Genomic DNA, 68,385 nt, shown 5'->3' with positions numbered 1-68,385 from the left:
TGCTGTGGCACAGGACACAACAGCAGCACTGTGCTTTTAATGGTGGATCCCTCATTAGAGGAGATACCGAATGCCACTCCTTCCATCACTTGACTGGGCCCTATTTCACAATAACGCCTCAGGCTGCACAGCACTCCCTCTCACAGAAGAATTCAGGAGTTTTAAAGAAAGACAAGGAGCTGGAGAAGCACTTCTGAGGAGTTCAGTAACAAGAAGAGTCGGCAGCGTGGTGAAAATAAAGGCAGATACTTGAGGAGAACAAGTTAATTTCCAAGAGTGTCAGTGCTGAGTAAGTGCCTGCTCTGCTCACAAGAGGCAAGTGGGAGGGCTGACTGACATCAGTGGGAACACGGCTCCGTCACTGCCTTCGTAAGGAAATGATCACTAGAGTGCACTGGAGATGGGCTCTGAGAGGGGCCCACAGGAGGCACTGCTCCCATTGGGGTATCAGCATTGCACACCAAGCCTGAGGCACGGCTGTAAGCACTCAGGTGAAAGGAAGTGATGAAGTTTACCACTTTTCCGTTTAAAGATGCAAACAGAACAGTCAGCAACTGCAAGCACTGAGCTCCGCACTAAGCGCCCAACAGCGCTGACAGGAAAAAAACCACCTTGTCAACCCGGGTTCAGGAATGTTAGGTGACAGCTCTCCTGATTACAGAGCATAATGCGATCCTCAGCGCGGGCGATGCTTTACATAACAGCTACACCAGGAGGATGTGCCGGCACAACAACGACCCGCAGCCCCTTCTGACCCGTGGCAATCCCTACGCCCAGCGATCTGCCACGACCGCGGCAGCACACGCAGCCCCCGGCCCTGCCCCTTCCCCAGAGCCGCTCGGTGCCGAAAACAGAGCGACGGGGAAGGAACAAAGCGCTGACGTCGAATTAGAAAAAGGATTAAACCCCGGGGGCCCGGAGCGGAGGCTGCGCGGCCCCATCAGCACCGGGAGCGCCCGGCAGCATCCACAGCGGACATTTTAGCGACGGCCCACGGGGCTCCGCTCCCTGAAGGGCCGGGGATGGAGGCGCGGCCCCACGGTGCCCGCTCGCCCCGAGCCGGAGGGGCCGGGGCCGCCCGAGGCGGGCACAGCTGGGGGCGGCGGGGCCGGGAGTTGGGCAGCGCCGGGCAGGGGCCGCCCGGGGCGTCGGGCCCACGACGGGATCCCGGCCCGGCCCGCCGGGGCTCCGATCCCCGCGGGAGGCGCTGCCCGGCCCGGCGCGTCCCCACCCCCGGCCGCGTCTCACCTCCGTTGGCCGCTCCGCTAGGCCCGGACCATTTCCTGGCTGCCGCCACCGGCCCGTCGGGCGGAGAGGAGGAGGAGGAGGAGGAGGAGGAGGGTGCGAGGAGCCCCGAGGGAGCGCAGGGTGAGGGGCAGGCCCGGCTCGACCGGCGCAGGACGAGGCCCGGGGCGGGAGGAACGGCTCACAGGCGGGAGGCGACGGCGGCTCCCCAGGGCTCCCGCCGCTCCATCGCGGGGTCCGGGGCTGGCGGCGAGACGAGGTCCGGGTGGGCTGACGAACGTCGGATGGGCGGCGCTGGGCCCGGCTGCTGCCGCCCTGTGTGCGCCCCGCGCCCTGTGCCCGTCCGGCCGGGCCGCGGCTCCTCCCGCAGCCGGGCACTCGCGCTTCCCGGCAGCCCCCGCGCCGCCGCAGCCCCGCGCCGCTCACGTGACCCACCGACGGTTGGGGGGGGGAACTGCGAAGGCACGTGACCACGCCGGGCGGCGTTACGTCACGTTACGTCACGTTACGCCACGCGGCGCGCCCCGGAGCGGGGCTGAAGGGCGGGGTGTAACATGGCGGCCATGGAACTGCGACCAGCCGGCACCGGGCACTGAGAGCAGGGAACAACAGCCACCTGGAGTACAGCAATTGTCAGCAGCACTTACACGTGAGCTGTTCCAAGATACACAACCCTCATGTAAAAATGGACCTGCTCAGTAAATAATTTCAAAGGAGGGGATTTGTTTGCTTTGAATTAATGCCTCTTTGTACTTAACCTGAGTTCTGAAAGACAGGAATTAAAGAAATACCTGTGGAATAGAAGTGGAATGGAGGCGTCTTAGGACAAGGGATCGGGATGCGATGTTGAAAGGTGAACTGGTAAGGAAGGCTCTTCATAATGGTGGGTTTTAATCCGTAAAACAAGATATGAAAGCATTAATTCACAAAAATAAAACGTTGTACTTCAAAGTAAGTATCCAACGTGAGAGCAGATGGCTTTAGGGCTGGTCTGGGACTCTATCAGCTCAAGGCAGTATCTGATGTGCAGTTAAAGCAGTCAGACATCTCAGAGTCCAGCGGACTAGAAATTAAAGTTTCCTTATTATCTGTAATTACGATACCTTTTCATACCTCCTGCTAACAGAACCTAACATACACAAGGATTTCCTTTTGCCTTTATGAATGGACCCAATTTAGCTGGCTACACTGTAAATAGAAGTAAGAAGAGACCAACCCCCTGAACTTAGTAACTTGCTTTAGCACTTAAGCTGTTTGACAATCATCAACTTTCCTTTCTTGGCAGAGATGAGTTAATGAGGATTATCAATACGCTTCTGATGAACCACCTACACAAATACTAGCAGCACTACAGATTACAGAAACAAACATACAACAAGGTCTTAATAGGGTGGCAAAGGTAATTCAGACTTGATCCCTTGTCCCCTCCCTCCTAATTAACTGCTGCTCCTCATCACAGTCCCCCTTCCATCCAAAGTGCTGCTACTGTAACTCAGCTCCTCAGTGCCACCCAAAATGAAAACCTTCATCCCCTGCACATGATCTCCATGAAAATGGGCATCACATCCCTCTTCCAGCAGTGCCCCATTCCCGCTGTGCCCTTACAGCAGAAGTCAGGGCTGCAAGCTTCCTAACAACCTGCTTCAGTCATCACAGCTTGCCAGAGCTGTCACAGGGCTGGGATTAGGGTCATCTCTAAGAATACAACTCTTAAATGCCTTTCCCCCCTCCCAGCACCACCACCTCTTCCACACTTTACTACTGTAGCACATTTTGACTGCCATTAAGCGTGAGCCTAGAAAACACCATTTAATAATTCATTAACTTTTTCCCATTAAATAGTACATTCACTAAGGAAGACTTCAAACAATTTTCTGGTCATTTTATTTACAGGTCTGCGGCGTTCTGTAAAACACAGTAATGATTACAGACTAAAACACACAACATATATATTTTCAAACATTTAAATAGAAGCACAGTTTATTCAAAAGTAATACTACACACTACATTCTCCATAAAAATATAAAAAATAGTTTAGTTATTATATTTTACCTAAACAAAGATATTTAAGAATTCTTCCACGTGTGATGTCCCCTCCCCCCAAAAAAAGGGAACTCCAACAATAAGAAACGCAGGAGACAACATCACAAATCAGAAGGTGAATGCTGACTGGTCAAGCCCACCAGAAGAACACCAAAGTTTCACTCTGTAACTGGCAGTAATTGTTCTGCAGTACACTTAGTATACTTGTACAAAGTACACTTCTTTGCATTGGTTTGCATCCCTCATTGCAGATTTTCAGATTCGTATGCACTCACACAGACAATGGACTGATCATACTGCAGACCATAACGCCAGTCACCACATGCCAACAACACAGACTGGTAGTCTTACATTACACAACTTCTGAGTTTTTTTTGCAAAAATATCAAAAGGGAAACTCCCTCCTTTGGGAATTCCATTTAAAGACGGCTCCTCACTGATAGGTCAGTGAAAACAGCCTTCCTCTCTCTGAAAAATAGTGCCATTTTTGTTTGCTACTACCATTTTTACTGACTATTCTATATTGAAAGCTAATAGTTCTGAAACACACCTATTCAAGCCCTTCTTTCAATAGGATACATGTGGTTTACAAAAAAAAGGCACAAAGATGAAACTCCTACGCAGCATCAGTCAATCCTTCCATCGTGCACTGCTCCTCTTTCTTACACGGCCATTGCTGCAAGAGACACCATCTTGGAAAAGTACTACAAATACAAGGACTGTGGAAACAGGCAAAGCCTCTGTACAGTACAAGTAGTATATTCATCATTAACAAATGAACGCTGTTGAAAGGTTTATGTTGCAATTAAGACTCAACCTGGAAGCATCAGGGAAAGCCACCAGAAAAAAAGCTCAGCGGCACATATTAGTTAGCAGTGAGATGGAAGGTCCTCTGTGTGCAACACCACGAGTTCCATTTCAACAGTGACAGTGCACTACAGGCAGCAGTGCTGCAGTTGCTTCTAATAGTTCAGAGGATTTTCTAAATGTAAGTGAAGTTGCCATAAACAGACTAGTAGTATACGATGCACGGCATGATCTGCAATAAAAAGATTTTGCTTTCCAGCATGTAAACATCCAGGTTACTGGGCCTTAGCTCATAGAAACAAATCTGATGATAGACATCTAAACTAAAAAAAGTAAGATCTCCCATAAAATGATAAACCTCAAAAATACTCTTTCAGTAAGTTTCACGTGCCATTTGCTATCTTTCATGTCCTATGAACTACACAGAACATTTAGAAAGTTTTAGCAGTAGAAATGTTGACCAGTTAAACCATTTGGCAACCATGTGCTCAAAACCTCTATAATTCACTCAATAACAGTTCTTTGCTGTAACACATTATTTCTTCTTCTTTTTCTTTGGTGGCTCATCATCAGAACTACTGTCTGTGCTGCTACTGCTACTGCTGGAGGAACTGGAATCTGATTCAAACTCCGAAGATGAGGAAGTACTACTCGAGGATGGAGAAGATGAGGATGTAGAGGAGCTCTCATCACTGTCACTATCAGAAGAGGAGGAGGTAGAAGAGTCATCGCTGTCAGATGAGGAATCACTAGCCGAACTGTCACTGCTGCTGCTGCTGGAACTTGTTATACTTTTAGATCTGAAAGAAAACAAATACACAGATGAGAACAGTCTGCTACAGACAGAGCGCTCTTTATACTCTGATGTAATCCAAAGATCAATTAATTGGTCTGAACATTTCTGGGCCTGACAACTTAGGAAACTTCCCTCCCCCCTTGTTCTCCTCCCAGCTCTCAGTTCTACCTCCTCATTCTGAAAGAACAAATTTTGGCTATTTGAGCAACAGCAGAATGACACTGTGCATGTGAAGTAAGTTGTCCCATACAACATCAAAATGAATGCAGGACTACAGGGGAAAAAGATAAGTGTGAAAGCTGGCAAAGCTCATAGGAACAACTAGCAACTTCATTGGCCTACCTCAACAGAAGAATAAAGTCACAGAAAAAGCATGAATGTGCTCTACTGCTAAAGCTTCAGGCAGAAATTAACGAAGCCTGGATGCCTAGAACTGTAACAAGTGAAATATGAGCAATGTAAATGTTGGTTGGAAATGTCATCAATGATTTCACAAACATTAGAATTGTGCTCAATGGAAACTGTTCTTAGATTACTCCTGACAAAAGGAGCCAAACTTTCTACAATTACACAGTGCTTATGTTTTCAGGGTAGGAGAGAAGGTGTGGAAACAGTCCAGAATAAAGACATTAGGAACACTGGAAAGTGGATTTGTGCATGCTCTGCAGCTTCATTTAGTTCTCCGTTTCTAGCCCTTACAGTAAGATAGCTGTTCTCAACATCAAGGTCTTTAGCATAATACTAATGAACCACTAAAGTTTTTGTAATACATCTGCCATCAGTTCTCTCTCTCCCTGTGTGCAGATATAATGGCTGGTTAAATACAGACTTTTTGCTGACGTAAAACTAGTCACAAGATGAATGAAAAAGGGACAATTTTAAACTGGCATTTGGTATTTTCCGGGCAAACTGTTTCTATCTAAACAGCTTCACTGCATTTCAGACCCATTTATATGGACAAGAATCTGACAAAGGATCCCCAGATAGAGACTTTAATCTTCGTCCTGTCCCAGTCATCCTTCACACCAAAGAATCCATAGAAGCAGTTCTTGGACCTTCAATATTCACACCGCACCCTGAAACCTACTCATGGAATTATCAGCTGTTAACACTTCATACTTCCACCTAGAGGAAAGCAATAGCTACATCTATGAGAGAAGCAGCAAGCAGATACTTGTTGGCAGATGATGCAATGTGTGGTTCTGCTGTCAGTTACAGAAGGAAGACGGTCATAGGATCAAGTAAAATTCACCTATTTTATCTTGTTCTAATTAGGCAATGTGACATCCTAGATACTAACAATTGGTAGATTGTAGATTAGCAGGTACACCACTTGGAAAAGCACATTTCTCCAGCAGATAAGCATTTATTCACCTCACAACAAGCTCACAAATATTAATAAACTCATGAGTTTCCATGCACAAATCATGGAACAACTGCTGCATTTTGTAATGCATGCTATTATTCTTCTCAGACTTTATCCTTTCTATCTTAATTTAAATCATCTAAAAACCTCTGGTGATTTTAACACACTATTTAAATCAGATCTCCAATGCTGGATACAATTACCTGAATGTTTATGTGCTGTGTGGCCTGAAAGAACGAGTGAATTAGGACACAATTTTACCCTTTAGAGAGGTAGAGTTGTATGTAATTCATAAAAGAAAATGGGGGCTTTCAATCAGCAAATGAAGGATGCCACACGGGAATGATGAAGCCAACTCACACACAGCAGCCAGCCGTGCATCACCTAAGGTTACAGCATGGAACAACAGCAGTTTTGCCTGTTCCTGTTTTTCTGGTTCAGCCTGTATGTTACTGCTGATATCAAAACAAACACACACTATGTAAAAGGTTCGTGCTCTCCACCAGAACCCAAAACTTTGGCTTGTGTTTTTTAAATCTGGAACCTGCATATTCAACAGTAACGCTTTGCTCAATTTTCTGCATTTAATTTTTCCTGGATCACAATAAGGAGACATAAATCCCGCATTATCTCAAAAGAAAGAATACCAATTTGGAGAGTATAGAAGTTTTAGGGGGGAAAAATATGGCTGAACAACTTCCTACCACAAATCCTTCTGCTCTTTTTCAACTGAACTGGCAGCAGTTCAGAGCTCAAATCCTCTGAAGTACAGAATGCCAAAGAGAAGACGGCAGCACACGAGAAAGCTGAGGAAGGAAAAAATCTGAACTCCATTGCTTAGAAATCAGTTGGATTTATGGCCTCACCACTTCCAGGTAATGGCAACAATAAATGGACACTGCTGATAAAGAGCCCTCCAGTAATCCTGATCAGCCTCTTAGTTCTGCTATCAAGCATTCCAATAAAGCCAAATGTAACAACAGCTTCATATAAATGCATGTTTTTAACAAACTGCTGTGGCTCACTGAATGACTGACACACAAAGCAGGAGCCTTTATCTTAAAAACCTCCTGAAATTATTTTTCGATCAGACTTAGAGACAGACAACAGCCTACTAAATGCAAAGAGACAACGAGGTGATTAACGTGCAGACATGCCCCATGTGTCAAAACTAATGCTCAGCAGGAGCACTACAGCCAGGGCTCAAGCTGCTCCTGAAAGTGTTCTGCTAATAGAGATTGAAGTGGATTCCCAAGCTAGCAGTACTACAGATTCAAAGGAGGAAGACTGTCCTAGTAATCTGAGCCAAAAATTCTTATTTCTTTTCCAGGAGTGAAGAGCAATGGGAGGTGAGGTGGGAACAGAATATTTACCTCCCAGATTTTTTAATTATTATTATTATTTTCAAGATAATTACTTCATTCTATAAACAAAGCTTCAGAGATACAGCTGTTAAGAAAAGGGGATGCAAACAACAAAAAGAAAAGCAAGGCAGATAGGTGGAACAAGTACATACTAGAAACAACATGCTATTCTTGCACATTTAACTCCTTGATGAACTTTGAGGCAGAAACAGGAAGATTACTGCTAAGGCAACACCACAAAGAGAAGAAAAAGTAGGAAAAAAAGGAAACAAGAAACAACAGAGGACAAAGAATTTAAGAGTTTCTGGACATGGAAGAGTAGACATTCTCCCAAATATCTGCTATACAAACATCTGTAAGGAGGCTAAAAGCAGGAGCATCAAAGTCAGCATTCACAATTTGGCCTTTCACTTTCTAAATACACCCATTCCAAACTGCCCGCTGCAACATCCAAATACAAGATCACGCACTGAAATAGCTGCACATCTTGCCAACACTGCTCACATACCTTTTTTTCTTTGTCTTCCTTTCTGCAGTACTTTCTCCAGTGCTAATTAGAGGGGAAAAACAATGCCTTTGGTTAATGCATAGGAAAAGTAAATATGTAGCAGCACAGTGGAGCTGAGTTCAATGTCAATAAACTGGTATCCCACTGGCACAGAGCTGTGCTGCCCAAAACTCATTCAATATGTATTTTCAGTCATTTTTCAAACTACAAGAAATATCTACAAATCCAGGAAATAAAATAAAATAAAATAAAATAAAATAGCAATTCATCTATAATTTTCCATGTTAAATATGCTTTATTCTTTTTTCTTTGTATTTTACAGACAACATCTTGGGATAGGAAAAGCAGGTGGGATAAGGATACAGAGAAGTCTTGTGCACCCATATTTCACAATAATTTGATTGAAACAAATTAGAGCACGAACTTGTCTGTAGCTTTCCTCACATTTCTCACAGGCACAAAAGGCACTGAACAATCTATTTATATTGACCCCACCAGCTGTCTTTCTTATTCCCATGTATTCATACACTCACAGAAGGTATTAGTAGTAAATACCACAGAATGAAGTTTCTTCTCTCTTTTCACCAGTCATCAATTTGGGATATCTTCCCCCACCCACCAAATATTTCAGTTAAGTTCAGCATCTGCATCCTTTTCACAATCACCTGTTAGAATACAGCACATAACTGAGCGTGCAATGAACACTGATTAAAGTCATTCTCATCACATATTTACAAGGTACTTAATGCACCTCTGTGAGGAGGTTATGCAGGTTATGCAGGATACCTTTTCCTCAGCTGAAATTATTACCAAAAATCATCTGAAGTACACAGAACAGAAAGCACGTAAACTGGAAGAGCTGCTCATACTTTACATTTAGAAATCAGAAAGCAGTATGTGTTGAGAAACTCCAGAAAAGGGTAAGAACAGCAAAACGTTAAGCATAAGCTACACTATTTCAATAGAAGTAGTCAGTAGCATTTGCATGCTGGCAAAATGAGATTTTGCACATTTGTATTTTCATACAACCATTATGAAAATATCACAGTTATTACACAGAGGAGTTTTCCACACCCTCACAAAATCCTGTAGGCAGGAGGACAATTCATTAAACTCCAAACTCTCAACCAAGTTTGAATATCTCCTATATCTCTGCATGTTATTAACATTTCCACTGTTAAGGCTGTAGAACCCTACCACAGGCAGCCAGGTACCAGAGCCCCCATGAGCACACAGTCACACTCTGAAGCACCTTTAGGAAGGAACTTCCTTTAGGCAGGCCTGTGACTGAGCCAGGCTGCTGTGGCACAGCTCTGTGACTCCCTCCAGTGCTTTAACACCCACATAAATCCAGGAGTTTGCTTCTCTATGAAACTACACAGCCGAGAGTGGTTGATCCCCTGCAGATTAAACAAAGCTGCTCCACCACACTTGGCTGTTTTCCTGAAGGCACCACAGCGTGTTTGCAGAGCCATAAATAAAACTGCAGCAATTCTGGTTTCAGTTCAAAGTGGCAGCAGTCCTCCAAAACACCTCGAAAAGAAGCAAGTTTTCGATCCTAAGCTCTTAGACTCTAGGAGTGCTGACCTACACTGTTAGAGGATTAGAATTGCTTCGTGGTTACTCACTGGATCAGAATTTATGCCAAAAATCAAATGTTTTACAGTACTCTTAATACAAGACAACTCCCACTTTAGTCAGTGTTTCAGTACTCCCATTTATGTTCCTGTTCCAGTTGAAACAGCCAATGAGGTCAAATCAGATCACTCTGACAGAGGTCAGCACCTATGCTCTTCATAGCAAGATAACAGAGCTCTTCCATAACTCACATCCTGGTAGCACTGATGACCTATGGTCAAAACATCCAGCTACAAGAGGCGTGCTTTCAGGTTCTCAGGGTCAATACCCAACTTAGTGGGAGGAACACAAAGCTGAGAACACCCAATAATCTAACGCTCTGTTTGAACCATTGTGTACTTAACAGTGGACCTTTACCACCTGTAAGTACAGTCTAACACAAAACTAAGCAGAAGTTAAAGAACTGCTTCTATTTAGCCCCATGCAAACCTAGTAGGATATGAACATATGAAATTGAGCTACTCAGGAATCAGCATTTCACTACAAAATGTCTCCAACTATTTTAACGTCAGCTTAGCGTGCTTTATTTTTTGCTTCAGATGCATCTGTGGAATCTGATGTATGTACCCCACCCAGCTCACACAATGGTTTTAAAACTGAACAAGTATCACAGAGAAGAAACAACAACAGAAAACAATCTTGGGCACCACCTTTCCTGCTCTCACACCACATTACCTCTTCATCAATAAGCTGAACATTCTGCCAGTCTTACCTTTGTTGCAGCAGTAGTTGCTTTTCTTTTTCTTTGAGAATTTTTGCTAATTGAGCTGTCCTTGAAGGTCTGTGCAGGTATTTTCTCTTCCCTTTGCATTCGTACGTCCAATGTCCAAACTCTAAACATTTCTGACATCTGACGTGCTGCTTGTTTGCCTCCCTATAAAAATGCAGAATTGCTTAAGTGACCGATGCCATGTCTGTCTGTTCTACCTAGTGAAAGAATATGAATTTTCTTTAGCATACAGAGTCTACACAATACACATCATTATGTTTAAAGCAGACTGATGTCCACGAGTGCTTTAGCTTATAAAACTGGAATCAGAACAAGAACAGTAACATCAAATACACACAGAACTTTGGCAAACGTGCTATTGCAGTTACCAAGCTATTCTCACACCAACTATTTAGGGAAAAAGAAAGATGCTTTTCCTCTGTTCCAGAGCTTCAGCTTAAGCCTGTTCTGGCTAAAGCAGAAGATGCTGAACTATGACAATGGCTGTCAGTACAGTGATCAACTGCACCCAAATTTCTTTTCTCACCTGTCCACACTTCTGGAAGCCCAGCCTGCACTCTTCAGTTTCACACCCTTGTAATTATCACCCGAGTGTCACACACTTCCAAATTCACTCAAAGCACCCAGGATGTGAGCAAGCAAAACAGCTGCTCCCAGCTGCAGCTTATCTGAATTGCCCTAAGATCTATTAAGCCTGGCAGAAGGTTTATTGTAACAGTGATCGGATTCCTGTTCAATTTCTGCAGCATAAATCAACCCGAACTATACCGGAATGAAACATCAGAACTATAAGTGAGCGTTTTACACTTGCATTTCAATCTCTAAACTTAAATTTCATCACTTTTAGCAGAAAACTGAGAAAAAATTACATATTCAGTCTTTAGCACTTGCTCCATGATTCTGAAGCTGTTTATTTATAAGAACGGCTGCTTTTGTATCTCCTCACAGATACACTCCTACTTTACAAATAAGGAGGCTCACAGAGCACTCAAGTGACTCACTCAAGGCCATATCATAAATTACTTCTAGAGCCAGTGAACTTCATGAGAACTGCTCTAACTTATTTCTGCTCTTGTATCATGTTTTCAACACTAAATTACTTGTTTTTCAAGGCCAGGACACCCAAAACAAGGCCTGCAGAATGGTCAGCTTTGTCTTGCCTGGGACTTCTGGCTCTGCCACCACAGTCACACATAAGCGGAACGAGGAATCCCTGTCTGTTCCACCAACAGAGATGGTGTAACTAGCCAGCCCAGACCTGTCTACACGGGAAGAGAAGTTCAAAGCAACTGTAACACATCTCCTTATTTCCAGGGCTTTCATAAGGCTCACACGACTAGGGCAGAGAATCCTATGCAAGCTAAAATAAGATCAAGCCCTAAAAGAAATGTAATTACCAGGAAACAGATCAAAAGAGCCCAGCAGCTACAAGGCTATAAATACCAGCTCAACACCAACACGTGCAAGTGTTAATGAAAAGCATGAGATCAGGGTAATCATTTAACACAGATCGACGAGCACTGCCTAAAAGCAAAGATAGGCAGATATACGAGTCAGTATAAATCAGTATAAGCATATGAAGACTTCAGAAGTGTTAAAATCAAGGAATGATTTCTTACAACTTAAAAGAGCAGTACTGCAAAATTGCTTTGAAATTCCCAGTTACTTTCTTGTGGAAAACAGGAGATAAGTTACGGTACACAGTGACAAAGGGATGGGGGTGCAGAGCAGGGGTTGGCAACTGGACCCTTCAGGTCTGAGAACTGCCTGGAAGCAGCATCATTTACCAGTGCAGAACAACCTCCCCCGGCTGCAACATCGCCACAGCCGCTCTCCTCACAGACCGCCGCCCCACCAGGCGCGGACACCCGTCCTTGGCCGCCCTCCTCCCGCTCGCTCGGTTCCCTCGGCCCAGCCGTTCCCCCGCCCCGTCCCGTCCCGTCCCGTCCCGTCCCGCCGCACTCACGCCTGTCTCCGAGCGATGAGGCGGTGCATGGGAGTCGCCATCTTCGCGGCCGGGAAGTGAGGCGCGCCGCGCTGCATGCCGGGCTAATGCTGCACAACCAGGGGGAGGAGCGGCCGCACGGAGAGGAAGGAAGGAAGGAAGGAAGGAAGGAAGGAAGTCCTCCACAGAGCACAGGGGCGCCCTGCAGCACGGAGGCGCGCTACGCGGCCCGTCTCTTCTGCTCCGCCGTTGCTATGGCGGCGATGGGCGCGGGACGTTGGTGCGGCCGTTGGAGGCGGCGGGTGCGGAGCGGGACGGCGCGTTCGAGGAGCTTCGCTTTAACTCGTCGAAGTGAATAAACTAACGCAACCAGCTCTGCAGCCTCACAGCAGCACGGAGGGCAGGATGTCTCTTCGAACGCTACAAAGAAGCGCTGGGAAGGGCCGGATTCCAGTCAGGAAGCACTCCTCCAGTGCTGCAGCCATCCACTGCCCTGTTAGCTTTAATGCTTTATTTGCCCCACACTATCAGTAAGGTATAACTCCTCAGTAGCTGAAAGGCTCGTTTCTGCTACAGGTACATTGTGCTCAGTAACCCACGGACCATCACCAGCTTTGCAGGCACTGAGGGACCCAACGCGTTCTGTGCTGGATCGTGAGGAGACACAGTTCAGATAAACACAGGAATCCAAAGGCAAATCCATTCCTCCATGTCACTAAGCCCGAGACCCGAAGATCCCCATGGATGCCAGCAGCTCCTCGTGTTCTCAGCCCTCCATCACCTCGCAGGCTGTGGGGCAGGAGAGGTCAAAGGACAGAAGGAGGCAGCAGCCTAATGACAGCACAGGCAGCGCTGCTGCTGGCACCAGTACAGTTGCCCTCACACTGAGCACAGGAAAGCAGTGTGGCTTCATCTGTTTGCCGTATCAAAAGCCATTGCTATCTCATTTAAAATATCTTAAATCTCATTACAAAAACCTCAAGAAAATACACTTTTTAATGCTGGCTATGTATTAATCCTGCTGGCAGTACTTTCTATCCAGCTGTTCTCAGTATTACTCTGAAATGCCCCGTCACAGAGGCAACTAGTGGACAATAAGCAGATATTCCACTATACTTCTACATGTATCTGAGTGCATGAGATCTTATGGATTCTTAGTAGGTTAGTAGTGGCTACAATGTCGGTATTATCTCTGGTACATTATGAATGTGGTAGAGTTTGGACTCAGTACTGGAACCTTCGTGTCTGGCATCTCACTTTTAATGGAGAAAGTCTGACAGAAGCATTTCCTATTTTAGGACTGAGCTATTTTTAATAATCCATGCTTTATAATAAATGCCCAGTCGTTTTTTATTTCACTATCACTTAAAATCTTGGAGTGTATTGCACACTAATAGCACTATCTGCTCTCTGCTTAACAACATGGGCTGCTCCTGGCACTGTGCTGTGGATCTTTCCTTGTGTTGCTGCAGCAAAACTATAGTTCCATAAGTTTGCCAGTACAACAAGGTTTCTGGTGTCATACACCAGAAGACTCAATGAACATACAGGCTTTTCCTTACACAGGAAAAATGGATAACTTTTACTTACTAAAGCAATCCACTAAAAATCCTTCTGTTCTAGGATCCTGAAAGAATATTTATGACCTTTAGAGCCTGAAATCTCTGCTTCAGAGTCATTCCTGTCACTCAGAGGGAACCCACCGCAGCACCCACTAACACACCCAGCTCCCTCCAGACTGAATGTGCAGAGTCATTGCACAGCACTCGGCTCCTGGCAAGTGGGACAGTTCCCTGCTGCTCAATGAACTGACTGTGACCATGGATTCTGCCTTTGCACACTGAGTTGCTATTTAAAGTGTCAGTATCACTCATCAGGGAAATTACTTTCCAAAATGTGCTCCTCTCTACAGGAGAAGAAGCTGGGGATGGTGCTGAAGCTTCTGTGGCACAGAAACTGAGCTGCCTTTTCATGGCATCAGAGATCTCTCCTAACAAGCCTCCAATCAAGTTAGTTTTCATTGGGTCTGCTATTGTAAGGATACACTGGAAGGAGTAATGCGCCACAAGAATCTGTCATCTAAATGGAAGTGCTGCCACACTTCCCACTGAAATTAAAAATCAAAAATGGCTTTCTTGTTACAAGGCTCTTACATGAGCTTGTTTTCTGATTTTAACTGTAGATTTGAACAGGAGGAAGTACTGGCTTCATTCAGATAAAGTACTTAAAGCAGAAAAAGACAGTATTCCCATTTAGAAACTTCTGTAACCCAGTGGATATTGGGCACTTGCCATTTTCAATACGTTTTCTATGTTCCTCATGCTCCCAATCTGTTCTGTGTGGGACTTGTGGCTCACTCCTTTCCCTGAGCCAGTGCAGTATTGCTGTGGGGAAGTTTTGTCCTCACAGCACCTCTGTAAGCATGAGCAGTGGGGCTGCTCCAGCCTATAGCATGGTGCCATATTTTTAGACCCTCAGCTCATATTTCAGTGAACACGAAGTATCTTTGTGTGTCAACAGACCCAAAATGGCTCCCAATGGAGCGTGAAGCACGTCGACGTAGCAGGGACGTCATCTGGGCAGTTTGTGGAAGCTGACGTCATTAAATCTATCACTGGAATGTGTTTGATATACAGCAAATTCAGATGTTTTTCTTTCCTGGGAACTCCGAAAAAAAGCCGTAGCATGCGAGGGAGCTGGAATGGCAGGAAGGGAAGGGCTGGTGTCTGGGTGAGACATGAATTAGGGAACTTTGAGTCCAGCTTGTTGAAGGTCTTCATGGAGAATTAGGGGCTGAGCTTGTGCCCAGCCACTGTCCTTCATGTGTCAGTGGGGAGCCCACGTGGCCAAGCCCCTGCTTTGTGGGCAGCCCAAGCACAGAGGCGTGTGTATCTTCTATGGAAGAAGATAATTTCTGAGTTAAATTTGCTAGTGATCTGTTGGTCCATCTGCTATTGTCAGCTGTTCTTCAAATTAATAATTTTCCATCTCCAATATATTGATGGGCAGTGACCGCATCGCCTCTTGTGTTCATTTCACAGCGTAAGGTCAGTCTCCATCTGTAATGCTGTGATACAGGCTGCCCCCATGTACACATTTCTAGTGTTAAGAAATACATGCAAAGCTCCAACCTAGCCTTAATTATACAGTGATATCTGCTTAGCAGGCAACATCTGGGAGCAAATAATTGCCTCAGGAAACACTCGTATTCTTTAGACTTATGTGGTGTTGTTGCTATAATGCCCACCACTTTCCATTATTATTTGTGTCCATTTCTGGTCTTTTTTTCCTATTTGCTTCTCTTATGCTTCTTTGGGACATTTTCAGTTGATTGCTTGAGGTTTGGTGGGCAATAACCTCACTCTGATACTTCAATACACACAGTAGCTTAATTACTAAGCACGTGAAATCCGATTATCTGCTAAGCTTGAAGGGAAACTGTGGAAATCCTTATAGGAGGGAAAATGATCTTTTCAACATCTATTTCACTGCAGATTCTTGAGAAAACTGCACTGGGGAAAATGGTCCCAGGGTAACTTTTTGTAGGGTAGAGAGTTAAGATTTTCTGAGAAGTGCATGACATGCAGTATGATTCATATTAGAGTTCATGGCAACACGATACTGCAGCTACTCCCAGTTCAGGAGATCGCAAAGCCCATGTGTATCTGGATATCCCAGAATAGCACTATGAACCATACGTTAGATGACATGCAGTGGCTATTTACAGCAGACCAAAGAATAGCCTGTGGCAGATATCAGCGAGAGCTTATTTTAAACCCATGTGCATTTTCCCAATTAGCTTTTGTTAATGAATTGCAAGATATGCCACTGTAAACAAAGCCTGAAAACACTGGATTTACACCCAGATGCTCCGCAGTGGCAGATCTGCAGTTCGTAAGCACTGCTGCTTAGCACAGAGATAACAGGAAAAAAGGAGGGTGTTTAATCTGCCAGGCAGGGCTTTATCTGTGAAGTTCCCAAGAGAAAGTCAATCACCTGGTTATGAAACTGACATGGTTTTGCTGTTTTGTTAACATTACCTTCAAAAGTCTAAGGATTTCTGAGATGTTTTGTTCTTGGAATAACCGACATCTATTTTAGAGGAGTCAGACAGCGCTTTCAACAGCACTTTTTGGCTTATTCTCTTTTCAGCTCTCCTGAATTTAAGTCATGCTTATTGTTCATAAGTCAAGCATTGAACAACTGTAGGAAAAAGCCAATGAGGTGTTATCCTGCCACTGCTTTGCCCTTCCATCTTGAAATGCACTGCAGAACAGTCTTCATCAGGTAAGAAATAACAAAGCCTTGCTGAAGAATACATACTGCAAGAGTTCAGAGCAAGCTGTGTCCTTCAGCCATCACCAAACACTGCTTAATTCTTAGCAGTACTTACTACAGCGTTTTCACATTCTTTTAAATTGGAAGTCGAGTTTTTTAAAAAGAAAAACATTGAGAAAATAAAAGGAGAGTGGGGAGGGCCACAGAATCGTTTCAATTTCAGACCCCAACAAACTGGCAGCTCAGGTTTCGAACTGATACATGCGTTTCCCCCCCAGTCTGGGGCTGTGGAGCTCCCTCCCCCTTTGCAGGCAGTTCTGCTGCTCCAGCTGCTCGCTGCTGGCGGTGTCCCAGGGCCAGCAGCCTCAGCTGCACGGAGGAGCAGCCGGAGTCGCTGAACGCCTCGAGGCGTGTATCTGTCCCTCAATGCCCACTGCCCGGTGACGCCAGTCTGTCATTGCCCCAGCACTGTGCTGGCAGCTTGGCTCGATTTGAAAATGAAAGTAAAAAAAAACAGGAAACACAGTGATATTCTGGTTCTAGAGTACGTGATGTGTGATATCCACCACACAGAACGGCAGGATTGTTTTATGCATCGGCCCTTCCCCGTGAGCTCAAGGACGTCGGAGGTGAAACACTTCATTATTATTCTGTCATTAGCACCATGATGCAATTCCCAGCCCACGTGCAGCTGCCAAAGTGGTGTCACCCAGCGGCTGCGAGGAATGACAGGCACTGCGAGCTGTCTCTGGGGCAGGAATCCTTCCCGCTTTAAACACTGAGTTTCTCTACCATGTGTTTTCTGTATCGTTAAAACAAAGAGCAGAGATGTAAATAAAAGATTGGGAAATTGGAAACATCCTGTTTTTGACGCATTGGGTTTCTGTATTTTAAGCACATTTTATCTCAGAACTTAATACATTCCCAAACATTAAGTTCCACAACGTTCACAAAGCATCTGAATTGCATCAGTGTCAGGGTGCATCAGACACACTGTGCCGCTTCCCCGTCCATCCCCTCTGCTGTTGTCCCATCTTGGTCCAGCACTCCACTCTTCCTCCGTGCAGTCTGACAGAGCTGACTCCATGCTACACTGCGACCCTGGCTGTTGTTTGTGCAGTGAGGAGCACCATCCCCCACCCACCATGCTGCTCACTGCTCCTCTCTCCATAGCTGTGTTATACAGGGCAGCCCTCGCTGCATCAGCACGGCCCTGCAGCGATGCCCCCAGCACCGACATTGTGGAACATGCTGGAGCTCAGTGATTCCCCAGCCCTCACACAGCACTCACTGGGCGAACAGTGCCCTGGAAACCACCATGCAGATACCAGGATCTGTAACAGCAACAGCGAGATGGTTATCCTCACACTGAGTTCTATGTGTTAGTTAGAGATCTGTTGTTATTCCCTCTGCCGCCACTGGTACCGTCCAACCTGGCGGCCCCACGGCGGTGTCCGTACAGCACACAGCTCCCTACAAACCACGGCTGATATTGTGGCAGCTGTGCTGGTGGAAGCAGCACACGGTGAACTCGAGCCCCGCGCGGCCCCGGCCGCCCCCACCGCGTGTGTTCCCCCCCCCGACCTCCATATCGCCCGTCTGCGGCTGCGCGGCAACGCAGCGCTCCGCGCGCCAGGCGGAAGTCTCGCGAGAGCAGCCGATCCCTCCCGTCCCGCTGTGCGCGGCGCTGCGGCCCGACGGGATCCTTCGAGAAGTGCCGGGCCCCGCCCCCCCCTCCCCACAGCGCCGCCGCCGCCGCCGCGCATTTAAACGGGCCGGGCCGCTCCGCGCCGCTCCTCAGCTCCGTCCGGCTGCGCCTTCTCGCCCGGCCGCGCCATGTCGGTGGTGGGCATCGACCTGGGCTTCCAGAGCTGCTACATCGCCGTGGCTCGGGCCGGCGGCATCGAGACCGTCGCCAACGAGTACAGCGACCGCTGCACGCCGTGAGTGGGGCGCGGGGCGGCGGGGCCTGGCCGTGCGGGGCGGCGGTTCGCAGCCGCTGTTGGCGGCCCTTGGGCTGCGCTTTGTGCGTTGTTCTTGTAACGAGGCGTTCGCCTGGGGCCGCCTCTGCCCGGCTCCGGGCGGGAAGCCTCGGGCCGTAACGCCGACGGGAGCGGCTGTAGCCGGGGCTGCTGTACCGCCCGCTGCGCTGCGCGGAGCTCCGGGCCTCGTCGGCCGCCCCCGCCGTGTCCGTGTGTTTGTGTAGCGCTCAGCTGCACCCTTAAAAACTTTCCCCTTTTGAACGTTGGGGTGTTTTAACCCAAGGGAAGGGTAAGAAGGAAGGCTGGGTAAAGAGCGGAGTTGTGGCGCTCACAGGGCGCTAGAGCCGGAGGGCAGCTCTCTGCAAAGCTCTCTTACAAATGCTTTCACTGCTCCCTCTGTGCTGTAGCATTGCTTTGTTTTAAGCTTAATGAAATTGATGTCTGTCTTGGTAAGAAAATTGTCTTGTCTTGTTTTTTTTACCCTCATATCACCTTAAAAACATGAGGAGTGTAGGATGACCTTGTGTTTCATTATGTGCCTCATCTGTTTGCCTCTTTTTGCCTGAGAATAGTGAGTAAAAGGAGAACAGCGCTTCTGTTTGGCTCCATGTGCCAGAGGGAGGGAGGCTCTCTTAGACTTCTTCAGTAATATGGTATGTAAGTGCAGATGGACAAAGGCAGTCCTTCACATAAAGCTGCTCAGGACAGGAGCTGCGTATTGAGGCTTCAGGTTGTCGAGGTGCTGTTAGATATGATATGTCTGAGATCAGAGCACAGATCATCCTCATTGAAGGGAGATTAAAGTGTTGTCCAGCAACATGTCTAACAGGAAATGGTTATGGAAAGTCACAAGTGTGTGATTAGAGATATTGCCGTATTGAAAGGGACAACTTTCAACTGGACTTAATCCTCAGGTGCTGTTCTGGAAACCTGTACACACTGCTGGGAGAGTGGGAAACCATTCTGTAATCACCTGTCTGTATTAAAATGTTCTTAATGGCTTTAAATGTCCAACTTGTAAACAAAGGCCTGGTTCAAAGTGTTGGAGCTCAGTGTCTCCTTAGTGAGCTCTGGGGTTGTTTTGTGCTGCTGGGACCTTAGGAACCAGTTCCTGGTCAGGTTTAGGTTGTGCTCTGTGCTTTCTGCAGGGAGCTTTGGGGGGGAGGATTAGCGGACAGAGTTTATTGCAATTGAGTGTTAATAAACAGATCCTAGTGCTGTGCTCGTTGCTCAGCAGCACAGATGACGTTTTCATTGAATCTTCTTTCAGAATGCTGTGGATTTTGAAGCTGTGTATGTGAAATTGATGCGGAACAATTGTGTTTGAATATGGTGGTCTTGAAGAGGACTGGAGTAGAGAGCGAGCTGGAAATAAATGGAATGGGGGAGGATTAAGGCTGTTTCCTGCTCCACGTGGGGATGAGGGTGATTGAATGACATGAAATAGTTGTAAGTGATCTGCGGAAGCGGTGCTGGGTTTCAGCAGGGAGGAAACGTGCTGTCAGACTGCGGGTGTCATCCAGGGCAGTGGGTGAGGTGGGATTGGGGCTGTGTCTGCAGGGCCCTTCTCAGCTGTAAGGCAGGGCAGGGTTCTGCTGGAGCTGCTCTGTTAGACCTGTCCTCTGCTGTGATTATGTTTCTATTTAAAATGCTATGGTTAGTTATTCGACTTTCAGTGCATTGCGTGCAATTACTGGCATAATTTGTATTTAATGAGCTCACCGTGGTTCCTTTGGGCTGACTGGGGAGTGAAGCTGGCAGCCGTCCCTGCTGCGGATGCCACAGTCCCACATTGCCCCATGGGGGCTGCCCTGCTCCGGTGTCCAGCACCAAGCAGGTGGCAGGTGTGGATACCGAGGCTATTCGTGCTGAAGTTCTTATTCCTGATGTTATAATGAAGTCTGAGTACGTAGTTATTGTGTGGTATTCTTTTCTTGAGCCAGGCTTCTGCACTGAGGTTTAATTCTGGCAGATCTGAAGAGGTCTGAATAAATGAGTGCTGTATGGTGACTGCACACCACGTGCCCTGTGGATTTAGTAGCAGAATATTATTTTTCTTGCAGCAGAAAAACATAAATCCATGCTGGTGCCTTAATTTCCTTCAGGAGAGCAAAGTAAATGAATAACCAGCTCCCTGCTGCTGTTCTGCTTCTGGCTGTGAGCTCTGCAGCTCAGCGTAGGCCTTAATGTTTGCATGGCACTGGAGAGACTCGCTTTTCATTAACTAATTCCTTAATAATTGTTTCAGAAGATTTCCTCCTGGAATGTTAATTTGGTTGCAGCATGTGCTTTAAGGGTGGGCCTTGTTTCAGCTGCTAAGCTATCGCTAAGTTGAGATATACCTTTCTTAGGAAGTAATTACCTCAGTGCAGCCATCCATTCTGGTTTTGGCACTTTCAGTTCAAAGACCAATTCTAAACCTCAGGATGAGCTGAAGTGTCATTTATGTAGGGCAGCCCTATGGTATAACCCTGCTCTAAAGTAGCCTCCTAACATAGAGATCGGCTTCATTATGTTGTTAATGTCTTGTTAATAGTAACAACGGGCCTGACTAATTGACTGATGAGGGCTTTTCCTCACTAACTTTGCTTTCTCCGTATTAGGGACTGGGACAAGAGGGTGAGGTGGGAAAGCGTTTACCTTAACTTTCAAGCCTTTACAGTTCACTGAATGTGGAAATTGGCATCTCAGTGGGATTAGGCATCTTCTCCAAAAGGAGCCTTTTATCTATTTCTTATATCTGTGGGCTCTGTGTAGAGCTTGGGTAAATGATTATTTTTTCCTTTGATAATCTGTGCTTTTATATCATGAATGTAGGTGAAATGCAGCAGCAGCAGACTTTCTCTCCAGTATTAATTTATGCTGTTGAAAGGCTTCACTTAAAGATGAGAATCTTGATTAGCATTTGGTACAGATGTGTAGGAGTAATTTGTTACAATACTGGCTGACCCATGTGCTTCCTCTGACCATTTGGATGCTTTCTGTTCAGCTGTCAGTTTGTTCGGCTGGTCTGGGTGCACTGCTGATCACCAAGATGAACTGTGAATTACTTGCACTATTTCAGGTTTAATATTTGTTGGTTTTAGTTGTGTTCAGTGTTTGTGGGAATCTCAGAATGCCTGCAGCTTTCCTGTTCAGAACTGGATTGCATGTGTACATTATAATGAGTGACCGACTTTCCTAATGGGCCAAATGTTGATTATCTGCAGTACATTATCAACATCTCTAACAAAAACCACCACCACTGTGACCACTGTGTCTGCTGATGTTGAATACAGTTGTACCAATCACTGACAGGATCCTTCTTCTCATTCTAGGTCATGCATCGCCTTTGGACCCAAGAACCGCTCTATTGGTGCTGCAGCTAAAAGCCAGGTACAGTTGGGGTAAAAGCAACTTCAGTAGCCAACAATCAGATTAGCACTATTTATTTTTATCAGTGAAGCTTAGAATGTCTCTGAACTGGCTTCTTAAGGGTCTAACCAGAACAGGTGAGCTTAGTTCAGTTGTTTGGCCTGTAATGCTGCATTGCCCTCTTGGATGGGGATATAAGGAACATAATAAAACTGGGGGGGGGGGGGGAAGACTTGATCACTAGGAAGTCTGAAATGTTTAAGTTTTGCTTGTTCTGCTGTGTTCATTGGGTAGCTTTTCATTATGTGGTTCTATTCCATACAATTCTGTTAAGTGCGTTCCTTTGGTAGAAAGGGGGAAACCTGAGTATAAATATGTATAGCTTCTTCTCATGGTTGAATTACAACCTAAATGTCTCTAGGCTTTCTTGCACATACTTCTGAGTTTGGTGTAGGTGGGCAAATAGGCTGAAAGGACCAGGAAGAGGTTTAGCTGATTTTTATCCTGCTCCATGACACCTGGGTCCTGCTGTGTTGTCTCTTGTGTTGCTGTGATACAACAGTAAAACATGATTCTGCTTGAATACCTACAGTTGGTTTTTCTTAACATAAAATACCTGGAGATGCGTGAGGATTCAGTATGTAGGATACAAAAGTAACTGGACACAGCTGTTATTCAAGAACAGAAGAGCTGTAATAGAACTAAATGCAGATGGTTTTCTGGAATTGAGTATCTGCTAAGCTTAAAGAGAGATAACTGATCCAGTGGAGGTGGGGAGGTCCTGCAGAAACTGAACTTACAGAAGATCAAAACCAGGTCATTAGGAAATTTTATTAGGAAAACAGAATGGTGCACTGCTTGTCTGCTCGTTTGGATACTGTAGTTCTTTTCCTCAGTGTGTCGTGCTCTAACATTAGTGAAAGGATTAAACAGGATTAATTGTTGTAGTGGAAATGTTAAGTCAGGGCCTGAAGCAGTGATGGAGCACCTGGTGGGAAGGCAGGGCCAACCCATAGGAGCTCAGGTGCATGCAGTGTTACCTGAGTGATGGAAGGGCTGGAGCCAGCATCCACCCCTTCCCAGACCTCATTTAAGGGCTGGCAGTGGAGGTAAGGGGATCTCAGTGGAGATCCCTGCATACCTGAGGCCTTCCAAGGGTAAGTAGCTTCTTTCCTTTGTTTCTATACCCATGGCTGTTGCATTTGAGCAAATCCTCACTTGCCCAGGTACTTGCTGCTTCGCTGTCATTGCTGTGCTTTCCATTGTGTTGTACTAGGTAGAAATGGGCTATAATGACATTTAATTTCACTATCTTTTAATGACAGTCTGCCTTCTGTCACACTGTCATATTGGCAGTATCGCTATGGGGCTGTGCTGACTTTTTAAAGCTTCACAACAAGATTCTTGGGCCGTTTTGTGAGAAGATCCATATGTTGAATGTCACTTGCATGTGAGGGGCCTGATGTGAAATATACCTCACTGTATTTGTGTTGTACTTGTAACTTACTGGCTGCATCACAGGAGGGTGGTAGGAAAGCAGGTAAATGGAAGAGGACACTGGTATCCTCAGCATATGAGAATTTGATGCTAACTACGTGACTCAGGTTTCAGGTGTACATTTTATATTGAATCTCCAGTTCTTGTAGGTTGCCTGAGAGATCAGAGAGGAATTGCGTTCTAGCATCTGCCCTGGTACTGTTTAAGATGTGAATGACTAATTTGAAGCAAGAGAAGTGCAGGAATAAAGCTCTGTATGTTTTTTCTGTTTAAAATTCAGTTGTTCCCCTGACAAATTGTATTAAAGATTTCTTTTCCTCCAGGTTATTTCAAATGCAAAGAATACAGTACAAAGTTTTAAAAGATTTCATGGTCGTGCATTCTCAGATCCCTTTGTTCAAGCTGAAAAAACAAGCCTTGCCTATGAACTTGTCCAGCTGCCAACAGGTTCCACTGGCATCAAGGTAAGTCTGGAGTATTTGAAAAGGTGCCAGAGGAGAAAAGCGATGATGGTTTCCTTTTATCTCTTTATTTTGAATCTGCTCTCTGAGGTTTCTGTGACTAGTGAATGCTAAATAAAAGGTTAATAGTGCTGATGGCCTTTCCAAGTGTTCCATGAAACTGGTTTTGCAGTTCCACCTTATTCTTCCTTGCAAACAGTCCCATGCAAACGATTTTACCAGTGCTGTTTTTTTTTCATGGTGACTTTTGGAAGGCAGCTCTTTGACTGGTGTGCTTATTTAACTGTTGCTCATATTCCATGAGTGTATGATGTGAGCATGGCATGTCAGGTGAAATAGTAAAAATAAGTGAACTTTATAAAAGGTGTCTAACGGATTTTAGCAGTGACTGATTTAATTCTCCAAAGCAGTTGGAGGAAGGTGTCCCGGGCATTGTGTAGCAACCAAGATGTACAAAACTGTCCAGAGCATCTCCATGTGTAAGAGTTCTCAAATGCATATTCTAGTATTGGTATGTAGTACTTGCAACTTGCTGCCTATAAGTTAGGTTATCAGAAGGTGGCACAGAGCTGTGTTACTTTAGGAGCTTACTGTCAGTAAGGCAGCTTCTTGCATGTGGTCTGTGCCTGCAGTACATGGTTCTTGCTGTAGTGTACGTTTATTTTTTTAAGGTTATGTATATGGAAGAAGAGAGAAACTTTACTATTGAACAGATGACTGGAATGCTTCTTACCAAACTAAAAGAGACTGCTGAGAATGCGCTTAAGAAGCCTGTAGTTGACTGTGTTGTTTCTGTAAGTATGTGAGAAGTTTCTCTTGGAGAAAATATCATAAACTAAAATAGCTGTTGGTAATAGCACTGCATTGCCTGTTACACCCTAATGGGCAGCTCTGTATTCTCTACTTTAGACTCAATCCTACATCTTGAAGTTAGACTTACTTCACTGACGACAAAATATCTTCAGGTTCTTTGTCCAGTAGAATAAATAGTTGCTATCTCTTATTCTCTGCAAGTAAAATAAGCAGTTTGAGAGGGCACAGGCTTTCAGTGTTTTGTCTTCATGTAACATTTTGTTTTCTCTTTGCATCTGAAATTGAATGTCAGGCTGGAAGGATCCCCATGAAGGGGAGCAGTTGTGCTCTGTAGTGTCTCTCTACACTTCTGTTTAATGCTTTGCTGTGGATGACTCTTTCCAATGGTGGCCATCTCATCTTCTTGCAGGTTCCATGTTTCTACACAGATGCAGAGAGGAGATCTGTGATGGATGCCACACAAATTGCTGGTCTCAACTGCCTGAGGCTAATAAATGAAACAACTGCAGGTAATGCCTTACTTTCTTCTTGCATCACTTGATGTTTTTGTTTTATTAGATAAAAGGACTTGTAATTTGTCAGTGATCCATAGCTTCTGCAATTACAGCTGACTGTTAAGTTTCCTGTATCCATTTTTCTATTATGTCAGTGGCATAAGGATGTTCCTGGGATACCTGCTTAATGCACGTGTTCTGTTCTGGCTAATAACTGTTTGCTGCTGTTCCATGTTGCTTTAGCAGTGGTATTTAATATAACAAGAAACTTCTGCAGCTTGAAAAATAAGGTGAAATGTTTACTGTTATACCAGTTAATGCTTGAGAAAGAGCATTCAGTTTCTTAAATCCTAATTCTGCTGATTCTCACTTCTGTATAGTTGCCCTTGCATATGGAATCTATAAGCAAGACCTGCCTGCCCTAGAGGAGAAGCCACGGAATGTTGTTTTTGTGGATATGGGGCATTCTGCGTATCAAGTTTCTATTTGTGCATTCAATAAAGGGAAACTGAAAGTAAGCAATCTGTTATGTGTCTGTTCTAAGTACCAATAGCAGTATTCACATGCAAGAACTGTGACAGTCAAGCCTGCCTATCTTTACATAAGCATCTTCTTTTTATACTTCTGAAGTTGCATTTGAAGGTCAAAATTTGGAGTTTAAAGTAGGAAAAGAATGTAGAGCTTTTTGGATGATATGAAAAGGATGCAAACCTGTGTTAATAGATGACCTTTAGCAAAGGGAAAGGCTTGATTACATTTGTTCAGTAACTGATTTGAGCAGATGCTGCTTTCAAAAATGCAACCCAGTCGTGAGGTGTGGTGTTAAAACACATTCCTAGAAGGATGCAAGTTCAAACATTAAGTCACTGCGGTGCTCACATTAAAGAGTAATTGCTGTTAACAACTTGAAGCTGCAGATGAAGCAAGCAAGTCAGTGTACTTCTCACTGTTTTGCAGCAAGTGCTGATGTTTCTTATTTAGGCTTTTACAGTCTGTATGTCTGTAGCTCCTGTAGTTTTTCCTTGCCTGAGGAAACACAGAAAATGTGAAGCATGGAGATGTAAAATGAGAAGGTGCAACTTAGATAAGCATTATTTTTCTTGTAGTTCTGTTTACTCTTATGAGGAAATGTAATGTAGTTTAAGTTCTTTGAAATTATATAAGTACTGAAAACACTTGAGTATGAACAGTGATGGATTGCAAGGCAGTTAAAAACAGTGCAGGAACTGACCCTAATCAGGAAAGGTATCAGACTTGGTGTTCTAAGAGTGGGATTAGCAAAGGTGGGTGGGCTCTGGGTTTTCTTTAGGTAATTGCCTCATAAAAAATGAGTTCTGGTTTTTCAAGAGTTGCACTTATTTTCTTGCTTTATTTTTAGCATGGTAATTAGCATGTTCCACCCTTAGGCATGAAATAATCAGCAGGGATGTATTCAGAGTGTGACAGAGGTGAAGCAGGGTTTGGAGACTTACGGTCTGCTTATGGTACAGGGCACTGTACTGATTGTGTATTGAAGCCTTACCAAACAATCTTAACTAGAGAAGTTGCTACTTTATTACAGAAGGGATAGGCTGCTTCTGTACTAGGCATGTAGCGTATTGGATATATCATTTTTTTCTTGGAGCACACTTATTCTGTACAGCTTTTTGAGAGAATATCACTTATAAAGAGTTGAAATACTTGTGGTGCTTCTAGAAGTTGGCTTTTCTCTAGTAGCATTTAGAACAGATACTTAATACCAGCTACAGAAGTCAGTACGTAAACCATGGTGTAGATTTTGTAGGCTTCAAAAACAAGAAACCCAAAGCAAAAACACATTCACATCTTCTAGGATGTGTGCAGCTACTTCTGTAACTGCTGTCAGCAATTAAGTGTCAGATGTTAGTGAGGTACTTTAGATGCAGATGTTTTGGCATTAACTAAGAGCCGATTTTGCTGAAGTAATGATTTAATTGTACTGTTACTGAAGAGTTCTTTATTTTGTGAAGGTTCTTGCTACAGCATTTGACACAACACTTGGGGGCAGGAAATTCGATGAGGTGTTAGTTGAATATTTCTGTGAAGAATTTGGGAAGAAATATAAACTAGACATCAAGTCGAAGATTCGTGCGTTGCTGAGGCTGTATCAGGAATGTGAAAAGCTGAAGAAGCTTATGAGTGCAAATGCTTCTGACCTTCCACTGAACATTGAGTGTTTCATGAATGACATTGATGTTTCTGGAAAGATGAACAGGTAACGTATGTGCTTTTATAAAGGTATGTCATGCAGTGTACTCCGCTTTGCTTCTTTTGGGAAGGAAGCACTTTATGAAGTGTCAGGACTGGAGGGAGTGTTTGCTGGGGTGCTGCTCAAAGAGGCTGTCAGAGACTGGTCAGTGGTGTTGAGATAGGAGGAAGGGCTGTGAAGTTTACAAGCATCCCTAGGTCACTTGACTGTAATGTACTCAAGTGCAGAACGGAGACTGAGGAAAAGCACATACTGCATGTAGCATTTGAAAATGGAATTCTTTGGGTAACCTGTTGTATTTGCTGTTGTAGCTTCCTTATGGTAATATCTTATTTATGGTGTCTTTCAACAGAAGTAAATTTTTAGAGATGTGTGATGGACTTCTTGCAAGAGTAGAAGCCCCCCTTCGTAGTGTGCTGGAACAAAGCAGTAAGTGTGCGTGTGTTCTGTGTTCTCTGTGCAGAAAGATGCTGTTCCTAGTACAGACTTCTTCGGCTGCTGACAGAACTCAGGCAGATTGATTAGTACAATTAACATGTGTTGGCTGAACAGCTTTAAGCTTTCTAAAGTTCTTTCTTACAAGCGAGATCTAAGGTTTTACTGTATAAATTAATAGTTGTTTTAGCATAACTCAATTTGCAATGTTAGTGTATTCACTTAAAATACAGCAGTTGAATCAATAAAAACTAATGCCTGACTCCTTTCCAGAGTTAAAGAAGGAGGATATTTATGCAGTAGAAATAGTGGGTGGCACAACAAGAATCCCTGCTGTTAAAGAGAAGATCAGTAAATTTTTTGGCAAAGAAGTCAGTACGACTCTGAATGCAGATGAGGCCGTTGCACGAGGTTGTGCACTGCAGGTAAATAGTGCATGTTTTTTAGCTATGATTGCAATAAAAATATTCACAAGTACTTGAGCTGAAGTCCATAGGTAGCATGAAAAATGCTTCCTGTGTATGGAAATGGAATAAAAGAAGCATCAGGAAGGTGGCTGGAAGAATGAGAATGGTGGCTTTAAGTGATTCTTTGTGCTGTCTGAGCCAGGTCAGTGGGTCAGTACAGACTGAAGTGGAACATGTGCTGTGCTTCTGCTCTAGCTGGAAGCTGGTAGTATGATAATGGTCATATAATGACTTTCACTTCGCTAGGCTCCGCTGGGGGAGCCTGAGTTAAACAAAAGCTGCTTTACAGCACTGCTGATAAACAAGAAATCTGTCCTGAGCTTGGACTGGAATTGCCCAATGTGCTTAAGCAGTAGTAAATCCTCTATAGTTACCAGTGCTACCTTTTGCACCTTAGTTTTGCTCTGATCACCTTATTTTCCTCTTTACACACTTAATAGATGCTCATCTGTTCAACAGTGGTGTAAGCCAGCGGTGGGAATGGAATCTGTTTAAAGGGGATTGGGTCATGGTGTGCTTTGAAACAAAACAAGAATCCTTTAAGGAAACAACTGGTAATGTCACATAACTGTAGTGTCTGGATTTCTTTCACTGGCACTAAAAACAACTGAGTAGCCCAAGCATAACAAACGAAAGGTGATTTGTTCTAAGGTAAAACTTGTATATTTCCATTTTCAGAGTGAACAGCTGTGACAGCTTCCCAAAAAGAAGCGCATATGCACTTCTGGTACTTACTGCGCAGTTCTGATCTCCATCAGTATTAGTAATCCTACATATTAAGTAGCTTAAATAGCTACTTGCTGAATTAAATTACTACTTGTCTGAAGCCTGGATTTTTGTAACAGAACTCCTTTGCTCTTTCAGTGTGCTATTTTGTCACCAGCATTCAAAGTGAGAGAGTTTTCTATCACAGACTTGATTCCGTACCCTATTTCTTTGCGATGGAATTCACCAGCAGAAGAAGGGTTAAGGTAAGAAAGTTCAGTTTTCCTGCATGATCACATACAGCTCAAAACTAACTGATAACAATTAGAGAACGTAGTATGTTTAGAACAAAACCCATCTAATGACTGCAACAATTTGAGTAATTTGAAATTGTTGACAGAGGCCAAGTTAAACATGTTCTACACTACTGTTGCTCTTCATATAAATAGGTTGTCTTTTTTTAAACAAGGTTTTCCTTAATATATGAAGGATATCTAGAGATGTTTCCTAGTATCAGAAGGCTCATCCTGCATGCTAAATAACGTGCCATTTTCTTTTGCAGTGACTGTGAGGTCTTTCCCAAGAACCACGCTGCTCCATTTTCTAAGGTCCTCACGTTCTACAGAAAAGAACCATTCACTCTTGAGGCGTATTACAGTTCTCCCAAGGAGCTGCCTTACCCAGATCCTGCTATTGGTATTTAAGGCCATTTTGTGCTTTGAAATGTGATTTGTCTCGTACAGCTTTCCAGATTATTTTCTGATTACATTAGTCTGGACCCTATAGCTTGCTACAAATTGTGCAGGGACAGATTTCAAAAGTCATTCCACTCATTTTCCCTGTAGATCCATAGTATGAGTTTTATGGGCTGATATTCTAAATGTAGAAAATGCTGGTGGTGAAGTAAGCCTGTAAAAGGAATACTCAGAATGATGCAGACTTCTACTCTGATAAAAAGTAATTCCACTCTTATGATGTATCAAATGTGATTCCTAATGGCGTGTATTCTAGTGTTACTTAAAGTCAAGCTGCTTGGCTTGAGTAGGATTTGGTGAGTGCCCTGCAGTGATCTGTTGCCAGCAATAGTCAGGATTTACTTCCCATTCAGTGATTGATTGTTGCTCTTTTTGGAATTGTTCAGCTCACTTCTTGGTTCAGAAGGTCACCCCTCAAACAGATGGATCCAGTTCGAAAGTGAAAGTCAAAGTTAGAGTAAATATCCACGGTATCTTCAGTGTTTCAAGTGCTTCTTTGGTGGAGGTTCATAAATCTGATGAGAGCGAAGAGCCTATGGAAACAGATCAGCATGCGAAAGAGGAAGAGGTAATGGATGCTGCTGTTGGCTGCTTCGAGGCATTTTTATGAAGCTCATTTGGCCAGGTTTGGAAAGGCTCTAGGATTTGTAAAAGGATTTAGATGTGTTCAGCAGTTATGGACTAATTCTGGTACGTCACAGCTGTGACAGATGCCTTGAGACCAGAACTGAGGTATAGGTGAAATACTTAATTGTTCTAGGAGTGATGTGTTAATTGGCAAAGCAAAGGCGAAAAGCGTGTAATGCAGCCCTTGAGGCTCTACTTCTTTCCTTGACTTAAACAACACTGGATACGGGTAGAGTGTTCAAGGTAAGAACTGAAGCATTGTTTAATATGCCAAACTAAATCTTTCTATTGATTTCAGAAGATGCAGGTAGACCAGGAGGAGCAGCAAAAGACTGAAGAACAGCAGCAGGTCCAAGCTGAAAACAAGGCAGAGTCAGAAGAAATGGAGGTAAAGTGAGAATTGTTTCCTTACAGGATTCTTGTAGGAGATTCAGAAGCATGTGTAATGTCTGAGCCTGCCATCCACTGGCTTTGCTGTGGCTGTGGAAGCTAAACTTGTATGTGACATATTTGTAGTCTGCGTTGTGAGTGACATTTTAAACATAAAATAGCCTGTCAGGTGAGCTGGTACTGATGAGATGAGAACTCTTCATAGGAGAAGTCATTTAGATTTCAGTAACTCGGAAACTAGAAGGGGGATTCTGGAAGCACTGGGGACATAATTCCCATGAATGTAGCCAGTGGCTCGTAAAGGTGAACAGCTGCACTGTTCTGACTCCTTTGGTAGCCAAGTGTGAGAATACAGGCACATGTCAGTGTCAGAAGTACGTGTACTCCAACTTTTTCTATTGTCAGCCTTCATTGCTTAATTTGAACTAATGTTTTTTTTTACTTTGGATTTATTCCTTCAATATAGACTTCTCAAGGTGACTCTAAAGACAAGAAAGTGGATCAGCCACCTCAAGCCAAGAAGGCTAAAGTAAAGACTACTACAGTGGACCTTCCCATTGAGAACCAGTTGGTGTGGCAGATAGGGAAAGACATGCTGAACTTATTCATTGAGAATGAGGTAAACTCATACTTGTCTGAGCTTGAAAAGACTCTCACCTATGTGGGGAATCCTGCTATTAATTGTGGTTAAATGTTAATGGTGGGCAGGGAAAGATTCAACATAGTTTTTATGGAGAACAGCAGTGGCCCATGGAGCCGGAATGTATTGTTCCTAATGAAGGTGTTTTATAGGGGAGCTGGCTGAGGGACTCAGCTGCAGGCTGTGTGGCTGCTGCCATTGGGTGTGTGGCTGCTCAGCTGAGGCAGGCTGGTCCTTACTGTGCCACCAGCAGCAAATTGTAACTCGTTTTTATCATGTACTTTGTCTTAGAGTCATCCACATCCTTTCAAAATCTTTAATCAAACTGAACTTTTAGTTAAGAAGTATTTTGAGGGGGCCTTGTCAGATTATGAGCTTTGTATCCAACTAATGTGTCAATTTGTTCACAGGGTAAAATGATAATGCAGGATAAGCTGGAGAAGGAGAGGAATGATGCTAAGAATGCTGTAGAAGAATACGTGTATGAAATGAGAGACAAACTCTGCAGTATTTATGAGAAGTTTGTTAGTGAAGATGTGAGTGTTTCTGGCCTTGTCCTCTGCATTTTGTTGCAACGAATGGCTGTATTTTAATAACCTTTGGCTGTATCATTGTGTGCTTACTTAGACTGCACGTGTGAGTTTTCAGATTTGATTTTAAACATGAAACATTTCCAGCCTTTTTGTCTATGAAGATGCACTTGGGCTGCATTCAGGCTGCATTCACCCAGCCTGTGCTGTTCTTCCCCAGAACATTTGCGGCAGTTGCAGTTACTGCCTGATGATCCGTTCTCAGTCTGAACCAAGGAGCCCCTGGTGGTTGTTTGAAAGCAACCTGACCTTCTGCAGCTCTTTGTCCAATTTTAGGAATGGTTTAAGATTAAATATCATTTTTAAGTTCTTGACATTCTAAACATGTAACCCCTCCAGAAAGATTCCAAATATCAATGTAGCATCATTTAGTGGGATTATTGCAACTAACTGTTCTGTATGGATTGCTTCAGGATCGAAATAGCTTCACGTTGATGTTGGAAGACACAGAAAACTGGCTTTATGAAGATGGAGAGGACCAGCCAAAGCAAGTCTACATGGATAAGTTAACAGAGCTGAAGGTAAGTGGCTCTTGCAGTACAGCCAGAACTTAATGAATTCAGGGAACTTAATTCCAGTGGGGAGCCAGCTTAGCACTGCTGACCCAGAGATTAATGCTTGCAACAAACGAGTTTATTCTCTGTGCAAGGAGCAGACATCCAGCGGGTCTGTAGCAACACAAAGGAGGAGGATCTGCCCTTCCTGTACGTGAAGGGAAACACTGGAAGGAGTTTGGGATGTTGCTGCCCTGCCAAGTGGTGACACCGGCTGCTCATGGTGTGTTTTACTTTTCCAGGCCTTGGGTCAGCCCATTCAGGCGAGATTTCAAGAATCGGAGGAAAGGCCAAAAGCATTTGAGGAACTGGGGAAGCAAATCCAGCAGTACATGAAAACTGTTCATGCCTTCAAAGCAAAGGTATTTCTGCACCTGATTTCTGGCAAGTGCACAGAAATGATGTCGGCCTGTTTTGAATTTTAAATGAGCTTTATGGAAAGTTCATGCAGTGTCCTGGTTAAGCTTGTGAGTTCCCAGGGCCTGCTGTGCATTCAGAAGTGGGTTGTTGGCTTGAAAAAATGAGTATTTGATGTTCCTTATGGAGGGGGAAATAGCAGTAGCACAACCTGAGTTTTGTGTGATGAGTGCTGTGGGTGGTTGGGTTGGTTGCTCTGCTAATCAGAACAGCCTTTTAGCTAATTAGTCTGATCTGTGGTGAGTTCAGCTGTGCAACGAGGTTCTTGGAGTGCATGGATTTGGATGTTTGAGGTCATTATCTGTGCTCTTACCATTGATCTGTTTCAGGACGAGCAATATGACCACCTGGATGAAGCAGATGTTGCAAAAGTGGAGAAAAGTGCAAATGAAGCGATGGAATGGATGAACAACAAACTCAATCTTCAGAACAAGAGGAGTCTTACTTTGGACCCAGTTATAAAAGCTAAAGACATACAAGCTAAAACTAAAGTGAGTCTTTGTAGGCAGCTATTTACACAGGTCTCGTTTCTTGATGAAGTTGTATGTTTGATAGCGACTGAGGTGAGATCAGCTGTAGGAAAAGGCAGTGGTTGGGTGTTGAGGTGCTGTGTGCTGGGGAACATCTGCCTCTGCTTTGGGTATCCAGTCGGCATTGATAGTTGGATAAGCAAGTTACTAAATACACTTGTTGAGAGACATCTCTAACAGCTCTTAATCCCTGTTTTACAGGAGTTGACGAGTATTTGCAGTCCTATAGTTACAAAACCAAAACCCAAAGTTGAACTCCCGAAGGAGGAGCAGAAACCGACCGAACCGAATGGACCAGTAGAAGGGCAGGGAGATGGCAGCAGCGGGGCCCAAAGTGCTGACCCCAATGCTGCGCCCGCCCCAACGGCTGCGGAAAAGAAGCTTCCTGAGATGGACATTGACTGAATGTCAGTACTTGTTTATATTACTGCAACCGACAATAAAGCTTTAAGTTGTCAACTTTGTATGTTCTGAATACAGATTGAAGCAAGCAAATACCACAGCACTCTTGGTAATCTTCAGAGAGGTTTGGTCAGTGCCTGAAGTCAGAATGCTTAGGTAGCCAACTGCTCGGTCAGACCAGCAGTATTTCTTGCCATAGTGATTGTAGCTAGAGGCTTCTGATATTGTTACTGCACCTGCAGAAGCAGCCACGAGCTGTCTCCATGTTAAAGCATGTTCATGCTGAGTCAGTCTTGTTTTGAGAAGGGAGACTGCAAACGCTGTAGTCCAGTTTTCCATGCTGTTCACAGCAGTGCTCATCAGGAAATGCCACTAATGGTAGGATGGTGAGACAGGGATGGGGAGGGAGGCTGCTCCTCAGGGCCTGCAGCATCCTCTATCTGCTTACCTTAGTCTAGCCTGCATTTAAGCATTAACACACCTCTAGGTTTATCTTTACCTGCACCTGAACAGCTCATACTGCCACGAGGTTAGTGGTTAGTGTTCCCATTACCTTTATTCCTTAGTGGGCATCATCACATCACTGATAGCCCCAAATCAGGTTCATTTACCTGCTCTGTAGAATAGCAGCTGTACGCTCCTAACAGCTCAGCCATGGATGTGCTCTAACCATGAAGTAGACGCCCAGGTTAGTTACATGAGCGCTGCCTGCAGCTCGGGGGGTGCTCATAGAAGGAGGGCTGTGTTTCAGCTGCCCGCACTGAGCGCTGACTGATGCCTTCCCAACTCCTTGCAGGGCTGTGCTTGCTGCCATGAGGCCTTCATTTGGAATGCTTGGTTTTCTTCTTTTCCAGGAACAAAGCGTTTTCATTTTCTATGAGTTTTCTGCAGTAATTTGCTTCTAGTACTGATTGTCATTAAACTTGCAAACATGAATTTGTATGTGTTAAAGCTGACGTTGAAACACAGTTCAGCTGTTGGAAGAAATAAATGCACTGGATTCTACTGGATGACTCTGACTGTCTGAAGCCGTTGATTGTGAGGAGAAGTAATGATGGTGTCGGGGGGTGTGAGCGCGGTCTCCTTATTGCCGCTGTTCCAGGAGGCGGGGATGGGTTACGGGTGTGTTATTGGGGTGGGCTACGGGTGTGTTATTGGGGTGGGTTACGGTGTGTTATTGGGGTGGGTTACGGTGCGTTATTGGGGTGGGTTACGGTGCGTTATTGGGGTGGGTTACGGTGTGTTATTGGGGTGGGAGTGGAGCTGAGCTCCGGCTGCAGCTGTTGGTTCGGGCGGAGCTGATGGCGGGGCAGCACAGCTGCACCTGGCGCTGTTTTGCAGCTGTTGTCGTGGCTCCCGTCCATGCGGGGCAGCTCCTGCCGCCTTCCCCGGCCGCGTGCGCTCAGTGACCGCATGGTGCGGGGCGGTACCGGCCCCGCCGAGGGACCCCGCGTTCCTCCCGGCCGCAGGGGGCGCTGTGGGGACGCGGAGCGGGGCGGGCGGAGCCGGGCGCTCTGCGCTGTCAGCAGCGCGGCGGGGCCGGGCCGGGTCGGGGCCTCCGCCCTCAGCCGCTCCTTCCCGGTCCGTCCTTCCCGTCCGCCGCGGTGCCGGCAGCGCCACGTTCCGCGTCCGCCGGGCCGCCACGAGACTGAGGTAACGGGGGGAGCCGTGCCGGAAGAGCGGGCCGTGCCGTGCCGTACTGTGCTGTGCTGTGCTGTGCCGTGCTGTGCTGTAATGTGCCGAGCCGTACTGTGCCGTACTGTGCCGAGCCGTACTGTGCCGTGCCGTGCCGGCTTCGCCGGGACCCGGGTGCTGCGGGCGCCCCGTGCGGCCTCGGCTCCGCCTGGCGCCGTCACTGCGGCCTCGTATCCCGGCCGTGCCGTGCGGAGCGTGTCCGGGCGGCTTCTCTTCCCGGCTGCCTTCGGTTCCGTTCCTGCTCGGTGCGGGCGGTGCCGATCGGACCCGCCCGGGTGCGGCGTGTGTCTGTGCTGAGGGGACTTTGACCCTCCGCTCCGTGCCCGCTCGCTGACAGTGCGCTCCGTGTATTTGTGCGTGCCGCGCTCCGGGCTGGGGACGGATCCGCAGCTGTGCGGGGAATTGCGGCGCCTCCTGCCGGACGCAGCGCGGCTCGGAGCTTCCAGCTGAGACCTGCGGCGCTTCTCTCATCGCTTTATAGAGCGCTGCTCCAGCCGTTCTGTCACTAACTCGGTTCCGTTCTCTTCCGCTCCGTTCTCCCTTCCAGACGCCGTGCCATGTCCCGCTGCCGCTTTCCTTTATCTCTCTGCTGTTCCCGCAGCTGCTCTCGGCCGCTGGGCACCGTTTGCTTTTTGCCTCCTCCACGTTCTGTGGGTGTTCCCCATGGTGTAAATAAAGCTCCCAGCACTTCTCAACTCGGAGACAAAGCCTGACTCTGTCCTATGCTCCCACTGCTTACTTTGGGTCCTGACTCTTCCTGTGGAGGTGTAAAACAGACCCAGACGTGTAGTTTGGATGGGACGCGTTAACTCGGTTGATGCTGTAGAGTGGTGTTAATTCCACAGACCATTTAAATGTCTTCAGAGGACAGAGAAGCTCAGGAGGACGAGCTGTTGGCGCTGGCCAGCATCTACGATGAAGATGAGTTTAAGAGAGCGGAGTCGGCACAGGGAGGAGAGACCAGGATTTGTTTGGAACTGCCCCAGAACTTCAGAGTTGTTGTGAGCGGTGAGTTGTGATGGCTGCTCTTGTCTTTACGTTCACTTTGACCAGGTGATTTTCTGGGGCCTCCCCAGCTGCTCCCATGAGCTGTAGGGATATTTACCTGACGGAGCCGTGTGGGACCCCTCCTTGTGTCCATCGCTGGGGTTGGTGTCGGGGAGGGCACTCAGCCTTTTGGATGCAGCCTCTCCATAGAGCTTCAAAGTCAGAGCTCAGTCATGGTGTTTCTTTGGGGTAATCAAGTCAATATATTTATTATTCCCCTGGGGGTGTTTTCCTTGCACTTGGCTCCTGCAGGATCTGCTATTTCACAGCACTGCTGTGTATTGGTTTAACCCCATACAACCTCATGGCACTTTACTGCACCATTATTTGGTGTTGAATGAATCACTTTAAACTGAGAAGTCTATCAAACATACAGAGGGGTCGCGTGTGCCGTCCTTTGGTTCTCACCTCTTTGTGATGTCTCACCCTGTCTCCATTGGCTCAGGCATTTCTGCAGAGAGTCCGCAGAGCTTTGAATACACCGTTCACTTTCTGCCTCCACTCGTGCTGAATTTTGAGCTCCCACCAGACTACCCGTCATCCTCCCCGCCTGCCTTCACTCTCAGCAGCAAATGGCTCTCCCCAGCACAGGTTTGCAGATCAGTTCTAACATTATAGCAGAGCTTTTGTGGTCATGAGTGTATAATTAACACCATTAGCTGTGGTGGATGTCAGTATAGTAGATGCAGTTATGATGTACGTGGTGACGTCTCTTTTTCTTGGCTCTTTTGTTTCCTAGCTGTTCTTACTTGGTTACCCTTCTGACAGTTCAGTGTGTGCCTTACGAGGCGCTATTTCTATGTCTTTTATGTATTACCCATCAGTTCCACAATTTGAGGTGTAGGTTTGCACCATGGGAGCTGTCACGAGTCCCCAGGACTCACTGAAGTCTGCACTGGTTTCTCTTTCCCAGCTCAGCGCTCTTTGTGAGCATTTAGACAACTTATGGGAAGAAAACCGAGGCTGTGTGGTCCTGTTTGCCTGGATGCAGTTTCTGAAGGAAGAAACGTTGAATTACCTGAATATTTCATCCCCATACGAGCTCAAAATGCGCCAACAAGGGAGTACATGGGGCAGGACGCCTTCGGTGCCTCAGGATGCCAAGGACTGTGTTGGTGCAGTGGGCTGTGCTGCGGCTGAAGAAGGAATTGATAAGAGAGCTGTACAGGACGTGGAATCTTTGTCCAGCCTGATTCGGGAGATCCTGGACTTTGATCAGGCTCAGAGAAGGAAGTGCTTTAACAGTAAGATGTACATGTGCAATATTTGCTTCTGTGAGAAGCTGGGCAGTGAATGTATGTACTTCACCGAGTGCAGCCATGTGTACTGCAAAGCCTGCCTGAAGGACTACTTTGAAATTCAGATCAGGGATGGGCAGGTCCACTGCCTCAACTGTCCAGAACCCAACTGTTCTTCTGTTGCTACTCCTGGTCAGGTAAGGGCTGTGCTGAACCCAGTCTGGGTTATCATGGCGAATACACACAGGGAAATTCTTTCTCTGAGCCACACAGATTCCTCCAGGTTATAACTGGATTATCAGGTACATATTTTGCCTGCTGGCAAAATGGTGGCACTGAACTGATGTCCTGTTATATTTGGTGCTGCGTGTTTGTTCATCCTGTTATTTAACTGTCATCAAAATAGCATTTCTAGGTGCAGTTTTGTGGCATCACTGGGAGGATACAGAGTGAATTCATGCCAGCTGTACTTCATCTATGTACATTTCTTGTCATAGGTAACAGACTCAGAATTCCAAATGCAGATAATCTTTCCTTGGTCTTTGTTAGGTGAAGGAGTTGGTTGGAGAGCACCTGTTCGCACGCTACGACCGCCTGCTTCTGCAGTCCACCCTGGACCTGATGGCGGATGTTGTGTACTGCCCTCGGCCGGCCTGCCAGACACCCGTCATGCAGGAGCCAGGCTGCACCATGGGCATCTGCTCCTGCTGCAACTATGCTTTCTGTACTGCGTGTAAGATGACTTACCACGGGGTCTCACCATGTAAATTAAGTGAGGGTGAGTCATCGCATGTCGGAAATGGATCGAGAAGCCTCATTATTAATGAGGAATTAGGAGTGGTGTGAAAAAGACTGTAAGTTGGAATTTCAACAAGCAGGCTGGGCAGCATGTGAGCTAAGACAGATTCTTTTGATAGGTCTGTTGCTAAAAACTAAAAGATTCCACTTGTATGGCACTGTACGGATCAGGAAGTCCCTAAACCACTGACTGCCAAATTCAGAGAGGCCACAGCAAGGGAAGAAGCCCTTCATTTAGATGTGCCCTTTGTTACCCTTTCCCACGGATCCACTCCTTTCTGCCATCAGCGTTGCTGTGTGCTCAGCTGCACACTTCACTGGCTGTCCAGCCTTGGAATCACTTGACAAAGCGTTCAGTTTGTGTTCAGAAAAAGATACTGCTGCTTTTCAGTTCAATTTATGTTTTAGACCTATTCTAATTTCATGGAACGTTCTCTTTTAGGATCTAGCGCTGTAAAGCTGTCGAATGAGATGCAGAGACCTTAATATTCATTTCCTTACATATCCTTATGCTTTACTCTTTAATTAGAGATGCTGGTTTCCTGTGAGAATGCTTTATACTGTTGTTAACTCAATTTCTCTCTATAATGCAGTACAAAAGCTATTTCTCTGTTTCACTCTGCAGAGAAATTGATGGATTTGCGCAATGAATATTTAGAAGCTGATGAGGCAACCAAAAGATTGATGGAACAGCGCTATGGCAAACGAGTGATTCAGAAAGCCGTTGAGGAGATAGAGAGCAAACAATGGCTGGAAAAGAACTCCAAGTCTTGCCCTTGCTGTAGTACTCCTATAGAGGTGAGCGTGGTGGGGAAAGGCTGAGGAATCACGGCAGCTCCTAATGGAAACGAATGCAAGAGGTGAAGTCATTCAGTATTTACATCAGCTCAGAGAATTACTCCCAGTTCAACAGTGAAAGTGCAGTTCTAGCAACTGGCAAAGAGATCTTCGCACTTCTGCCTGCAGTATTCAGAAAAGGAGGTTGTAGTTTATAGCTGAGGGATATGAGTGAACGCAGCAGTTGATAGTGTTCAGATTGCACTACGTGTGAATCCCTTTCCATGTGTTTTAGACCTTTTCAGACTGCAGGTGGTAGATAAACAAATAACTTCAGGTAAATAGTAACTTCCAGTGGTGCTGGTGACATAACTGAGTCGCAGCTCTGCAGTTCTAGCTCCTAGTTCTCCCAGCTGTGGAAAAACATCAGCATTGTGATAGATTTGGGATACAGTGCATTTATAAGTGTTGTGTTTCTGGGACCCGAGGCCTGATGTGGAAATACCTCCTTGTTTCTTTTCTTTTCCCTGCCAGAAACTAGATGGCTGTAACAAAATGATGTGTACTGGCTGCATGCAGTACTTCTGCTGGCTTTGTATGGCTTCCTTGTCAAGGGCGGACCCATACAAGCACTTCAATGATCCATCTTCCCCATGCTTTGATCGGTACGTGTTTATGTGTGTTACATTCAGTGCTGTACTGCTCGGGTGTTGGGTTTGGGAGCTGTCAGATACTTATCCCAAAATAGCAGCATTTTCTTCAGAACTGCACAGCTTGCTTTTGGCCATAAATGTGGCTGACAGGATTTTCTCTTGCTCTTGAACCTTGTTTTTCAGCACTTCTTCCTCTCCCAACAATTTATTCACCTCATTTTCCTCTATTTTTATTTTCCCTTGGGTCTTCTGCTATTCTTGGAGTTGAACTTTTACCTCTCTTGACAAAGATGAACTGTTTTACAAGGAAAACCCGTTTTCTTTCATTTTGTTCCCCCTGTTCTGTTGCAGTAGTTTGCCCAGCTCTGTCCCGTCAGGTAAAGCTGTTGGGCGCAGGCAGGCTTGGCTGCTGATTATATGCTGTTGAAGACCAAGCAGGAATTGCAGCACGCTGGGTAACTTCTACTGTGGTTTGGATTTATATGCTCAAAGATTTCTTGATGCTTTGTGTCTGTAAGGCGTTGTAAGACTCTGCTGTGAAATGCTGCACCAATGCAAAGGAGCTTCTTTTAGCTGACCTTGAGAGCTGCAGCACGAGTGTCCCGTGATAAAAAATATGAGACCTGCTCTTGCTTATTTATTTTTAACTTTATTTTCTATTCTGACGCAAATTTCTGACTGTCTTGCAGATTGTTTCATGCTATGCAAATTGATGGTGAGTTCTGGGAAGGCGGAAACTAGTAACTTTCCCTAGCAACAAATGCTGAAGAAACCAGAGGCAGATGCTTTCCTTTTCTTGTCAAAGCTGTTTGATTGTCAGTGTTCTGGTGCCATAGAAGAACAACACTACTTTGCACTGCAGGATTCTTGCACAACCCTTCTTTTGCCAGAACCAAAGGAGACCATTTTACCCACCCTGTGGTCAAGAATCCTGTTGAAAGTCCTGATAGTAATATCCAGTGATAAAGAGAAGTGCAGCCACCAAGAAGTTAGAAAATAATGGAAAGTCTGTACCAAGAGGTGCCCCTCTTACAGCTCCCAAAGCACAGAAATGGTTTTGGAGTGTCCTTCTAAGGAGGTTTACCTTTCAGGGATAGTTCCCACTGTGGTGTTGGGGCAGTTTTATTGCAGGTGCACTGCTCATTCTGGAGCTGTTTGGTTACACTGCTTGGAAAGGGAAAGCGTTCTGAAGCAGCACAGGGCTGTATTCAGGCACTGAGCCCATTGCCTCTATTGCATTTCCTGGCCTGTTTCTTTGGAAGCAGCTCATTGCTCTGTCTCTGACAATGGCAGTGAAGGTGACGATCCCTCACACCTCCTTTTATTGGCTGTAGTGCCCGTGTTCCTCACTGAACACACTGGCAGAAATTGACTGACAACTATTTCTTGAATTGCTGTCACCTTGCTGACTGAGTGGTGCTGTTCTGTGCCTTGCTGCCAGTCCCTGCTTTGAGTGCCAAAGCAATGATCTGAGTCTGGCCAGTGAGAGGATGAAAATAACATCAAATACTGAAACAATTTTCTATGGATACCCAGTCTGGATTAATGGTGACTTGTAGTATATGAAGGAATTCATGTTTCTTTCTCACCAGACGTTAACTTGTTTACAAAATCTGGTGAGGAATTGGATTAGTTGATGCCTTATTTCTGCTGTTCTTGCCCTCTAAGAAACATTGTTTCCCCTAAAAGTTCAATGAGCTGTTTTGGGAACACGGAGGTAATTGCTGGGGAGAAACACTAGTTTATTTTATTCTTTTCACTTACAGAATGATCTAAAAATGTCTTTTGGAATTCCAGCTCTGTGTAAAACAAACCGCAGGGTCGGGATGGATAGCTCAGGAGCTTGAAACCTGTTCAGAAAGTCAGTTTTGATTGGTAGTAAATAAATTTTAGTTAAATACCTGGCCAAAATGAGTGTTGATTTAGTTCCTTTTGCAGAGGAGAGAAGTCTCTTAGAATTGGCAGCAATTAAAATAGTAAGGGTGGATCTCCTGCCTTGGTTTAGGCTATAGGATGGTGTGTGGAGAAGGTTTACGTTGTGTACGGTTTACTTGTATTTCTTGCACCTTTCACATGCACTAAATTCACTTTAAGACAGCAAATATAGTTGTCTTCCTGTTTGTCTTCATTATGGCACTCATATCAAAGCAGAGGTTGGTCTGCGGTACAGCTCTGCTGTGGTGCTGGGCACTGGTGCTCTTACACTGCAGGGCTGAGTCACACTCACACAGCCTCTTGAGTTCAGAACTTTCATATGAGGTTGATGCAAGGGGTATCCTGATAGAAGTTTGCACGTTTATGTAAGCTAAGTGCCCTCAGGGCAAAGTTACCTTGGTTTTTTTGTGGGACATCCAGCCTGTAAGTGATATATGTGAGGGCAGTCATAAAGCTACCATGGAAACAACACAGTGGCCACTGTAGTTTGTACTCTGCCCCAATTGTTTGACAACCTGAACTCTGTGACCATAAAACTGCTTTTGGAAAGCACCTTCTTCCTGCTATGCAGTGTATGTGGATGGCCAAGGAGTGCTTGGCCCAGGTGAAGTGTGTGCCTACCATTCTTCTGCCTGGAGGCAACGCTGCTGGATCTCAGGTGTATGGAAGTAGTGCAGGCCCATTCTCCAAGGACAGAGGTGCAAAGCAGTGGCCATCGTGCCCCTGGCTGCTGGGCACTCAGCAGCCCTTGGCTGGAGCTCCTGTACTTAACAGTGAGACAGAGGACAACGGACTGTCTCCAGAACAGATGAGCAGGTGAGTGTGCTCACAGGACAAACAGCTGGGCGTGCAGAGGCAGAACAGCTCAAACTTCATCCTGTCTTCATCAAACAGGGCAAGGCAAGCAACTCTGCTAACACAGCAGTTTTTTCCTTGATGGATAACTTTTACTCTCTCAAAATGATACCTGCTCATTCCTTTCGTTTTTGTGCACACACAGAATGACTCTGTGCTCAATTGCAGACATTTTATAGCATTGGTACAGAGATGAAACCTCCTTTTTCCTTTAGAAATTCCCACTCTTCCTCCCCTGCCAAAGGAGACAGCCACTGCCTGGCAGGCTAGTTGTATGGAATGCCTACCAGCAGATACTGGCCAAGGAATTGGGCCCTTAAGGTATGGAGCCAAAGCAGCTACTTCTCCCACTGCTTTCAGTTCTTGGCCTTCAGAATAACACACCTTTCTTAGGCTTTGAAGCTTTTGTTGATGCTACTCAAGTATGCCATTACAGCTACCATTCAGACACATAAATTGTTCCATGTTTCACTAGCACAGAGAAATCAAGCAGCTTGTAAAGTCAAAGTGATAGAGAAAAATAACACTTTTACTGTAGAAAGTTACAGATTAATGGCTCACAAAGTTCTTGGACAAAGACAACACATACTTCCCAGTTTGGCTTGCATTGATCTTACCATAGAAGGACCAAGTGCCCGCCTCTATGGGGCTTTGTAATTAAGCACATGCTGAGCTCAGTGAACTATGTTTCCTTTGAGGATTATCTGACATTTCCTGGAAGCACAGGAAATGGAGAGAGAGAACGTGCTGCTTCAGGCTCTGCCCCAACACAAGTGGCAGAGCATTGAGGAGCGCAAACAGAAGTAATTTATGCTTGATGTGAAGAAATCTACCCTGCCATAGATCATAAAGCACCACTGCATATACAGTTATACCTCGTAACTGAACATATAAGGCCTCTTTTAGAAATGTAGCAACAAATGAATCTGATTTTCTGAGCCAACCATTCACCTGCATTAATGGCACTGCAGCAATGGGAATTGCTGCTTGAGGCATGCCTTCTGCTGGGATCTTCTTACATCTGGCTCCACGCCGGGTTCAGCCAGGGCTGTATGCAGTTTGGTCCTGAAAGCCTCTATCAGATCCAGACTGCACACCTCCGTCTAACTGTCTCCTCTGCCTGGACTGTCCTCAAAGGGAAACTTCTTCATTATACCCAAGGTGAACGTCTTGCTTCAGTTTGTGCCCCACTGTCCCTTATCTCTCCTCCCTGCACACTGCAGTGGAGCGCTTTGTTTCTATTTCTAGATGGCTTACTCATAGTTATGAAGCAGGCTACTGTTAAGTTGTGCTGACACTTCCCCTTCTCTGTGCTGAACAAGAGCCATTCCCATTTTATGTCAGTACAACTTTGGAGTATTTTCCAGAGGGGCAGTGATACACAGATGTGTTTGACAGAATTGCAGAGAATGCATTCCAAAGTGATCACCCGTTGTGTTTTCACATTTGTTTTGGTGCCTTCAGTCCATACAATTATAATTGCTTCTTTGCTTAAAGAACTAATTCTCTACTGGTTTTACCTTCAGAGAAGACGTTGGAAGAGATTTGTGGAACACAGCACAGTGGATCACATCCTCGTTTGGTTAATTAAAGCAGGCGTTTGTTAATTTAAGAACAAAGACAAGATGAATTTCTGCAGGAATTCCCTTTCTTTGCAGCTCGTTTTTAATATAAAAAGATGGCTCAGTGTTACTCTAGACAGTGAGAGATTAATCACTGTAAGGCTTCTTAGACTGGCTTCTTTCTGCTTCTGTCTCCTTCATGCTGTATAAGGGTTCCACGAGCTTGTTATGAACCAGCATTAAACCTGATGTAGCAGGTAAAAAGATGACTTCAGTAGACATAATAAAGCAAAATTTTCATTCACTGGATGCTCACGAAATTAGATATTAGTCAAATCAGTGCTCCTTTGTCCCACAGCCACAGAGATAGATCACAAAGGTCTCTTTTGGGAGTGATTAAACAAGCTTCTAACAAAAATCATGGCTTCTTCTATTCAAAAACCAAGTCCAACCACTGCTTGCCCTGGTCACACACTCACCTTTAAAGTACTTCACAGTTTTGACTCTTAGTTCTAACGTAGCATCTTCATCACAGACAAACACGGTCTTGGGGTGCTGCTGGAAAGCAGATACTGTCCACATATGATTGACACCTTCCTCAATAGCTTTGTATAAAGCAAAGGCTTTGTGAGCTCCCGTGATGAGAATCATCACCTGGACTCCAAGACAAGAAGACAGCAGTTAGAGTCTAGAAGATTTGTTGAGAGCAAAGCTAAACCCAACAATCCCCAATGGGGAGTAAGGTCTGCCATCCGCCCTGGCAAATTGTGTTTGCTTTAGCTACATTTTATTTGTCAATGGAGTCATAGCCTGGAGGCTTATTTCAGTGATTTGGACACTTTGAGCTCTGTTAGGCACCAATAGAGAGACTTAATCACAAATCAAGGTGTAGGTGCAGTTAAAAGCTATTCCATTTGGCTTTTGTGATCTGGTCTAAGATTGAGTCAGCCAGGGATTCTTGCATCTATTTTACCAGATGAGCTCCTTATCCAAAGCTGTTCCCCAAAAGCCTTTCCAGCTCCCTGCAATCACAACTGTACTGCAGGGTTACATAAATGTTAGGGTTAGTAGAGCGAAAAAAAACAAACACAACTGGAAAACAGATCAAGAGCCTTTCTGTAGTGGGACAAGATGCAAGAAAGGAAGATTGTGTTCAGCTGTCTGTGGCAGGAAAAGCATGGGCTGGCTTACACCAGCAGGGTGCATAACTGCTCCAAGATGAGATGACCTTTAGTTACAGTAGCTCTGGAGCAGGGATTCCTGAAATATGTAGTCTGTTGTTTTCCTGACCTCTCTGGCATCCATGACAGTGCCTACGCCAACTGTCAAAGCCATCGTGGGGACTTTGGAGAGGTCACCATCAAAAAACCTGGCATTAGCCAGTATAGTGTCCATAGCCAAGGTCTTCACTCGCGTCCTAGACACCAAACTTGATCCAGGCTCATTGAAGGCAATGTGACCATCAGGGCCAATACCTGTGACAGAGACAGTTTGAGAAGCAGGTCACTGGCTGAAATGGTTTTTGTAGGAAACAGAACCAGCAGCATTCCTGTTACGGGGACATTCAGCGCTCCCAGGAATAGACACAGATCTGAGAAATATGCTTGCAATTTCTCAGTTGAAGCTCAAATTTGCTTCTGGTAAGAATAATATCAAAAGCTCCTTCTGAAGTTAGAGTCTTCTCAGCTGCACTGGGACAACAATAAAGCAAAGCAGACAGCAGAATCTAAAGGCAAACTGGTGGGAAAAGCTTGCTATGACTATGCTATGACATAGTTGGCTATGACTATTTCTAGCAGCTTCTTGTTATCCTAATGATTGCAATGCATTTTGTATTTGATACAATTCAAGCCCTGGCTGGTTCTCCAGCTAATCACCTCCTTGGCAATTCACTTCCTGGATTCAGATATTTAATCTGGGGAATGAGATGTCAGTGTATGGGGTGCCCTTCACTGCACATCTCCTGGACTTATCTGTCATCTCCAGCTAATAAACAAGATAGATGGAGCAAAGACAGTGCTTAGAGACTGCCAGTCCTTCAGGTTTTCACCTCCAACAAAGAGTTCAATTCCTCCAGCTGCTTTGATTTTATCCTCAAATGCATCACACTCTGCCTGGAGATCAGCTGCATTTCCATCCAAAATGTGAACGTTTTCTGCTGAGATATCGACATGCTTGAAGAAGTTGTTCCACATGAAGGAGTGGTAACTTTCCGGATGGTCCCTTGGGAGACCTGTTAACAGAGCACGCACAGACCAGACAGAAAAACATCACCTGTAACGAAGAACACCTACACAGGCTTGCAGTGGCTCTGGCAATAGAGCCTTGTTTTCTCCATCTCTCTTATAGAACTCCCTCAACTTTAAGAAGTTTTGCTTCCTCAAATAAGCAAAATTAAAGCAGTTGTGTCTGCTGGTTGGCGACTCTGCACACAGCAGGGGGACTGAAACTAGATGTCATTGTGATTCTGTTACTCTATGTCCTTGTACTGACACACAGTGGATGCTCCAGGACAGAAGGCACATACTGTGCCTCATCTCTTACTGCCTTTTCAGCCTGCCTCCCAGTTGGCATTAGCAAAACCAAATCAAAACAGCATAGAAATCTGGGAACTAATCTCCTGCACTCAGATTTCTCCTTGAAAGCTACAAACCCACATAACTGCCCATTTCCTGACACTGCTAAATTGCTTACGGAAAAACTTCCTGCTCAGTATAAAGTTATCACTAGCAAATAATTACCCCGCAAGTTTTTCACCTTTGGAGCTCTTGGCCTCCTTCTTTCAAGGAGCCCATTTCATCACAGCCCCGCGAACGAGCTGCCCCTCCGCTGTCTCAGCAGTGCACAGCGGGGCTGCCTGCTGGACTGCTCCACCATCAGGGTGCAAAGGTGCAGCTCACAGCACCCGTTATCTCGGCTCACGGCGATAACGAGGCAGGTCAGCACGGAGATCAGGTAAATACAGGCAGCGCAGTGCTGCTCACACGGCGCCCATGGCCTCCCTCTGGTGATGCACATAGTATCCCACCCTAACGGGCGGCTCCGAACCCACAGAGCACAACGCGGAGCACCCGGCTCCATCCCCAAAACAAACGGGGCACACGCGGCTCCTCCCAGCGCCACTCACCTACGTACTCATCCATGTTGAAGGTTTTCACGTACTTAAAGGACAGGTCCCCATTTCGGTAGTACTCCACCAGCTTTCTGTAGCAGCCCAGCGGTGTGCTGCCTGCGGACACACGGCACGCCGTCAGCCCGGCCCTCACAGCCCCCACAGCCCGCCCGATCCCGCCGTCACCCACCTGTGGGCAGCCCCAGCGTGAAGAAGCGGCCGGGGCCGGGCGCGAAGTGTACGATGCGGTTACGGATGTACTTGGCCGCCCACTCGCTCGCCTGAGCGTACGTCTCCTGGATGATGAGCTTCATGGCGGGGCCGGGCGGAGCGCTGCGGTTACGCCGCCATTTTAGCGCCGATCGCGGCCCGCCCCGCGCTGTCAGCGCTCCGCCCGCGCTCCTGAAGGCGGGCCGTGCCGACGCTGCCGTGGTGGCCGTGTTTCCATCAGCCGCAGTTCTCCAGCCAAGCAATGAAGTATTTCTGTGGCTACAGCGCTGGGCAAGGAGCTGAGAGACACGCAGCACAGCCTACAGGCTGCTGCCCACCCCATGGCTCCGAGTGAGGCAGCTGTCCCACTGTTCCTGCTGGTCGGTGTGACACCCATTGGTCCCATGGATACTGGTGGCAATTACAGCCCTGCTGGTTGCAGTAGCACAAGTCAGAGCTGGGTGAAGCTGCAGCACAGTGTACTAACAGAGCCCCGGGGCCAGTGTGTCTCTGTGCACTGCAAATAGCCCTCACTCTTGCTTTCACCTCCCGTGCAAGCAGCTTTGGCAGGAGCAGTGCACAAAGACACCAGAGTCAGTCAGCAGCTCCCAGTAAAATAATAATAATTATTAAAAAGAAACATGTTTTGATGGGAGGAAAAAGCCTGCAATAGTGTGAGAGAGGCACATGCATCTGCTGCCACAGCTGCCCTGTCCCATGGATCTGCATGCTCCATGCAGCCTGCTGCTGCTGAGGAATGGCTCCAGGGCTGGGCTATCCGTGTGACTGCCATGCAGGATATTTTTAGGTATGATTATGGATGCATGGTGCTGTTTCTGCATTCTCAGCTCGCTGTTGAAATGTTGAAGAACTTCCTGGTGTCTCAACAAGCTGATTTTTCTTCCCAGCAAAAGCAGCAGATGGAAGGAAACAAACACTTCCCTGCAGAAGGAGCTGAAGTTTAAGCAGGGGATTCTAACAAGCACAGCATTTTCTTTCTCTCTGCCTTGAAGAGATGGGAGTCAGCATTTCGCACACAGCAGAGCTTTTGCTCCCAGGAGCTGCTTTGGAGCACTGATTCTATTTTTTTTTTTTTTCCTTCTAAAAAAAGCAACAGTTAAAAATGTATGTGCATAAAGGGCCCTCTCTCCAACTCCCATAATTAAAGCAGCTCTTAAATGCCCACCATCTGCCAGCATTTCCTGCTCCTGCATGTCCCACCTGCATTCACTCTCCTGTTTATGAGGAAAGGAGAAACTGGGTTCCTGTGTGGATGGAGCTGCAGGGAGCTGCCGCTCACCACAAGCCCTGCTGACTGCCCAGCTCCTCCCATCAGGGGCCAAGTCCCAGTGAATCAATGAGCACTACCAGCAGCTGCTGGCACTGAAGAACGCGGCTCATAGCGCTCCACTGCGTTTCTTTGGGCAGCACAGTGCAGTTCTGCTGATGCCAGCAGTCTCTGGATGAGACTCGTGGTGAAGTTTCCATCTTCTTTGAGGCCAGCTCTGTAATGGCAGACAATGCAGGCTTTACATGAACAACATTCTGCCACCATTTTCTCTCAGCCTGCCAGTTGCAGCCTGCTCACAGACTGAGCTATTACAGCGGAGAGCTTCAGAGGCTTCATTTGATCCATTAACTCATGCAAACATTTGTCTTCAGGTTTTCCTTAGGCGAATCATTTACTGCTATGAAGACAGCAAGTAAGAACTAAGTTTTAATGTCTTGATTATTCCTTGTTTAAACAAGTCTAGCTTTAACAAACCCCCTCCTCCCCCCCCAGCTTTATAGTTTAGAGTTCAATACTGTTACAAAGCATAGATTAAAAGTGCCCTCTGTTGTTCAGTCATACATTGTAATCAAAGTAACACTTGTGGAGCTTAAGGGTTTCAGGGGACTCTCCATACTGAAGCCCTCTAACATTTTCAATTGCTTTCAAACACTTCCACAGCATATCCCATATCCTACGCGGAGGTCACTGACAAGCAATGACTTCAAGCTTCAGAGCATCTCCTGGGAGAAAAGACATTTTGTATTGGAAGAAGGTTTAGAAAACACAGAGGTATGAAGTGATTTGCCTAAAACCATGCAGGAAATGAAAGCAGAACCAGTCATGTGCTGTAACCACAGAATCATCTGAGCTGCTGTCCCTCATACAATAAGACAAATACCCCGAGAGCAGCTGGAAGAAATTGCTGTCAGCTCCCCGTGTCAGCCGTGCTCAGGCTAGTTAGCCTAATTAGGTGCTGATATGCTTCCAGCTAATGACTGGCACAAACTGTTTCACCATCTCTTTGGGATACTGTCCAGCATCTTTGCTGAGGTTATGCACAGGTTGTGTCTGGTTTTAGTCTTTCAGATGTCCAAGTCAATCAGCATAAAGCTAATTACCACTGTGGCTGTAGCTATACTTAGGGATATAATCCTACCTCAACAGCAAATCCGCGTACATCATCAGGGCAGCTTCTTACTGCAAAGAAGATTCTCAGTGCAAACTGTGGATCTTGTAGAAAGGGGGAATGAACACTGTGACAGCGCCTTCAGCTCTCACTCCAACTCCTTCAGAGCTATTTTTCTTACAATAAACTTGCATTCTCCTTGTGCCTACAGCATTTCTCGGGAGCCTCTTTTGGAGGTTCTTCTTGGCTAAAGTCCTTTGCAATTCCTGCCTGTCCCTTAGCAGGATACCTGCAATGTTTACCCAACTCTTTAGGGCTTGGGTGAACTATGCAGTCCTATGAGGAACACAGAGCAGATCCCAGGCTAGGCATGGTACTGAACGGAGAGCTGTAATCACACAGTTATGACAGAGTTTGTATTGAATTCTTTCTCTGAATTGACAGCTCAGAATCCCATTAGGGCTGATTCAGCCCTCCTCATCCTAAAGCAGATATAGTTAAGTCTTATCAACCTTAGGGACTGATGTGGATGGTTTTGCACAAGCCCAGCTGTAGATGAACTGCACAAGCACAAAACAAGGGTTAGACAAGCTGGAAAACCCCTCAACCTGTATAACACCAAATGCAAAATAACTCAGAATAAACAAGTGTATAACCCAGTGTGATTTCTGATGAGTGCTTGCTCCGGAAGGCTTTGGGTCTGCAGCACCATCTGCTTGATGTGGATATTCAGGATTTCACAGCACCTCCTGAGCAGTTGGCCAGCATTTCAGGGTTGCTTTGGCTGCAATGCTTTGTGTGTGTGCTGGGAGCAGGTAACATCAGGTCTGGAACTGATGTTAACAGACAGGGTGGTACAGCCCTGGAACAGGGCATGGTGATGGCATCGGGGCTGCTGAGCTCAGGAAGTTTGGACAGTGCTCTCAGACACGGGGTTCGGTTTCGGGTGTCCCTGTGTGGACCCAGGGGGTGATCTCAGCGATCCTTGTGGGTCTCTTCCAACTCTCAGCTCTGTGATTCTGTGACCAGCTCCAGGGCAGTGGCAGTCCGCACATCCCGGTCCCACCCTGCTATGAAGGCGGCACCCACTTCCATCCAGCACGGGGTACCATGAGTTTTCGGATTGCTAGTGTTAAATCCCCCCTGCACAGCACCCCCGGCACCCCCAGGCCCAGCAGCCCGCCCCGGTGCTCTCGGGCCCGAGGCCTCCGGCTGCCGGCGGGGCGGGGCGGGGCGGGGCGGGGGGAGGGCGCGACCGAGCGTGACGGGCAGAGGGAGGGCGGGAGCGGAGCCGCAAGCGAAGAGGCCTCGGCTGCGCGGCCTCCGCCTCAGCAGCTTCCGTCGGGAGGCGGCCGGGCAGCGCCGAGCCCCCGCCGCCCGCTCAGCCCTCTCCCTCACAGCGCCATGGCGGCCGCCGAGCCCAGCAGCGGCCGCTACCAGCAGGTGAGGGGCGGAGGGGGCTCCGTAGGCCGCGCGGGAGCGGGGGGGGGTCCGTTCGGAGGCCGCGGGGCCTCGGCACCCATCCGGGCTGTGGAGGCCGCGGGACGCTGCGGGACGGGGGTCGGCGGGGCGAGGCGCGGGCACGGCCGGGCTGCAGGCGGAGGAGCCCCGCCCCTCCCCGGGGCCGCGCGGTGGCACAGCGGTGACCTTGCCGGGATGCCGCCCTTCCTTCTGCCGTGCTGCGGGTGGCCGGCTCCGCGCCGATTGTTCCCAGCAGCGAACTCGTGCTGTGTCGTGTTGAAACGAGCCTTAATTTAGTTTCGTGCGTTCAGCGCGGTGCTCTCTGGCTCGGGTTGAAATCCCCCTAGGCCGGGTTGTGTGCCTGCAGAGCTCCCAGGTGCGCGTTCTTCCTTCCCGGCCTCCCGAAGGACAGGAACCCAGCCCAGCCCCCGAGCAGCAGCGGGCGGTGTGAGCCCGGCCCTGTGCTCTCTCCCTCACTGCTAACGGTGAGGGAGAGAAATTCCCCATAAGCGTGGGCTGCTGTTGGTGCTCCCCGGGGGTACCGCTGTGCTGCGGCTTTGTTGTGGTGGCAGTTTGGTGGCTGTGTGCTCTACTCACAATGCCAGGTGCAGCTTCTCTTAGGACAAAGTGTTGGTCTCATCCTTGTCGCTGGATGTCACTGGTTTTGACACGCCAGGTTTGTAAAAGTTGAGTAAATCTTGCAGTTTTTTCCCTGTGAAACACAAATGTTTTCACTCATGAAGACCAATCTATTTCTTTGTTGTTCTTCTCAGCCACGCTGGCTACAAATAAGCAGGTTTCTTTGCTAATTGACTGCCTGTCAGCCCTGAGAATCCTCCTCATAAATGTTCTTTACAAAGGGATCTGGTTTTGTGTCCTGCCGTCTTGAGCACATGAAGATATGTGACAGCAATCACTGAAGGCTGCTCCCACCTTGTTCTTGGTGGCACTCCAGGCCCGACTGATAAGAACAACACTGATTCCCTTAGAGAGAAATATGGGAAGCTGTCATTTCACCAGGTCTCACTCGCACGTGGGGCAGACACATAACAGACACTGTTAGTGCTGCAGAGCGCAGCACTGCGTGGTACAGCAGAGATTAGAGAGGCAGTCTGTGCCCCAGAGGATTCGTTCTGCTAAAGATGAGGTCCTGGGGAAAGACGGCTGTAATTGAGTGCAGGATGAGAAACATACAGATGGAATTACTTTGGGCTGCTTAAAAGTTGCTTTCCCCCCCCTTGCCCTCTGTCAGAACTCTGGTATCTGTGTTGTTGTAAAGCACGTTATTGGTTTCTCATGCTTGCACTGCTCTGGAAAATCCCTGCGAGCTGTGAAACTGGAGATACAGAGCTCGTGTTTAGATGGAGGCGAGATGGGAGGGTGGGAGAACCTCTCCAACATGAACATGTCAAGGTTTTTAGATACTGCTGTCCATCTAACAAATGCAATTTCTGCCAGTGGAGTGTCTAAAGAATTGGTAGCCTATCTCTATTGGTAGCTCCTATCCGTAAGGGCTGGAGTTGGATGCAGGATCTGTAAGTGTAGGCATTATTTGGAAATTACCAATACTCCCATTTAATCTTTGAAGTTATTGGAGTATGAAGCAGTGAAATAGAACTGAACATTCTAAATCTCGAGAACATTTTTTTTTTTTTGGGGGGGTGATGTGTCATTGGGGGCTGCCCCATAACTGGGCAGCTGCTCTGCTCCTGAATGTGCTGCCCTGTCTGCGTGGCACTTTGACATCCATCCCCATGGGGGTTTTATGCACGGAGCTGTGTGTGTGGGAACAGTGTGAGGGGTGGGATCCCCTGTGTGTGTGCTGTCAAACAGAAGAAGGGGTACTGAGCACAGAGGACAACAGAAATAAATAAGCAGCTGAGTTCAAAACCCGCGTGTTTCTTCCTTGCGGGCCCATGTGGGCGCATGGGCTGTGCATCCCCCAGCAGCCTGTTCCACCACCTGTGTCTGTTTCTCTGTGTGTGCTATGTTAAAGGGGTGCTTATGGCACGTGATTTGTTTTCTATAATCTTCAGCCCTCGTGCTTTATTCAGGCATTAGGTAATCTAACAGAAAATAGCTTGCGATGATGCTTCTGAACGCTATGGCGGTTTGGCTGAACGCACTGAGGAATCACAAATGGAGCTAAGGCAAAACCCATGGAGGGATGTGTGCCCTGCTGTGCTGGGGGTGGTGGGGCGGCTGGTTCTGTCCCTCGGTGCAGGCTGTGAGAGGCAGGATGTGGTGCTGGGGAGCAGGGCAGGCTGCAGCATGCAGCAGTCCGTGTCCCAGAAGGACTGGGGATGATGCCATTGCTGCTTGGACTTGCTTTTGGGAAGGCTATGCAGGATGTTGCTGGGTTTAGGTGGCCTAAATCCTTTGGAGCGCATCCCCTGGGCTGGGAGCTCAGTGTCAGAGCTGTATCTTGTGCTTAGAGCTGAAAGTAGCCTCTGTTCTGGAAAAAATACTTAGGCTTTTAATAGGTTTATTTACATTCTGTGTTAACTGCTTTTTACTGGAAGCATTTGAAGATATATGTGATGTATATGAGTAATGTAAACCCACCTAGAAAATGGTGGGTGTGTTAAATAATACAAACAGATTCCTTTTTAAGTGGTATTTCTTCCAGTTCCACTTGTTGAAGGCTGACATGGATCATGAATCATTCCGTTATGGGAGGCGTCTATGGGAAATGTAAAGAAGAAAGATTTCTCCGTTTGTTTGGTTTCCTTTTGGTGGAACTGCAGAAGAAATGTGCTGCCTGAGATAGGAGAGTGAGGACATTTGGAACCCACAGAGCACTGCAGTGCTTGTGTTCTGCCTGGAAAGGCTGAGATGAGATAGGAAAGGAGACATCAGTTACCAGCTTGTGCTCGCATTAAGCTCGTCTTTAATTTTTCAGTTGCAGTGGGTGTGCAGAATATCCCATATCTTGTAACGTTAGCAGATAGAATTAGTGATGTCGGTGGCTTTTCATTTCTTTGGTGAGCCGTTTGGTGCTTGCAGAAGATGTGCTGCCTGAAGATACCTGCAATTGGTAAGAATGGTAGGGAGATAAAGAAAGGGCAGGTTGTTTTCTTTTCTCTTTTGTGCACCCAGATGAGAACGGTGGTGTCCTTTGACATAAGAACAGTAGGGGCTTACAGAACTAAGTCACAGAGTTTTCCCACCCCACTGGTCGTGTTGCTCTGCACCTGGTGAGAGCTGGGATTTGGGGTGAAGCTGTGCTGCCTCTGTGCAACATGGCACTGATTCCATCTGGCTCTTGGTAGATAGATACTGATTTGTTCTGAAACAGCAGCTTCTGCAGGCAGCTGTACTTCTCAGGTGGGTTTGGAAGGTTTTGGTGATTCTGTGTAACAATGTAGTTATAGAATTAAAATAAATTCATTCTGTAAAGGTTAAAGGACTTGGAACAGACAGTGCTACAGCTGCAGTCCAGCATCATTGCAAAGCTTGTGTGACAGTAGAACACAGCCTTGCAGGCAAATGTCTGTTTTGACTATTATCTCAGGTATCAGGATTGTGCTGGGCTTAGTTGGGCTGAATTCTATCTGTGATGCATTAATGTCCAGAAGAATGGTAATACGGTCCTAAATACTGCAGCAAGGCTTTGTGCTTTGTTAGGTGAAAGGTAATTCCAGCTGCCTAATATGGAAACCAGCTTCTTGTGTACTGAGCCACCGAACATGCAGGCATAAGGACAGTCCCAACAGAGGTGTGTTGTGGCTGATGTGCTTCTTGGTAGCTCAGGCAAGGCAGCACAGTGCTCTGGGTGAGCAGGGCTGGGGGAACAGGAGCTTTGTAGCTCTGGGAGTGTTTCTCCGGTGAGTCCATGTTGGTGGCCATGGATGGTATTTTGGAGGGCTGCAGCTGTGCTGAGCAGTGCTTGATGCATGCAGCTTGGTGCAAGGCACGGCTCCACAGCCCAAACATGTAGCACAAGGGAAGGGCCTTCTGTCCTTGTTTGCACCTCCAGGTGTGATGAGGAGCTCCGTGCTGCCACTGTAATGCAGCTCAGTGACCTGTGAGAGCTTTGGGGAGAAAAGTTATTTGCTCCTTGAGGAGAGGGGCTGCCAAGGGTTGGTGTGTGTGGGTTTGCTTGTCTCGTAGCTTATTGTTACTAAGCTGATATCAAGTTAGAGGAATTTGAGACAGGATTGGGTAAAAGTCAGGATTTCAAATCAGTGTTGGGGGAATGTAGCTGAGTAAAAGGAGGTATCTTTGGACTGAGCAGCGGCTTTTATTTGTAACCCAAAGGCCAAAGATACAAAAGGAGAAACGTAAGGAGAGTTGAAATGAGATTAGAAAGTTGACTTGCTGGAGTACTCCCTATTTTAGTAATGACATAGGTTTGGGGTTTTTTGCCTTAAGTTGGAAGGGACCTTGAAGATGATCTAGTTAGCATGTAGTACTGCTTGTATTGGTTTGCAGAGGTTGCGATTCCATTGTTCGGAAAAATAGACTCTGCCACCTTTAAAACAAAGTGTATCTATATCTTTTGTTGCTATTAACCCAATTAGCCGCTGTTCTGAAATCCCACAGGAACCATAGTAACAACAAAAATGAGAGCGGATCGGGGCTGCCTTCGCTCAGATTCCTCAGTAGGATTTTGTGCAGCGCTACCTTGTGTGCCAGCACGTGAGATCAGAGCTGAAATGCAGGGAACACCGCTGAGCTGATGCATTGCTGAGACAGAGCTGGTAATGGGCGACGTGCACACATTGCTCCTGAGGACCTGGGCTGAGGGGAGGTTTAATAACAAGAAAGATGCAAAGCAATGCCAGCAGGCAGCGTGCTGAGCATACAGAGTTTGGAGGAGGGAACAAATTTACACGGAAACATTTAAAAACGTTTTGTAAGTTTAGAACTTTAGTGCTGCTGTATGTGCACGTGATGTGCCTGCATTGGGACAGTGGTGCAGCAGCAGCACCCTGCTCAGAGCTGAATTGTTGGTGGCCTTTGTTGGTTGGGAAGTAAATGTCCCTGAGTCTTACCCTGTTCCATCAGACAACTCCTGACGTTTGGTAATCAGATAAAAAAATTAATCTCAGCCAAGCTCTTGTTTTAACAAGTGCATACACTGCTGTAAATACGGCCTACTTTTGATGCAGCAAATAGGTGATTCACACTTTCAAAGCTAAGCTCCATCTGAGAAATAGAGAAAGAACACCCGTCAGCCTCAGCAAAACAGACTGTGGGCAGACCCAGCTTCAGTCAAGCTCCCCAGGATCTGAAGGCTTCCAGCAGCACTGCAGAGGGAGGTTGCCTGCAGCCCCCCATGGCACTGTGCTGTGCATGCTGGGTGCCCTCCTTGGCCTGGGTGGAAAATGCAAGGCCGTGTTGTGCCACGTGAGACCTGATGATTCATTCTTCCTGTCACATGAATCCTCACTGTTTTGCTAATAAGCACTTAGTTGAATTTTAGATGCCTGGAATCATTAAAAAGGCTGGAAGGCATTTGTGTACCTTGTCCATTAAAAGGAAAATCTGATTCCTATAACTGCATACCTCATAGAGCCTCTAGCTCAGTTTTACAAAGTAACAGTAACTGCGTGTTTTATGTCATTACTTGAGCTGTGGTGGTTTGGAACTCGCAGTAAGTCCAGCTTGCCTTTTCCTGCATGACGCAGCAGTCAGTGGGAGGTGGCAGCGGCCCTTGGACCTTTGGTTAAGTGTTCCATGCACACACGAGTGTGCAGCCGGCCAGGGTGTGCATCTGGCCAGTTGGTGGATGGGAAAACAAGCAATGGATGCTCTTCAGCTCACTGGAATGGAGTGTCATGCAGTTCATGCAGTGGTTAGGAAGCAGGTGTCCAATGAATTGTGTCTAACTGAAGAGGTTTGGGCTTTGACTTTCACCGCGGATGTGGATGTAGCCTGAGGCTTTGATGTGAGCTATCAAAAGGAAAAGAATAGAAGAATGTGCAGGGCAGTTTAGTGTAAAGTGAGACCATCTTTTGCACATGTGGGTTGGTTTTTAGTTTTCCTGGTAGGCTGTACAGGCAAAACAGTGCTGCCAGCTCCCTGAGCAATAAATGCTTGGCAAGGGCTTGAGTGCCAACTTCAGAAGATGCCAGAAGCATCTTTCCAAAGAGAAGGAAGCAAATGGCTCCAAGTACATTAGAGCCAGTGTGCAGGAGGAGTGGCTGAAGATGTTACTGGAGGAGCTGCAGGAGTGCTGTTGCTTAGTGCTGGTTACAGAGGAGCATGGCATCTCCTTGTGAAGGCTCAGTCCCAACGTGCTTTTCTGAAATGAATCTTCTTTCTGTGTAAAAAGTTAATTTCTTCGTTGATGAGAAGTGGAACAAGAAGATAAATTAGGTAGCAGCTGATTTGTAAACTCTGTTCTGGTGTGTTCTGCTTTCAGCCCATCTGGTTCGCCTTTGTCATCTTCTCTGATCAAAGCTGCAGTCGGCATACCTGGTTCATGCAGGGGATGCTGTATTATTGCTGATAAGCTGCAGGGTTATTTATTCCAAGCTGTGGGAATGTGGGAAGCACAGTGCATAAAGCACACAGTCTTCTCTGAAGTCCTACGGTGTCAAAAGGTGAGGGGAAATTGCAAGAGTCATATTTACATGTGTCATGTGTCTGCCACGAAACCAGAGGCAGCAGTGCAATCTTTTGTTGATGTCTCCTGCTATTTCCTCAACAGATGCAATTGCAGCTCCTAAATTGTGCGAGCTGAGGATCCTTGGGAGGTGCTGGGGAAATTGAGAGGTACTGAGAAGTTGTATGCTGTGCTAGGTTGAAGTCCAGGTGTGTGAGGGTATGAAATCATGGCTTCGTTTTATTGTGCTTTTAAGTCAAATGGGAGCTTTTTGGAGCAAAGCGAGCAACTGCTTGAGTGCTCCATGGTGCCACAGATCTGTTTTGTTCCAGAAGAGATGGCCACAGATTGTGGGGCACCCAATTAACCTCTCCTGTGTGTGGTCTGTTCAGCTGCAGAACGAAGAGGAGCCAGGTGAGGCTGCACCAGTGGTCAGTGACGCCCCTCCGCCCTACAGCAGCATTTCTGCAGAGAATACAGGTAAATGCAGCAGAAAGGAAAGAGCTGGGTTTGCTCTGTTGTTCTTTCTTACCTCCTTAATTGTTCTCCATATTGACAGATGGCATTGCATTATCCTTACCAAGGCGACAAAGGATCACAATTGATCTAGGGATGCTATTGTTACTTGTGGTTTAGAATATGCATTTTGGCTGCATTTGTCTGATGTCATCCTATAAAGTGCTGTTCAGTTACATTGCACAGTGTTCTGAGTTGATTGAAGGCAGTTAAAGTCAAAGTGCTGTGAGGCTTTGTGGTTCCCTCTTGTTATTTGGCCACTGTACTCCTTCCAAAAAGAACTTGTTACTTAAAAGGAATTAAAGAATTCATGATTTCTGCAGTTTTCAGTAACTAAGAACGTGGTCATAAGGTTACACTTCTTCTGAATCATCGTACTGTCATATAACTCACTAATAGCTTTGAGCAAAAGAGATTTTCTTTATGTGCTGGTTCTGTATTGGTGAGTTTTAGCCCAGGTAAATCTTCTCATTTTTCCCTTCCAGAACCTCTGTAGTCAACTTTAAAGAAGATTTATGAAGCAAATGCAAGTCAGTGTCTTCAGTAGCCTGCTTTGGCTAGAAGTTGGAGGGCTGTGTTTCTAAAGCTGACTGTGGGATATCCTGCCTCAGCGCACTCCTTGTAAAGATGCCCCTATTAGTTCTGATTCCTTGGTGTGCCTAAGAGATTGGGACTCAAAAATGTGCTTTGATTTTTTTTTGTCCCAGTCCGGCATCAAAAAAACCCAAACTCTTAGGAGTCTTTCTCTGGAAACATTGCTTGCCAGCAGTCTGAGGCTCGGAGTGATTCTTCTTTTGACTCACTCAGACTGCTTGGGATTCATAAATAAAACTACTTCTGTTTTATTGAAGGACAGACGTGTGTGTCATTGCTTCAAAAATAAGTAGAGCTGGGCTTGTTAAAATATGACTTTGTATGAGATAAGATGTTCCTATGTTTTTCACTTTTTATTCTGGGATGGCAGGAGGCTAAAAGGGTGGGGAGGAGATGGGAGCTTAACAGTTGGGATACTGAGGTCTTTTGAGGGCTTCTGAAATGCTTCTTGTTCCCAGCATGGAGTTATTGAGGAGCAGACAGGTTACCTGCTGTATAACTTTTGCTTTGCAGCTTATTTTGACTACAAGGATGAGTCAGGATTTCCGAAGCCTCCATCTTACAACGTGGCCACAACACTTCCTAGTTACGATGAAGCAGAGAGAACCAAGGCTGAAGCCACAATTCCCTTGGTTCCTGGAAGAGTGAGTACACTTGGCTGCCTGTATGTCCTTCACATCTCCTGTGTAGGATTTCTCTTTCAAGTCCTGCTTATCAAGTGTCCTGCCTTTTGTTTTTCAGCCTTTTAGGGCAGTGGTACCACACACTTCCATGCGTTCTGAGGTGTGAGGTTTTAAATTTTCCTCTGGGCAGCTATGAAGTAATGCTATCCAGATTAGTTTGGCAAGCTGACAGAGGTGGTGTACTGTATCTATGCGTACTGTGTTGGGTTGGTTTTTTTGTTTGTTTTGTTCTTTTAAAAAGGGATTTAGGATTAATTATTCGGCCATCTCATGTATCTACTCTCAATGCTCCTGATGCTTGCTTAGCTGACTTGACCAGAGAGCAGTCCAGCTGATGCAAGGATGAGAAAACCATTCCCTCTATCAGAATATATTTCTTTTCATTTTAAATTGCCTTTGTCAACACTACATTTTGTTCAGCATGGTCCCCCACCCCAATAGCATTAAATGCACACGTTTCTTGATAATTCTTAATGGAAGCCAGATTACTTGGTTCAGGTGAAAAGTGTCATTTTTCTGATGATAGGGGAGTTCTTTTAGTGAGAAGAAGAATGTGTCTGTATTAAGAAATAAAAATACTTCTAAGATTTAATATAGTGTGCCTTGGGTTTTTTGGAGATTTAGGAATATTTTCCCCAAAAGGAGTCTCTTTGAGTGTAAACTGAGCATTCTGTATCCCTCTGTTGCACGCTGCTTCTTGAGGGCTCTGTGCTTTGCTGACCCTGTCTTGAAGAAGTAGGAGCAGATGTATGGATTGAACTGACTTAAATGCATTTGTGTTGCCTTTCCCTTTGATTTGCAGGAGGAGGACTTTGTGACACGGGATGACTTTGATGACAGTGACCAGCTGAGGATAGGAAATGATGGCATTTTTATGCTAACTTTCTTCAGTAAGTACATGGTGCAGCTTCCTTTTGTAAGTCAGCAACCCAAAATAGCTGCGGTTATTTTCACACTTAGGTTTATGAGGCACCCAAAAAAATGGTGTGTGCCAATTTTAAGGTTTTTATGCTTTTTTTTTTTCTTTTTTTTCTTTTTTTTTTTTTTCCCCTTCTTGATATATAAAGAGGACTTGATCTGCTTCTCTTCCTTTCTTAGTGGCATTCCTCTTCAACTGGATTGGATTTTTCCTGTCTTTCTGTCTGACTACTTCAGCTGCAGGACGGTATGGGGCCATTTCTGGATTTGGTCTGTCTCTTATCAAGTGGATCCTTATTGTCAGGGTAAGTTGTGTCATGCAGAAACACATACTGGTACTGTTTTCTTTCCTGACTCACTTTTATTTTACTTATATAAATGTTATTTGTGGCAAATTTAGCTTTTATAAGCTGAAATGGATTTTGAGCTTCTTGTTCACTGGGGACAGAGCTTTATTGTCATTCTGTCCTGTTCACGTGCTCAGGTGATGGGATTATTATTATAATAAAGGAGATCACAAATTGCACACTCAAGTATATCTCTGTCAGGCAGAGCTGCATCAGAATGTATTTGTGTGTGTTGGGTGTTGACAGCGACCTAATCTTCATAAAATAGTTATCTGGATAAAGCAGGCCCTACAGTCAGTTTAGCGACACATCTCGCTTGTATGATGTTCTTTAGGTGCTGCTTTGAAAATGTAATGATCTCTAAATTGTGAGATCACCATGAGCATAACCGATGAGAAGAGAGAGAGAGGGATTTGGAGATATGGGAGTCTTGAGGTTTGTTTTTTTGCTGGAGGAGGAGGCAGTGGCATGTCTGGAACGGCTCGCGGGTGCCCTCTGGTGTGACACATGTGACACAGGCAGCAGGTGACAAGAAGCTTACTTCTCTATTTTCCTTACTAGAGACTGCATATGCAGACAGTTTGAAAATATGCTTAGGTGCAGACACTGTTGTGTGCTCTAATTTGTGTGGGCTTTTTTGTTGTTTTTTTTTCTTTCCAGTTCTCCACCTATTTTCCTGGTTACTTTGATGGTCAGTATTGGCTTTGGTGGGTGTTCCTTGTACTAGGTAAGTATTTTGTTCTGGGGGGAAGGAGTGCGTACTTAGAACTCTGTAAAGTGCAGTAAGGCCTTTGTAAGCATAACAGTACTGACTACTAAAATATGTACATGTAGATGTAAAACCAAAATGTAATAAATTAGGGTACTTTTCCTGCATGCATTCTAGATGTTAGAGGTATACACAAGCACTGTCTGTTTGTTGTAATTCTGGGTAGTGGTGCCCCGTTTATCAATTGAAAGGAAAAAAGAAGAGAAAAATGTTTGTATTTATAGTAGCAGATGTTGTATCAGTTGTTGTGACCTTTCTTCCTTTTTTTTTTTTTTTCTCCAATGGAAGTGACTAGATCTAATCTAAGCACTAGGTCTAATTTTGGGTGGGAGGTTTTGTGATGGGCTAAGGAAGGTTTGATTTTGAGACTGTGTAGTCTTAAAAGATGAGGCGATACAAAAAAAGTTCTTGTATTCAGGCAGCTGTTGTGCATCCCAACAACTCGGGTGGTTCTCTGCTATTAACAGCGAGTTGATCTGCTCCTTCTCTAATTGCAGAAGCCAAATCTTTATTAACTGCACAAATATGTTTCTTCCATCTAGGTTTTCTGCTGTTTCTCAGAGGATTTATTAATTATGCAAAGGTTAGGAAGATGCCTGATACCTTTTCCACTCTCCCCAGAACCAGAGTTCTCTTTATTTACTAAAGGTAAACTTTCTGCTTTCATGGATTTGTTCTGTTTCATTTTAAACTTAATTTAGTGACTTTCCTTTGCATCAGAATTCTTAGAATGCAAGGCAGCAGCAAACAGTTGTTTCTTGGTATCCCACACACAGCTCCTGTTTCTACAGAGGGACAGCATCCAGACTGTCTTGGTGGGGAACAGAGGAATATTTGGCATTTCTTCTCGAGTTTTTCCTTATAAGAATTTTTGAGTTCATTAGATTTGAGTTGTACAAACAGCATCCTGGCCTTGTGCTGTGTTTGACAGCCATGTCTTTCTGAACGAGTGATGTGCCTGAAACACATGGTATGTTCTGCACATGAACAGGGGTCTCAAAATGTGGTTAAAAAACCTGTGCCAGTTTTGTGTACTAAAAAGAACAACATGTCTGAATTTTGTGTGCCCTTTGAATTTTGTGCCAAGTTCATGAAGAAATTCAGTCCTCACGCACCATTTCTCTTTGAAAATCACTCCTGTGTACTGAGCATGCTGCCCTACCTGAGTGTTTTTTGAAAGCCTGAATGCCTGAAAGTCATTTCTTTAAGGCTGAACTTTAATGTTGCTCCCTTCCTAATGGGACTTTAAAGAAAGGCTTAAGAAGTCAAACCCTTATAGCATAACTTCCTGCTTACAGCAGATAATGGCCTTGCATTAACTGTCCCTCCCTGAGGGGAAGGAAATCCTGGAATAGTTTGCTTCCCAGATGGTGGATGCAACATGATGCTCCCTTTAGAAATATGTAATAACACCGTATTTCCCCAAGACAAGGTTGAAGCAGTTGCAGCTGGGACTGTGGTATAAAGAGACCAAACAAAGCCCAGCTTTAAATTGGGCTCATTACATTGTTCAGAATTTGAAACCAAGGCTTAGTTTTCCAAATGCACTTTTATTAGAAGCTGTAAACTGCTCAAGACTGCTTAATTTCTGTTCTGCAGCATGTTACATGGAACAAGAATTGTGCAATGCTTTGCAGCTTTGTGTGGTGATGATAGTGCATAAAAATAGATCTTCAGCTAATTTATTTGTGTTCCTGTTCTGTTTAGCGAAGTGACTGGGTTACAGTGGGCTTTTCTGCTGACCTCCAGGGTTTGTAATATCCTCTGGAATTCCTGCTGAGTCACCAGCAGGATCACTTCCCTTCACTGTGTGCTCACACAGTGCCAGCATTTAAGCATCAGCCATGTCACCTGTAGTTTGTTCTCACTGAATTTGATTTTACTTATATATGAAACTTATTCATTTATTATAGGACCCAGCTGGCTTCTTGCTTCAGAGGCCTTTCTTGTCTTCGATTCTGTCATTCTGTGATTCAGAATTTGAAATGATAATTGTGGAGACCTTTCTGAACTCCTTGCTTGTAAGGATGGAGTTGTGGTGTCTTCTGTTGTAAATTTTTGTTTGTTTATTTACTTTTGGGTACCTGAGAGCTTTCAGAAATCACTCTTTTGGGTATACAGAGGTAAATGGTCTCCCTCGCCTTCTGAAAGTGCTTTCACTGGAGATCTTTAATCCAAACTTCTCAGAAAGGAAACCACAGCAGACCTGCATTTTCACTATCTGGTTGTTTTTAAGGTTAGCTTTCCGCTGTAGGCCATGATGAGGAGGGGGCAGTGAATGGGCATTTTTGTCTTGACCATGTCATTGTGTACTGGGATCCTTTATAAGCCTCTCAATATCCTGCACTCTTTGTGAGCGACATCCTTCTGCCATCTAAAATAGCCATCTAACTATAGGTTCAATATTTGATATCCTTCTCCAACAGATGTTTTCTGGCAAATGTCTTCCTGTGTGAGTGAATTCTCCCTCAAGAAGTAACAGGACACCTGCAGGAAGTGAATCAAGACTCTGAAACAGAAGAAAAAAATAATCACCTGCTTTAAAAGAAATAAATAAAGTACTGTTGGAAAACACAAAAAGAAGGAGAAGCATTTCTTTCTATTTGTTTCTAGGTGTAAAATTTTAATAATTAATGCGGAATTCTGTAATCATTAAATTGTTAGTGGCTAATGTTTGCAAAAGCTATTGCAGTCGAGTCTGTGATGTGCTAATAAGGCCTTATCTAGTATCTGTAGTCATTTGGGTAGCATGAGCTGTGCCCCGTAGCCAGCAGGGGACAGGCTTGCTTTGTTTCGTTCTGCATCCTAGCGGCAGGTTGGGACTCTGGTTTGTGGTGTACAGTGTGTGTGATGCTGACTGCCCCAAAAGGGATGACCTCAAAAGTTGAAGCGATGGCATTGCTATGGTTACACACCTTTCTGCTGCTTCATGGCAGCCACCTGTGCTGTCTGAGAGAGGAAACTGGGCTCTGCAGCACGGAATTGTGAGGTGTAATTCATTGGGAGGGAGTCTTATTTCTGAAGGTGGCACAAGTGTTAATTTTTTAATAGCCTATGATACTCTCAGTGTTGTAGTATACTTTCGTACTACCTACTTTTTGGACTAAATAGGAATTTTCACAGTACATGTTGGTAGTGTAAAGATGAAAGGTCACATTGCAACTTTGTATAAAGAATATCTTGCAAAATAAAGGCCTTTTTTTTTTTTTTTCTTTGGCTTGGGACTTTTGAAACGATTCCTAACATCCCTGTAACTCTTGCCTTTATAATTTGTGTTAGCAGAGATTCCGATGCTTTATAAATGTAGATTTAATGTCCACTTTTGTGCTTTCTGCCAAGTGGTGATTCACTTTGGAGTTTTACTATGTTAAAACTGTAAATATAGCAGAACATTAATAAATGTCACTTATGTAGCAATTTGTGCTGTAGATCGGTGTTTAATTTAGTTTCAGTGCTCGATTACATCTGATTCCTGATCCCCAATGCAGGTTTTCTGCAGGAATTGCATCACAGCTGCACGGAAGGTGTGATGCAAATGTGACTCCTCCACTCCAGGGTCTCTTCCTTCTTGTATGCAGGTTTGCCATCCCCAGGACTGTTTCCAGTGATGGCCTCTTTCTCTGTCAGTTCAGGAGACAGCGATTCCATCGATCCTGGGGAGTGCTGGGTTTTTCTCAGTCTCACGTGAGCTGTCTGCATTCTGAAATGGTTTGATCGTAGTTCTGTTTCAAGGCTGAACTTCACAAATGCGTGCTCCTGACATCCAGACTGTTGGGCAGATGAAGACAGATGGGGGTTAATGGGAATTTCCTTTGTAAATAAGTGTGTGCAGAGGGAGTTACTAAGTTCATCATGCAGGACAAAATCTGGAGCACTGAGGAACTCTGCATCACATTTGCCCAAACTTGGTTGATCAGCCTTCTGTTTACTCTCTTGGCACATGGGCCTTATTTGGTCTTGTGCATTCAGGGAACTGGAATATTTGGCATTCCTGTCTCTCTTCACTTGATGGCCTGGCGCTGCAGACACCTAGAGCTCAGCTGTCCTATATAAACACTTCCAGACATTCTTTTCAAGGACCATGGGCAGGGAGGGATGCTCTGTGGAAGGGGGTGGGTAGCAGGGTTTGAAGAAACCCACAGCTGTATTCAGTGAGGGCTGACAGACTCTGAGCTCAGATAGCTGCCTTGGGTCTGTCAGCCCAGACACTGTGTGCCACAACTATGGCCCTGTGTGGTTGCTGGACCCCTTTGTCCCTCTTGCCCTGTAGCAGCCAGGCTGTCTTCCCTTTCCAGCAGCATTAGCCTCTGTGTGGTTCAGATCAGACTCAAAGGTACCGTGATATTAGGGACCCCAGTGCTGTTGGTGGGAAGCAATACTTCCAACTGAGCTTCTCTGGCACGGGATGTTCTGCAGCTCTCTGACCCAACATCTGCAAAGCCAGTGTCTGTAGCAGGGATGTGTCTACCTCTGTGGTTCCTGGGACCTGAAGTCTCCTTGGATCAGTTGCAAAGTAACTTCCAGTTGTTAATCTTGTGGCTGTTTTTAAACTGGAACTATTGCCAGGGGATTGTGGAAGAGGAATTGCGTAGAGCCCTCATCTCGCAGGATTCTTTGAGCCCCGTGTGCCGTGGTTAAAATGCTCTTTGCCTCGTTGTGATGTTTCCATTGGGAAATTCTTCCAATCTCTGCTCATTAACACATCCAGCCTTGGGCTGCTGGGCAGGGCTGCCCGCTCCTATTGCTGGGAGTGATGCAGAGCAGCACCTGCACTGTCCTGCACGGCCCGCTCTGAGCAAGGAGGAATGCAGCAGTGCTGGGAGCTGCTGGGCCTGTCAGTGTCTTCAGCCCTCTGACATCAGCATGTGTTGTGTGGAATAGCTTGGCTGTGTTACAAACTGCCTTTTTTGGCCCAAATTCCAAAATCATTTCCACAACCTCTTTTGCTGTCATTTGAAAGCTGTCTGAGATCATTCTGCCGAGCTGATCGGTACAGCTAGATTTAGAAAAGGCTTCTATAAAGCTCTCTGCTGTACTGCAGGGATCCTTTCTTACATGAAGAATGCTGCGATGAGTTCATTGCTTTGTGTTTTGGCCATGCAAAGCCCACGGCTGACTCATCTTTGGTGGCTTCTTTGGTGGTAATAGATGTTGGTGTTCGTTGGAGGGCATCAGAGCAGGGAGGTGGGGGGGTCACCATCCCAGGGGGTGTTCAGAGCCGTGGGGATGTGGGCAGTGGGCACGGCGGGGTGGGCTGGGGTTGGGCGTGGGGTGCTCAGAGGTCTTTCCCAGCTTTAATGAATTAAGCTTCCACAGGACCTACTGCTGTTTTCATTGTGTCACGTATAAAACACAGTGTAGGTTTAATTGGGAGGAATGATAAACATTGCAGAAGTGTTGCCAAAAATACATATGATAAATCCCAACTGGTAGCGGTTGGATTGAGGAGTGCTTTTAGAAACTCCTTGAGTGCAGAGCATCTACAGGGCTGCTCCTGGGGCTGCTGCTGCCCATCGTGTTCCAGTCACTCCTGCTGCAGGTGCAGGCCAGGAACCAGAGAGCTCTGGGCTGAATTTCTGTGGGGGTTTAATTGAATTGCTCGATACTGAGGAAGAAACCAATGCTTCCAAAGCACTTTTCAGCTCTCAGTGTTCCCGATGCCTGCATTCCAGCCCTGCACACCAGCACGTGCCCCTGCTCTGTGCAGGGTAGGGGCAGGAGCCAGCTACAGCAGAGCTGTGGGCCGGTGGGAAGGAAGCCCATCTCCGACCCAGTTTGTGTTTGTTTGTGTTGCTGCTTTAACCAAAGCGATTGGAGTGCAGTAATTAAAGGCTCAGTGGCTCTAATTGGAATAGGTTTAAACTCGAGGTCAAAATCCCTTCTGGCACTTCCTTTACCTAATAACCATCAACAGAAATCAAACAAATCCAACTGGCTCCAGCCACTAATCTGCAACAAGCAAAGGTCGTGGCGGTGATAAGGGAGCGGGACGGCCGCAGGCAGTGCTGCTTATGAACACATGTGGAGCTGTGCTGGGGAGTGGGGTGACATTGAGCTCTGTCAGGGACATGGGGCAGCATGGATGGGCACCGTGTGCCAGAGCAGTATATGTCAGGGCATGATTGTCAACAGTGTTCTTATTTGCTAGGCACAGATGGAGGAGCTGAGGCCATGGTGGGGTTGGAGGAAGAGAGTTGTACATG

General features: G+C 45.9%; 5 protein-coding genes and 1 long non-coding RNA gene across 9 annotated transcripts; 4 read left to right on the top strand and 2 right to left on the bottom strand.

The window, feature by feature from the left end:
* The first annotated feature begins 1,718 nt into the window (after positions 1-1,718).
* On the top strand, positions 1,719-8,362 carry LOC107320054. The gene is made up of 2 exons (XR_001558123.2): positions 1,719-2,106; positions 4,669-8,362. It is a non-coding gene; the product is annotated as an uncharacterized LOC107320054 (long non-coding RNA).
* On the bottom strand, positions 3,107-12,631 carry ZCCHC10 (zinc finger CCHC-type containing 10). Of its 2 annotated transcripts, XM_015875513.2 has the most exons (4): positions 12,464-12,631; positions 10,480-10,641; positions 8,130-8,171; positions 3,107-4,895 (listed from the first exon to the last, which is right to left on the bottom strand). In XM_015875513.2, exons 1-4 carry the CDS (start codon positions 12,538-12,540, stop codon positions 4,631-4,633), a joined length of 546 nt encoding a protein of 181 aa, XP_015730999.1. In that variant the 5' UTR covers positions 12,541-12,631; the 3' UTR covers positions 3,107-4,630. The 2 variants fall into 2 exon arrangements, with proteins under 2 accessions (XP_015730999.1, XP_015731000.1); XM_015875514.2 differs by lacking the exon at positions 8,130-8,171.
* A 5,806-nt stretch (positions 12,632-18,437) lies between these two features.
* On the top strand, positions 18,438-35,070 carry HSPA4 (heat shock protein family A (Hsp70) member 4). The gene is made up of 19 exons (XM_015875512.1): positions 18,438-18,663; positions 22,020-22,077; positions 23,877-24,017; positions 24,686-24,808; positions 25,237-25,336; positions 25,702-25,835; positions 27,310-27,554; positions 27,901-27,977; positions 28,257-28,408; positions 29,315-29,421; positions 29,718-29,851; positions 30,297-30,478; positions 30,836-30,925; positions 31,394-31,546; positions 31,978-32,103; positions 32,571-32,678; positions 32,954-33,073; positions 33,458-33,619; positions 33,860-35,070. The coding sequence occupies exons 1-19, from the start codon at positions 18,557-18,559 to the stop codon at positions 34,061-34,063; spliced, it is 2,523 nt and encodes an 840-aa protein (XP_015730998.1). The 5' UTR covers positions 18,438-18,556; the 3' UTR covers positions 34,064-35,070.
* Positions 35,071-35,598: 528 nt separating this feature from the next.
* Positions 35,599-42,370, top strand: RNF14 (ring finger protein 14). 3 transcript variants are annotated; one of them, XM_015875488.2, is made up of 8 exons: positions 35,599-35,713; positions 36,601-36,763; positions 37,248-37,393; positions 37,716-38,237; positions 38,590-38,818; positions 39,464-39,636; positions 40,150-40,280; positions 40,958-42,370. In XM_015875488.2, the coding sequence occupies exons 2-8, from the start codon at positions 36,610-36,612 to the stop codon at positions 41,007-41,009; spliced, it is 1,407 nt and encodes a 468-aa protein (XP_015730974.1). In that variant the 5' UTR covers positions 35,599-35,713; positions 36,601-36,609; the 3' UTR covers positions 41,010-42,370. The 3 variants fall into 3 exon arrangements, with proteins under 3 accessions (XP_015730974.1, XP_032303411.1, XP_032303412.1); XM_032447520.1 differs by lacking the exon at positions 40,958-42,370 and having other exon boundaries at positions 40,150-40,951; XM_032447521.1 differs by lacking the exons at positions 35,599-35,713; positions 40,958-42,370 and having other exon boundaries at positions 36,467-36,763; positions 40,150-40,951.
* A 1,196-nt stretch (positions 42,371-43,566) lies between these two features.
* GNPDA1 (glucosamine-6-phosphate deaminase 1) lies at positions 43,567-48,126 on the bottom strand. The gene is made up of 6 exons (XM_015875490.2): positions 47,923-48,126; positions 47,748-47,849; positions 46,671-46,853; positions 45,911-46,095; positions 45,100-45,274; positions 43,567-44,865 (listed from the first exon to the last, which is right to left on the bottom strand). Exons 1-6 carry the CDS (start codon positions 48,044-48,046, stop codon positions 44,768-44,770), a joined length of 867 nt encoding a protein of 288 aa, XP_015730976.1. The 5' UTR covers positions 48,047-48,126; the 3' UTR covers positions 43,567-44,767.
* A 3,475-nt stretch (positions 48,127-51,601) lies between these two features.
* On the top strand, positions 51,602-65,599 carry NDFIP1 (Nedd4 family interacting protein 1). Its single transcript, XM_015875492.1, has 8 exons — positions 51,602-51,784; positions 58,748-58,835; positions 59,979-60,109; positions 60,951-61,038; positions 61,247-61,371; positions 62,074-62,140; positions 62,725-62,830; positions 64,609-65,599. Exons 1-7 carry the CDS (start codon positions 51,746-51,748, stop codon positions 62,826-62,828), a joined length of 642 nt encoding a protein of 213 aa, XP_015730978.1. The 5' UTR covers positions 51,602-51,745; the 3' UTR covers positions 62,829-62,830; positions 64,609-65,599.
* Positions 65,600-68,385: the final 2,786 nt, after the last annotated feature.

Source organism: Coturnix japonica, chromosome 13 (genome assembly GCF_001577835.2).
Source record: "Coturnix japonica isolate 7356 chromosome 13, Coturnix japonica 2.1, whole genome shotgun sequence".
In the NCBI taxonomy this organism is placed as follows: Eukaryota; Metazoa; Chordata; class Aves; order Galliformes; family Phasianidae; genus Coturnix; species Coturnix japonica.
The sequence above is the reverse complement of the archived record's forward strand: the minus strand, read 5'-3'. Positions and strand labels throughout refer to the sequence as shown.

Coding starts and splice junctions, on each gene's coding strand:
- RNF14 (XM_032447520.1), top strand. CDS start 36,610: ATGTCTTCAGAGGACAGAGAAGCTCAGGAGGACGAGCTGTTGGCGCTG. Junction 37,394..37,715: donor AATGGCTCTCCCCAGCACAG/GTTTGCAGATCA, acceptor TCTCTTTCCCAG/CTCAGCGCTCTTTGTGAGCA. Junction 39,637..40,149: donor GCTGTAGTACTCCTATAGAG/GTGAGCGTGGTG, acceptor TTTCCCTGCCAG/AAACTAGATGGCTGTAACAA.
- HSPA4 (XM_015875512.1), top strand. CDS start 18,557: ATGTCGGTGGTGGGCATCGACCTGGGCTTCCAGAGCTGCTACATCGCC. Junction 30,926..31,393: donor CAGAGTCAGAAGAAATGGAG/GTAAAGTGAGAA, acceptor CCTTCAATATAG/ACTTCTCAAGGTGACTCTAA. Junction 33,074..33,457: donor TTCATGCCTTCAAAGCAAAG/GTATTTCTGCAC, acceptor GATCTGTTTCAG/GACGAGCAATATGACCACCT.
- GNPDA1 (XM_015875490.2), bottom strand. CDS start 48,046: ATGAAGCTCATCATCCAGGAGACGTACGCTCAGGCGAGCGAGTGGGCG. Junction 46,854..47,747: donor CAACATGGATGAGTACGTAG/GTGAGTGGCGCT, acceptor CTCTGTTAACAG/GTCTCCCAAGGGACCATCCG. Junction 46,096..46,670: donor AATTGAACTCTTTGTTGGAG/GTGAAAACCTGA, acceptor TCTCTGTCACAG/GTATTGGCCCTGATGGTCAC.
- ZCCHC10 (XM_015875513.2), bottom strand. CDS start 12,540: ATGCAGCGCGGCGCGCCTCACTTCCCGGCCGCGAAGATGGCGACTCCC. Junction 10,642..12,463: donor CTCATCGCTCGGAGACAGGC/GTGAGTGCGGCG, acceptor GCATTTTTATAG/GGAGGCAAACAAGCAGCACG. Junction 8,172..10,479: donor CAACTACTGCTGCAACAAAG/GTAAGACTGGCA, acceptor CCCTCTAATTAG/CACTGGAGAAAGTACTGCAG.
- NDFIP1 (XM_015875492.1), top strand. CDS start 51,746: ATGGCGGCCGCCGAGCCCAGCAGCGGCCGCTACCAGCAG. Junction 61,039..61,246: donor TTTTATGCTAACTTTCTTCA/GTAAGTACATGG, acceptor TTCCTTTCTTAG/TGGCATTCCTCTTCAACTGG. Junction 62,141..62,724: donor GTGGGTGTTCCTTGTACTAG/GTAAGTATTTTG, acceptor TCTTCCATCTAG/GTTTTCTGCTGTTTCTCAGA.